Source organism: Rana temporaria, chromosome 4 (assembly GCF_905171775.1).
Source record: "Rana temporaria chromosome 4, aRanTem1.1, whole genome shotgun sequence".
NCBI classification, from domain to species: domain Eukaryota; kingdom Metazoa; phylum Chordata; class Amphibia; order Anura; family Ranidae; genus Rana; species Rana temporaria.
The window spans coordinates 81,102,818-81,174,906 of record NC_053492.1 but is presented as its reverse complement, the minus strand read 5'-3'; the positions used below and the strand labels follow the sequence as shown (position 1 = coordinate 81,174,906).

Below are 72,089 nucleotides of genomic sequence, written 5' to 3'. Positions count from 1 at the left end.
AAAAAGCCAGAGGCACTGTTCACAAATTAAATGCAACATGACAGACCGTGCAGAGTGTCAAATTCGAATATTTGAGTCAATGGGGCCATGCAGTAATCACAAACTAAATGGCAGGCTCGTGTTTGCGGCACATAAGTCTCATTGTAAATTTGACGCTCGTCAAAAGAAAACAGGCATTAAGGAGGCGACGGGGTCGCCACCTAAACGCCTAACAGCCTGCTGCTTTGCTGCGCTCTGAAAAGTGTGAACTTAGCCAAACAGTTTTGGAAAGAGGAGGTGGACCTTTCATTCATCCCATCCATTCTCCATTCATAGAGCACTTTTCATTTATGGAAGCTATAGTACAGCTTCTATGAATGGAGAAGGTGGGTGGGAGGATCTGGCTTAGTCTTGTTGAGTGGCCTATGAAAAGTCCTTAGTTTCTAAAGACCCCGAAAGCACAGAGAGATTATGGGAATGGGAGGGGACAGAGGATTTCAACTATGATGATCAGCACCAGCAGAAAAGTCACTTCAGATTAAATGTAATGACCATCCCTTGTGCTGATTTAAGAAAAAATACCTAAAAACTTAGGGCCAGATTCACAAAAGAGATACGACAGTGTATCTCCTGATACGCCGTCGTATCTCTGTTTCTATCTATGCGACTGATTCATAGAATCAGTTACGCATAGATAGCCAGAAGATCCGACAGGTGTAATTGTTTTACACTGTCGGATCTTAGGATGCAGTACCGCGGCCGCCGCTGGGGGGAGTTTGCGTCGTAAACCAGCGTCGGGTATGCAAATTAGGAGTTACAGCGATCCACAAAGATTTTTCCCATCGTTTCGGCGTCGCAAGTGTTAGATTTCCGTCGCAAAGATAGGGCACCTTTAACATGGTGTAAAAGTACTCCACCATGTTAAAGTATGCCCGTCTTTCCCGCATCGCTTTTGAATTTTTAAAAAAAAAAATATTTTTCCCGGCGTAAGTCTTTTTTTCACGTCGCGATTCACAAAATGTCGGCACGTCGCAATTTCGCGCAAAGCACGTCAGGAAATTTGCGACGGGAGCATGCACAGTACGTCCGGCGCGGGAGCGCGCCTAATTTAAATGGTACCCGCCCCCATTTGAATTGGGCCGCCTTGCTTTACGATACACCGCCGCAAATTTCCAGGTAAGTGCTTTGTGGATCGGGCACTAAATCTGAAAAATTGCGGCGGTGTAACGTAAACCGGTTACGCTACGCTGCGCCCCCTCTACGTGAATCTGGCCCTTAGCTTTGAATTCTTTACGTAGCTAATTCTTATTGGTTCCAACTAAAGATTTAGGAAATTAAGAAAAATAGATGAACATATTCTGATTCAGCTACTTTTATTAGCAGCAAGTGACGCTCCTATGGCTCCTCATATGATAAGAAGATTGTTTATGATGACAACATGAGCACACATCCGGCAAGCATCCTATGTCTACAGCCAGCTTCTGTAGTAAGTAAAACACCCTATGTGGAGTAAATGATTCACATAGCTTTAAGTTGAATAAAGCAAGACAGGAAACAACGGCATCACACAGGGCTAATACAACCCGTATCTTACTAAACACTGTGTTTTACTCTATAATGTTAGTATGTCGCTATTGACAGTGTTTACATTGTGTTTCTTTGTCTTTGTTAAGAAACAACTATTGTTTGTTTCCCGTGTCAACAGTAGATTATGCTTTTAATTCCTGTGACATACTCAGGCAGTAATTAAGATGTCTAAAATTACCTCCTCCATGGGAGTGTAGTGCTTTAATAATGAATGGACCGGAGAGGGTCTAATAGCCAGGGGGGGAAGAAAGGAAGTATGTGGATTCCCAATGGCTTCCATCCAGAAAAACCTCTATACCTAACAATGTACACAATTAAAAGGTATTTACCAGATCCTGCTTTAGAGGTGTGTTCATCCCACAGGCAATGAGCTACAATTTGACAATCACAAAAAAATAAATGCATACAGAGTAGACAGAAGCAAAGTATTTGCTGGGAGCAAGTATCTAAACGGAAAGACAAAATAGGGATCGTTAAGGGAATACTTTTTAATGCCGCGTACAGACGGTCGCTTTTTGTGATGAAAAAAACCGACGTTTTAAATCATGAAATATTTTTGAAACTTCATTTTCAAAAACGACGTTGCCTACACACCATCGGTTTTTCAAAATGCTCTAGCAAAGCGCGGTTACGTTCAGCACTCTTTTCCATTGAAGCTAGCTTCATAACTTGCTTCTGAGCATGCGCGGGTTTAAAAACGTCGTTTTAAACGTCGTTTTGCCCACACACTATCATTTTAATTGACACAAAAAACGACGTTTTGAAAAACGACACAAAAAATTCAAGCATGTTCAAACTTTTTTTTTTGTTGTTTTTCAGAAGACATAAACGACGTTTTTCCCACACACGGTCATTTTAAATGACGTTTTCAAAAACGACTGGTTTTTTTTATCACAAAAAACGACCGTCTGTACGCGGCATAAGTCACTAGAAATGTAATTTTAGCAGGTATAAAATGCATAAATTAAAGAAAATCTTCAGCCTCAATAAAGACTTCACTCTTATCCAGCACAGTGGTGCATTGAGTAGCACTTTCGCCTAGCAGCAAAAGGTTCGCTGGTTCGAATCCCAACCACGACACCATCTGCCTGGAGTTTGCATGTTCTCCCTGTGTCTGCGTGGGTTTCCTCCGGGTACTCCGGTTTCCTCCCACACTCCAAAGACATGCTGGTAGGTAAATTGGATCTCGTCCAAATTGGCCCAGTATATATGTATATATGTGTGTATGACTGTGTGTCCCTAGCGTGTCATGATCCTACGGGGTAAAAATGACCGCCCCAGCCAAGCAGATACTGGCTGGAAAAAGCGCCCAGAGGCGATTCAGTTCGCATGCGTTGCGCTATACAATTCATTCATTCATTCATCCACCTCTCCTTCCCTCTACTACCAGAATAGAGCTGTTTGTTTGTTTACTTTTTTAGTACAAAAAAGTGCGGCTCCAACACTCTTGCACTTCATTTACCTAGGCAAATGACGTACACTGTCCTCCCTTTCGCCTCCTGGGATATGCACGTCAAATATCCCAGGAAGCATAGCACTTCATTCAGGAAGAAGGAGGGGGTAGTGCCCAGCGGCGCATTGGCTGAACCAGGAAGAGCCAGTGGGCCTCTTGATCATGTCAATATGGTGGCGCAAGACCAAGAGGTAGTTGCAGAATACAAGAGGATCTCAGGGACAATGCTGGATCCTTTGGGTGGGTGGAAAGTTGAATAATGGACCACCCGGTAAGTGGGGGGGGGAGAAGGGGGTGGGGTGGGGCGAAGATTCTCTTTAAAGGAGTTTTAAAGTTTTGTTTTTTATTTTCTAAATAGGTTCCTTTAACCTGCCTGGCGGTATCCCCGAGCGTGACTCGGGGTGTTTTTTTTCATGCTGCGATCGGTATCCCCGAGTCACGCTCGGGGTAGCTGTGCAGAGTGTGCAGCGGCGCAGCTTACCTGCTCGCAGCATCCACAGACAAGTTACTCACCTTGTCCCTGGATCCTGCGATGCATCCCTGCTGTGTGAGCGAGCGGGTCCTCCTCGCTCGATTCACAGTCTCCCCGTGTGCCGCCGATCTCCGTTCCCTGCAACGTTACGACGCACGGGGGCGGAGAACGGCGCCAAATTCAAAAAAGTAAATAAACACAATACACACAGTATACTGTAATCTTATAGATTACAGTACTGTATGTAAAAAATACACACCCCCCTTGTCCCTAGTGGTCTGCCATGTGCCCTACATGTTCTTTTGTATAATAAAAACTGTTCTTTCTGCCTGAAAACTGTAGATTGTCCAAAAGTGTCCCTTTATGTCAAAAATGGTTTTAGAGCAGCTAGAAAACAGCGATAATAAATTATAATCACTTGCAGAATTGTGCGATAGCGATTTGTGGGGAAATACGTCATAAAAAAAAGTAATGACAGCGACAATTCTGCAACTGAGCAAATTTCAGTGATTTTGAGTTGATTACATTATTGAATAATTTTTATTATAATTATATTATTATTTGTTATAATTATTTATAATTATTTATTATATTATAATTTATAATTTTGTTTTTTAAAAAAAATCATACTCGGGATGCCTACAAGACTCTTGTTTGGTCAGATTTAAGTGAGTTATTCCTAAAAATTACAGACCTACAGTATAAAACACCAAATTTCCTTGCAAAATAATTGTACCGCTTTTGGTACGTAATTCCAGACAGAATCATACCGCCAGGGAGGTTAAGCTAGTGCATTGTTGGTTCCTTCGATTTCCCTTCTAAACGTTTTTTTTCTTGGTCTGAATTTCTCACTTCCTGTTCCTCCTCAGTAAGCTTGCCCCCATCATCCAAGCCATTCTTGCTGGGGGTTAGTCAGCGTGCTCGCCCCCTCCTTTGGGACTACATCCCTGCGGGGAGACGCAGGCAACTAGAATTCTCAGGACAGGTTCCCTTAAAATAGTCTTTATTTTCTTCTACAGGCTGAAATATTTATGTAATGTATTTTTTCCAACCAGTGCCTCCATAAGCAATAAGCAGACATAGGAAAAAAACGTTTTACTTTATGTGTTTATTACTGAATTTTGGATCAAGTTGGACGTTCTTTGAAAACATGGTTTTACATGAGAACAATAGGTCAAAACAGCAGCAATTCTTGTACATTATAATTCAAGATAGTACTGAAATATAAAAAGCAAGAAGGGCTTGTGAAACTTTTTTCCCGGCAGAAAGCTAAGACTGAACACTATGTGCTTCTGTGAAGCTTAAATGTGATCTGACCTAAAATTCACCAAATCCATTCCTTTCAGAAACTAAGCAGGATTTAACCTAGCTCTCTGCAAAGGGTGTTTATCCAGGGACTTCTATGAAAGCCATAATCTGCTGCAAGTGCTCCAGTGAAATAATTGGAACAGGATTCTGACCTTTCACATTTCAAGTTAACTTCTTGTTCATACGCAAGATATACAAATAAAAATCTCCAGATAGAAGGTTATAAACCATTACCAAGTTCAAAAATAGTGTCAATAATACCTTTAAAGTGTATGTAAAGTCAAAACTCAACTTTGGAATAAAATGCACTATGCAGTCAAGGGGCACAAGTTAAAATTCTTATTGTAATTTAAAGCATAACTAAATGCAAAAACAAAATTAGAAAAATCTTTAGCCCAGGGGTCCCCAACCCCCAGGCAGTGGTCTCTCTGCAGCCGGGCTGCGAAGGCTGCACTTTCAGATGTGCAGCGGGGAGCAGAAAGATGAAATTTTCCTCCGCCCGCCCTGCATCACTGCTCTCCTACCCACACTGCACCCTGCCTCTGTGCTCAATGGACCAGTGCTGAAACCAATGCTGTGAAAATCCACATCTTGTGGCAGGCAGCGTGGCAAGTGACAATCTGCATCTGGTGGCAGGCGACGTGACAAGTGACACGTTGCATTTTAAGGCAGGCGACATGGCAAGTGACAATCCGCATCTTGTGACAGGCGACGTGGCAAGTGACAAGCTGCATTTGAAGACAGGTGACATGGCAAGTGACAATCTGCATCTGCCGGCAGGCGACGTGGCAAATGACAAACTGCATATAGTAGCAGACGACGTGGCAAATGACAAGCTGCATCTGAAGGCAGGTGATGTGGCAAGTGACAATACGCATCTGATGGCAGGCGACATAGCAAGTGACATTCCGCATCTGGTGGCAGGCGACATAGCAAGTAATATTCCGCATCTAGTGGCAGGTGACCTTGTGGCAAGTGACAATCCGCAACTGGTGGCATGCGATGTGGACTGATCAGGACCACCTGTCAGTCTTTTAGGTAGACCCGATCGGACATTCATTGCTCTCACCTGTGTCCACTGACATCCGCCACATCCGATCCAGTCCGCTAAAAACAGACAGATGGGAGATCCATTCCCCATCCGTCTGGCAGATTGGATTGCATGACAGTCGGATGGAAATGGACAGGCAGTCCATTTCCATCCAACAGCCCCATAGAGAGCAGCGGGCTGTGTCCATGTCCGATCTGCATCAGCGGAGCTGACATGGACATATGCGTTTGCTCAGTAGTAATCAACGGAGAGATCCCCCACTGAACAAGCAGATTATGCTGACGGGTCTGCCCTATGTAAAAGGGGCCTTAGGGGTGTGTGGGGTGCAAAGTTCACTTTCTGCAGTGTATAATGGTGTGCTGGAGGGATACAGAGGTGCAGATGTATGTGTGGGGGGTGGGTACATAGGTGTGGGGGTGCAGAAATGTGCAGCATAGTGCATAGATGTGCTGGGGGGGGGGGGGGTGGAAAGGGGTTGGGGAATGAAGATGTGTATGTGTGTTTTGGGGGGGGGGGGGGGTTGCAGAGGCGTGCTGGGGGTTACAATGGCTTGCTGGGCTTATGGAGAAATACTGAGGGATAAAGAGGATTCTAGGAGGTGCAGTGGTGTGTGGGGGGTGCAGAGGTGTGCTGCAAGGGGGGGGCGGGAGATACGGAGGATGCTGAGAGCTTCAGAGGTATTTGTAAGAGGTGCAGTGATGTGCAAAGGAGTACAGACGTGTGCAGGGGGTAAGGAGGTAAAATAGGAGTACAGGGATTATTTTGGAGATACAGAGATGTGCAAGGGGTAAAGAGGTGTGCTGAGGGGTACAGAGGCATTCTGGGGGGTGTAGAGATGTGCAAAAGGGGTATGGCATTACATGATTCTTGTAGAACTTGGCACTTTTTTTTAGAACTAGGCCCTTTTTATATGCCCCACCACTAATTAAGCTACATTCTCCCCCTACAATGGCTGGCTGAACACAAAAAAAAAACCATGAAAGGGTTCTGCTGTGGGACCATGATAAAGAGCCTGGATCAGTGGCAAGGGCCCAGGACGGTGGCTCCCTTAATGGTTTCTTGCACCGGGGCCCTGAGTGTTTTAATTATGCCTCTGGGCATGGTGCAGGCATATACCCCCACATGGTGAGTGGGCAGCCCGTATGGAGGATGAACACCGAGGGCAGCTGGGAGCCTAGGAGAGAGAAGAGCTTCACAGCCTCCTTGACCCCCGAAGCGGCACGCATAAGTATCACCGGAGTCTTAAAGCCTGGACTCCGTCTGCTCCAACCTGATCTCTGCTCCAGCATCAGCAGTAAGGCCTGGAGGACAAGGACGAGCGGGAGGCGTAAGCTGGCAGGGAGCTGCTGGAAGAAGCAGCAGAGCACCTCCAGGATCAAGAAGGTACTGGGCATCATACACTGACACCGACCTTTAGAGATTTCACAAGGAGTGGACAACGGCTGGTGTCAGTGCTTTAAAAGCCACCACACACAGACGTATCCAGGACATGAGCTGCAACTGTCGCATTCCTTGTGTCAAGCTACTCCTGAACCAAAAACATTAGAAGCTTCTTACCTGGGCTATGGAGAAAGAGGACTTGACTTTTGGTCAATGGTCCAAAGTCCTCTTTTCGGATGAAAGTAAATTATGCATTTCATTCATTTCAAAGTCCCAGAGTCTGGAGAAAAAGTAGAGGAATGTAATCCAAGTTGCATGAAGTCCAGTGTGAAGTGTCCATGGTCAGTGATCATTTGGGGAGCCATGTCATTTGCTGGTGTTGGTCCACTGTGTTTTATAAAGTCCAAAGTCAGTGCAGCCGTCTACCAGGAAATTCTAGTGCACTTCATGCTTCCCTCTGCTGACCAGCTCTATGGAGATGTGGATTTCATTTTCCAGCAGGACGTGGCACCTGCCCACACTGACAAAGCTACCAATACCTGGTTTAATGATCATGGTATCACTGAGTTTGCTTGGCCAGCAAACTCGCCTGACCTAAACCCTATAGAGAATCTGTGGGGTATTGCCAAGAGGAAGATGAGAGACACCAGACCCAACAATGAAGACAAGCTGAAGGCCACTATCAAAGAAACCTGGGCTTCCATAACACCTCACCAGTGACACAGGCTGATCGCCTCCATGCCACGTCGCAATAATGCAGTAATTCATGAAAAAGGAGCCCCGACCAAGTATTGAGTGCATATTATACTGTTCATGGACATACTTTTCAGTAAGCCAACATTTCTGTGTTAAAAATCCTTTTTTTAATTGTATATTGTAATTTTCGGAGATACTGAATTCAGGGTTTTCACTAGCTGTAAGCCATAATCATCAACAATAAAATATAAATGAATGCTTGAAATATATCACTCTGTGTGTAATGATTCTACTGTATATAATATATGAGTTTCACTTTTTGAATTGAATTACAGAAATAAATGAACTTTTGTATGATATTCACATTTTTTGAGATGCACCTGTATACTTAAATAGAATTTTTCTTTTACACCAGAGGTTAGTGTCAAGCCCTGTACACACGGCCCAGAATCTCGTTGTTTTACCTGACGAGATTCTTGGCACGAATCTCTTGCTGGCTAAGGCCCCGTACACACGGCCGAGAAACTCGACGAGCAAAACACATTGTTTTGCTCGTCGAGTTCCTTGTGAAGCCGCCGAGGATCTCGGCGAGACAAGTCTCCCCATTGACTAACGAGGAAATAGAGAACATGTTCTCTATTTGGCCCGACGAGATCCTCGTCGGTTTCCTCGGCCGAAAGTGTACACACGGCCGGGTTTCTCGGCAGAATACAGCTCCGATCGAGTTTCTGGCTGAATTCTGCCGAGAAACTCGGTCGTGTGTACAAGGCCTGAGTGTACAGACACTCCATTCAAATGAACCGCCGTTCTTTTGAATGGCACAAACGCGGTGACGTCATCGACTACGACGAGCATGCGCTCGTCACATTTGATGCCATCGCCGCCATCTTGCTACACCCTACATATGTCTTGGAAGCTACCACGCATGCGTGAAAGTCATTTTGAACATGCGCGGGTTTCCACGGCGACAGGTAAGTATACAGACGCTCGGGTTTATCGACAGGAAAACACTGCCGAGAAACACGACGAGAAAATAGAGAGCAGGTTCTCGATTTTTCTCGTCGAAATACTGGGCAGTTTTCTTGACGAGAAACCTTAAAGCCTCGTACACACTCGCGGTTTACTCGGCAAGAAAGCTCTGCCAGCAGTTTTCTTGCTGGTTCTTGCAGAGAAAAACGTGCGTGTGTACAAGGTTTTACTTTACTCTTCTACTCTGGACACTGGCAGGCTCTGCAGGAACACAACTGAATTTAATTTGTGAACTTCTGCATTCTTCTCTTGTGTACAGATTGGATTTAAATCATCAACTTGCTGAACTAATAAATCACTAGGCTAGATAAAGGTCTACATGTTCCAAGTGTTGCAATTAGTAATGAGGGCTCATTCCAGGCCAAGTTCACAGCACACTTTCTGTGGGAACGTGTGTCCTGTTGTCTGCTCTACGCCCTTGCCAGCTTGGATGACATTGACAGATAATGGGACAAAGTGTCACAGCATGAAAAGAATTACTAACAGTTATCCGAAAAAATTGTCAACATGTGGAGGCAATGACAACACTTCCTGCTGGAAATTCTGATGTGAAAAGCGACTTCTATAGTCTGACCCACTAATCATCAGTCCTGAATCCTGTTCAAGCAGAACTTATGGAGTACAGACTGTGCCAACAAATGCCATGAGGAATAAGTCAAGAGAAGTGGAGTGGAAAATGTGTGAATTTTACTTTTCTTGTTTTGCTGACAGGGACAAAACTAGATTGCTCATTGTCGTTAGGTTTTATTTTTAAACAATGAATGTCTAACAGGTTACAATGTATCTTGGACTCGAAAGACCTTGGGTGCTTTAAGTTTGGGGGCCCCTTAACATAGAAATTATATTATTAGACAAATAAAAAAGTGAACTGAAACGAATGATAAACCACATTTGTTCTAAAAAAAATACGTTAGGTTCCGAAGAAGACACTTGTCTGTTTTGTTTTTCTCCATTTTATTGACTTTTACCAAACCACATGGTTTTTCAACTCTTTACCGCCACCCTTTGGGCAACTTCTGCTATTGTTTTCTGATATTTAGCAGTTCTGAGCATGCGTGTTTGAATGTGAAAAGTGAAAAAAAGCGCATACCAAAAAGTAAAATAAATAAAAAACAGCAGCAAACTCAAAAATGTTATACAACATAAACGTGGATGATTAGAAAAAGGGAGTTGCGCTCAAAAATTCATATATAAGTGACTATATAAAAAGAAAAAAAATTTAAACGAGTTGTGTAATGACACCTCTCAGTAGTGACCAAAAGGTCAACCAAATAAAGTCCAGAGAAAAGTGTACATATAAATTAGAACAAATGTTAATTAATCAAAAATAAAGTTCAATATTATGAATATTGCTGAGTCCAATTTCTTGTGTATAATGCTGGATCGATTTCTGGATGAAAAAGTAATTCGTTTGACCCTTACCGGAAATAAAGATCACAAGGATCAGAATGAGCCATCCATAATGGAGATCAAGAATCCGTTCACAGTGGATGTGGAAGCTCCAACTTCAGCAAGCTCGACCCAGTGACAGGGGAAAAAAAACAAAACAATAGTGCAAAAAACTTTTGGTATGAACACTCTAACTGGCCCACAGTGGCTAAGATTGACAGACACTGTGATTGAAAGACAGAGTACCACCACCAAAAAGAACACACTGACCCTTACCACAATAGGGGATCTCGGGTGCATAGATAAATTATATGATGAATAGCAGAGAAACGGTCTCAGATGGTCCTTACGATCCAGGAAATCAGGTGGCCAGATCATATATAAAAGAAGGACTCACATGGTGAAGTACCGCCAAGTTTTTAATAAAATAAAGTAAGTAGAACACTTACGATTAAGAAGTTTTCTTAGAGCAGATAATAACAGTAGCCGGCCGGCAAACAAACGAGGCACGTCCTCGGTACGCGGTGACGTCAGCACGACAACCTCCCAACGTTTCGTCTTCAAAGTAGACTTGCTCACGGGAATTCCCGTGAGCAAGTCTACTTTGAAGACGAAACGTTGGGAGGTTGTCGTGCTGACGTCACCGCGTACCGAGGACGTGCCTCGTTTGTTTGCCGGCCGGCTACTGTTATTATCTGCTCTAAGAAAACTTCTTAATCGTAAGTGTTCTACTTACTTTATTTTATTAAAAACTTGGCGGTACTTCACCATGTGAGTCCTTCTTTTATATATGATCTGGCCACCTGATTTCCTGGATCGTAAGGACCATCTGAGACCGTTTCTCTGCTATTCATCATATAATTTATCTATGCACCCGAGATCCCCTATTGTGGTAAGGGTCAGTGTGTTCTTTTTGGTGGTGGTACTCTGTCTTTCAATCACAGTGTCTGTCAATCTTAGCCACTGTGGGCCAGTTAGAGTGTTCATACCAAAAGTTTTTTGCACTATTGTTTTGTTTTTTTTCCCCTGTCACTGGGTCGAGCTTGCTGAAGTTGGAGCTTCCACATCCACTGTGAACGGATTCTTGATCTCCATTATGGATGGCTCATTCTGATCCTTGTGATCTTTATTTCCGGTAAGGGTCAAACGAATTACTTTTTCATCCAGAAATCGATCCAGCATTATACACAAGAAATTGGACTCAGCAATATTCATAATATTGAACTTTATTTTTGATTAATTAACATTTGTTCTAATTTATATGTACACTTTTCTCTGGACTTTATTTGGTTGACCTTTTGGTCACTACTGAGAGGTGTCATTACACAACTCGTTTAAATTTTTTTTTCTTTTTATATAGTCACTTATATATGAATTTTTGAGCGCAACTCCCTTTTTCTAATCATGCGTGTTTGAATACATCAGATTTTAGTTGGACCAACTTGCATACACACGATCGGATAAACCGTTGTAACAGACTAAAGCCCCATACACACGGTCACACTTTTTGCCAACCAACTTCAAAATCGTCAACTTTTCTAATTTGTGTGACCGTGTGTACGCTCCATCGGACCAACTTTTTCGGGTTTCATCTAACAAAAAGTTGGGTCTGCAAACGAACCAACTTTTCGGCAACAAAAGTCCGATGGTGCCTTGTCTGACTGTGTGTACAGCAATCCAACCAACTTTTGGACAAAGTGCAAATACACATGCTCAGAACCAATGTTAAAAGCAACCAACAATAGCAGAAGTTAACCAAAGGGTGGCGGTAAAGAGCAGAAAAAAGCAGAAAAACCACGTGATGTTGGGTAATTTTTTGAAAAGTTTGCAGAAAAGTCTGAGCGTTTGTATGCTATGGGTGTGACCGGACAAATCAATTAGGACAAAAATCCAAGGGAAAGTTTGTTGGATGTCTGACCGTGTGTACGAGCCTTAAAATCAGACAATTATGGCCATAAAGTTGGATCAGGTATACGAGGCTTAAAGCCTCGTACACACGATCCAACTTCATGGCCAATGAGTTGGTTCGGAAAATCCGACCGTGTGTACGCTCCATCAGACAATTATTGGCTGAATTAACGACAACAAAAGTTGGCTCTTCGCACTCACCAATTGTTGGACCATAAGTCTGTTACGTCGGTTTATCCGATCGTGTTTGCAAGTTGGTCCAACAAAAATCTGATGGATCCAAACAAGCATGCTCAGAACTGCAAAACATCAGCCAACAATAGCAGAAGTTGCCCAAAGGGTGGTGGTAAAGAGCTGAAAAAAACACATGATTTGGTGAATGTTGGATATAAAAGTTGGACCGTGTGTATGCACAACAAGTTCATGGTCAACGTCCCTTCGGATAAAAATCTACATAAAAATTGGATGAAGTTGGATCGTGTGTAGGAGGCTTTAGAATACACAATACACAGGTAATTGGAACTAGCAAGTCATACATCACACTTATGCATCACACTATAATATTTACAAAACGTTTTTCTTCTTGCACTTGGGGTCTGCAAAATCTTTAACCGTTTAAGACCCGGACCAATATGCAGGTTAAGGACCTTGCCCCTTTTTGCGATTCGGCACTGCGTCGCTTTAATTGACAATTGTGCGGTCGTGCGACGTGGCTCCCAAACAAAATTGGCGTCTTTTTTTCCCCACAAATAGAGCTTTCTTTTGGTGGTATCTGATCACCGACGCGACAATTTTGAAAAAAAAAACAATATTTTTTACTTTTTGCTATAATAAATATCCCAAAAAAAGATATAAAAAAAAAAAATTTTTTTCCTCAGTTTAGGCCGATACATATTCTTCTACCTATTTTTAGTGTAAATACCTAAATAGTGTTTACAAAATAAGGAATAGTTTTATGGCATTTTTGTTAATATTTTTTTTTTTTACTACTAATGGCGGCGATCAGCGATTTTTTTCATGAATGCGACATTATGGCAGACTCATCGGACACTTTTGACACATTTTTGGGACCATTGTCATTTTCACAGCGAAAAGTGCTATAAAAATGCACTGATTACTGTGAAAATTACAATGGCAGTGAAGGGGTTAGCCACTAGGGGGCGCTGTAGGGGTTAAGTGTGACCTCATGTGTGTTTCTAACTGTAGGGGGCGGGGCTGGACGTGTGACGTCAGTAATCGTCGTTCCCTATATCAGGGAACAGACGATCACTGACATTGCAACAGAGAAGAACGGGGAAGGTATGTTTACACTCACCTCTCCCCGTTCTTCAGCTCCTGTGACCCGATTGCGGGACACCCGCGGCGATCGGGTCCCGCGGGCGCGTTCACGGAGCTTCAGACCGGGTTTGCGAGCGCGGCGCTCTACGCGACCCACGGCTGGGCTCTTAAAGGGGACGTATATATACGTCCATGTGCCCAGCCGTGCCATTCTGCCAACGTATATAGTCGTGCGGCGGTCCTTAAGTAGTTAACTAATTCATCAAATTGTATCATCTTGAGGACACTGCTCTTGACAGTTAGTAGGTACATAGCATTTAGCTGTAGATTTACTAAAACTGGAGCATGCAGCATCTGGTGCAGTTGTGCATAGTAACCAAAGAACATTGAAAAGCCTCATACACACGATCGGACTTCCATCTGACTTTTCTGTGGATTTTGGTCTGAATGGGCGTTGGCCATGAACTTGTTCTGCGTACACACGGCAGAACATTTTCAGCCAACTTTCACCAAATCACGTGGTTTTTCAGCTCTTTACCGCCACCCTTTGGGCAACTTCTGCTATCGTTGTCTGATCTTTAGCATTGGTTCTGAGCATGCGTGTTTGTACTTTGGACTTAAGTCCGATGGACTTGTGTACACACAATCGGATTATCCTCCATTGGAATTTGTTGCTGGAAAGTTTGAGAGCATGCACAGCGAACAATTGTCCGATGAAAAACCAAAAACAATTGTCCGATGGAGCATACACGCGGCCGGATTATGCGCTAAAACACATCCATCGGACAATTGTTGTCAAGAAGTCAGATCGCGTGTATGAGCCTAAAGTTTCACATCTGATATTTTCTCTGGGAGAAAAACAGTTCCCTCAGAGACTGATGTTAGGTTTGCATCATATCGCTTATTTCTCTTAGTTGACCTACTGGTAGTTGATATGTGCTCTGCATTGCCACAGAGCTTCCTGGTATCCAGTTCCAGCTCTTCTCCCCGATCTCACATTGATTACAGAAACGTTTCCACAGAATCAGCTAGAGTCATCACCTTTTTCAGGTCAATGTCATGGAAGGCTTTACTTGTACTGTTGAATTGTACAAGAATTATGTTCCAGATCTTAGCCATCAGAGCGGTTTCAAGACAGTCCGGTTTGTCTCCCATTGCCAAGCTTCATGTCTTGCTTCAGGTGTTTGCTCCAAATCATTTTCAACATCTATGAGGGCATTACAAACAGAGTTGTTTTATCTCTACAAGGGCGTCAGGAGCATCAGCTCTTGCTGACTTGCTGAAGTTGAAACGTGAAACATCTGCCAAAAGCCCTCATCCCTTTCTTTGCCTCTGAAGTCAGGCTTAACTGTTCCGTTTCATGACACTCACACACGTTGATCATTTTTTTAATAAAAATAATTTTATAATTATTATTATTTTTTTTTTATATATATATAAAGAAAGTCTGGGGCCCCCTCTGGCTTCCTTTTAAATCCAGCACCGCTTCCCGCCAAATTTATTTTTTGATATGAGGAAAAGGAAAGCACTAAATTGTATTGCTGTGTCAGTTTTCATTCATTTCACATCTCGATGAAACCCCATATCCCAGATAGGAAGGTGTGGGTTGTCTCTCTAGCCACTTTAGCCCCGGGCCTGTTTTTCAGAGTCGGTGTTAAAGAGACAAAACCATTTTTTTTGCTAGAAAATTACTTAAAACCCCCAAACATTATATATATTTTTTTCTAACACCCTAGAGAATAAAATGGCAGTCATTGCAATACTTTTTGTCACACCGTATTTGCGCAGCGGTCTTACAAGCGCACTTTTTTTGGAAAAAATTCACTTTTTTAAATTAAAAAATAAGACAACAATAAATTTGGCCCAATTTTTTATATATTGTGAAAGATAATGTTACGCCGAGTAAAATGATACCCAACATGTCAGGCTTAAAAATTGCACCCGCACGTGGCATGGCGTCAAACTTTTACCCTTAAAAATCTTGATAGGCGACGTTTAAAAAATTCTACAGGTTGCATTTTTTGAGTTACAGAGTAGGCTTAAGGCTAAAATTATTGCTCTCGCTCTAACGATCGCGGCGATACCTCACTTGTGTGGTTTGAATACCGTTTTCATATGCGGGCGCTACTTGCGTATACGTTCGCTTCTACGCGCGAGCTCATCGGGACGGGGCGCTTTAAAAAAAATTTGGGGGGGTTTTCGCATTTATTTTTATTTATTTTACAATTTTTAACACTGAAAAAAAAAAAAAAAAATTATCACTTTTATTCCTATTACAAGGAATGTAAACATCCCTTGTAATAGAAAAAAGCATGACAGGTCCTCTTAAATATGAGATCTGGGGTCAAAAAGACCTCAGATCTCATATTTAGGCTTAAATGCAAAAAAAAAGAAAAAATTTGGAAATGTAATTTTTTCAAATGACAAAAAAAAATATGTTTCTTTAAGACGCTGGGCGGGACTGATGTTTTGACGTCACTTCCGCCCAGCAGAGCTATGGGGACGGGCGAAGGAGATTTTTCCTTCAGTCTCGTCCCCGCTCAGCTAGCGAACGGTCGCGATCCCCTCCGCCGCTACCGACGGCTACGGTAAGCGGCGGAGGGCGCGGGAGAGCGGCGGGAGGCCCCTCTCCCGCCACCGATAACGGCGATCTCGCGGCGAATCTGCCGCGGAGACCGCCATTATCATTTACACGGCCGCCCACAGAAGAGATGAATATCTCGATTGTGGCAGCAGCTGCTGCCGTTACCGAGATATTCATCTTTAAAGTGAGGACGTATAACGACGGTGGGCGGTCGGCAAGTAGCTAGAGCAGCCGTTCTCAAACCAGAGAGCTGCATGACATGATTATTTAGGTGTCTGTAAGACCCCTTTCACACTGAAGCGTTTTTACAGAGTTTTGCGTTAAAAATAGCGCTCTTAAAACGCTCATAAAATGCTCTCCATGCAACTCAATGGACCCTTTCACACTGAGTCCTGCAAGCAGCATCTTTGGAGCAGCTTTTGAGCGCTGAAAAAAACGCTCCAAAAACGCCCCTCTCCATTGAAATGAATTGAAAAGCGCTGTAAAAATACTTTACCCTTTCACACCTAGGCACTGCAAAAATGCCCTAAAACTTTAGGCTCTTAGCGGTGCTTTACCAGCACATTGGTATTGCAGATGAGGCTTCGCTCGAATAACGCTCGAATAACGCTGTAATAACGCTCGAATAACGCTATAATAACGCACCAAAAACGCTCGAATAAGGCCCCTTTCACATTGGGGCGGGAGGTGCGGTATATCGCCGCTAAAAATAGCGGCGCTATACAGCCAGGATTGCCGCAGGAATCAGCCGCTAGCGGCCAATAAAGGGTTAATACCGCCCACAATGCGCCTCTATAGAGGCGCATTGTGGGCGGTATTGCCGCGGTTTCCCATTGTTTTCAATGGGAAGGAGCGGTGAAGGAGCGGTGAAGGAGCGGTATACATGCCGCTCCTCTCACCGCTCCAAAGATGCTGCTGACAGGACATTTTTGGTCTCCCGCCAGCGCATCGCCTCAGTATGAAAGCTCCCGGGCTTTCACATTGAGTCTGCAGTGAAGGAGTTTTTCAGGCAGGATAGCAGCGCTATTTTTAGCGCTGTACCGCCTGAAAAACTCCTCAATGTGAAAGGGGCCTTAGGGTACCAGTCTGAACCCCACTATAAACACTGAATTCTTCCCACTGGCCACCTATGTAAGGGCCATTTTTGCCATTGACCCCTGATAATTTGATTTTAGTATGGGTTCCCCAAGACAAAAAAAAAATGTTAGGAGTTCCTCTGGTGTAGAAAGGTTGAGAAAGGCTGCTCTAGAGAATAAGTAGATTGTAATAAAATCCTGACAAAAGTTCCAACCTTACCACTGTACTAAGCAGTAGTGTATTTAGGTTTTGTGCTGCCCTAGGCCTGACTAAACTCGTGCACCCCTTAATTTAAATATGCCCCCCCCCCCTTTCTGTCAAGGCCACATTCCTTGCTGTTTAAGACCCGCCCTGAAATTTTCGAGAGGGGACACTAGTTCTGAGGGTGGCAATAAATTCCCTTAATTTGCATAGATTTCCTCTCACTTCCTGTTTGGCTCTGGGGCAGGAAGTGATGGTAAATCTCTGCAATGGGACAGGGATGGTAAAAAATAAACTGACAGGGGCTATAATCCTCTCTTACTCTATCCAAAATGGAAAAAAAAGTGTTGCCTATAGTTCTACTTTAAGCACAAATTTCTGGTAATTTTATGGATACGACCAAGAAGATATAACCATGCCAATGGTGCAGAAGAAAACATATAGCACAGTGAGGAAGGTTTGTGGTCCAGGTTCATAGGACAGTCAAAATTAGAAGCAGCGCCCCCCTCCCCCAGTTGCGGAATGCCGGGCACCCGCATACCAGGAGTGCGGCTGCTTTATGGGGTCGCTAGACTAATTCGTCCCTCACAGCCCAGTTCGCCCCATAAGACTCGTGCTACACTAAGGCCCCGTACACACAACCGGATCGATCCGCTGGGATTGATCTGTGGATCAGTTCCAGCAGATAGATCCGGTCGTGTGTACGGCCTAGCGGACATTTTCAGGCGGATAAAAATCCAGCCGACGGATTTTCAGCGGATAAAAATTTCTTAGCATGCTAAGAAATCTATCCGCTGGAATCCTGTCCGCCGGACTTATCCGGTCGTCTGTACAGACTCACCGGATAAGTCCGTCCGATCCCATCCCTCGCATGCGTCGTAATGATTCGACGCATGCATGGAAGTATTTACCTTCCAGGGTCGCGCACGTCGCCGCTTCATCGTCGCGGCCACGTCTCCGCAGATGTATTCCGCGGGGATTTTGATCTGATGGTGTGTACAGCCATCAGATCAAAATCCGCCAGAGGATTTATCCACTGGAAACGGTCCGGCGGACCGTTTCCAGCGGAAATCCTCTCGTGTGTACAAGGCCTAAAAGTGTAGCGCAAGCCGACGGGGACTCTTTCCGTGCTGCCCCCCTGCAAAGTGCTGCCCTAGGCCTGGACCTTGTTGGCCTAGGCCAGGATACAGCGTTGGTACTAAGGGGTTTTGTAACATGAAGTGAGGCAAAACTAGGGTACCAATAATATGTCTCCAAAACCCCCCTCTCCCCTCCCAAAGCATCCTCCCACTACTATCCTACACTTCTACCACCAACAATGGAGATAGCAATGAGTTTAAAGGCCCGTACACACAATCTGATTTTCGGTAATTGTGTGATGGCAGGCTGTTGTCGGAAAATCTGACTGTACGCTCCATCGGACAATTGTTGTCTGATTTTTCCGACAACAAATGTGTGTTGTCGGGTTATCCGATCGTGTGTACAGAAGCCCTTCGGAAAAAAATCCAAAGTACAAACACGCATGCTCAGAAGCAATGCTCACCATAACACAACATTAGCAGAAGTTGCCCAAAGGGTGGCGCTAAAGAGCTGAAAAACCACGTTGTTTTGTGTTTGTTGGCTGACAATTTGTATGCAAGACAAGTTTGCGGCCAACGCCCTTCAGACAAAAGTCCTACGCTTTGTCCGATGGAAATCCGATTGTGTGTACGAGGCTTAAAGCTGGGTATACACGAATCAAAATTCAGCCAGTTCAGCAAGGCTTCTAACGGTCCAACGAAAACCAGCATTGGATCAGAGCTTGCAGCCAATATTTGTTGAACGTTCCAGAAATCCAGTGGTGCCCTGTGTCAAGCAGTATTATCAACCCAGCTCAGTTATCTCTGTGAATTACAGAACATCTGTCCTTTATCTCAATGAGATGAGAAGAGGGCAAGGTAATGGTGACAACTCTGCAGCTCAGGGAGTGTTGCCATTCTAGGAAAGAAGGTGGATTACGAGAAGGATTACCGCGTGAAAATATAGGTAAAACATTTTTTTTTCTATATTTTCACTTGCAACTAATACATCTAAGGACTGGTAAGCTGCAATATATTATAGCTTTACTCTTGGTATTGCATATACTTTAGGAAGCTCCCAGTGGTAGATGAACAGCACTATGCAATGCAGTAGAGTCAGGGTGCCACCCCTCCCCCTCTCAATCCTGCTGTGTATGGGGATTAGGAGAGGCTGGTATCAAGAGAGATTCAGGTACGTTCACCAGAAAAATATAACTTGCAAACAATAAAATAAATGCTGTTTTTAATTTGTGTCTGGGGGTCATCGTAAAATCTGGTAGAAAAATAGCAGAAATCCATCCATCAGATATAAAAATTTGAAATATTCTAATGATTTTGTAAATTGATTTGTATTCCTATGACTGTGCTATAGTGTACTATGTGTTATAGATTTTGCAAAATAAATATTTAAATGTGTTTCACTATATAACTAGTAAATTTAACCACTTAAGGACCGCCTCCTGCACATTTACGTCAGCAGAATGGCACGGCTGGGCACAGGTACATTGCCTTTAAGAGCCCAGCTGTGACGCGCACGACCTGGTCCGAAGCTCCGTGACTGCGGACCCGATCGCCGCCGGGGTCCCACGATCGGTCACAGGAGCTGAAGAACGGGGAGAGGTGTGTGTAAACACACCTTCCCCGTTCTTCACTGTGGCAGTGACACTGATTGTCTGTTCCCTGATATAGGGAATGACGATCAGTGATGTCACGCCTACAGCCACACCCCCTACAGTAAGAATCACTCCCTTAGGGCACACATAACCCCTTAGCGCCACATAGTGGTTAACCACTTCACTGCCATTGTCATTTTCACAGTAATCAGTGGTGCATTTTTCTCTGTGAAAATTACAATGGTCCCAAAAATGTGTCAAAAGTGTCCGATGTGTCCGCCATAATGTCGCAGTCACGAAAAAAAACGCCAATCGCCGCCATTAGTAGTAAAAAAAATTATTAATAAAAATGCAATAAAACTATCCCCTATTTTGTAAACGCTATAAATTTTGCGCAAACCAATCGATAAACGCTTATTGTGATTTTTTTTTACCAAAAATAGGTAGAAGAATAGGTATCGTCCTAAACTGAGGAAAAATTTGTTTTTTATATATGTTTTTTGGGGATATTTATTATAACAAAAAAGTAAAAAATATAGCATTTTTTCTAAATTGAAGCTCTATTTTTGTTTATAGCGCAAAAAATAAAAACCGCAGAGGTGATCAAATACCACCAAAAGAAAGCTCTATTTGTGGGGAAAAAAGGACGCCAATTTTGTTTGGGAGGCACGTCGCACGACCGCGCAATTGTCAGTTAAAGCGACGCAGTGCCGAATCGCAAAAAGGGGTAAGGTCCTTAACCTGCATAATTATCCGGGTCTTAAGTGGTTAAAGAAATATGTCTTAAAATCAGTCTTCTATAGTACCCTGTACAGCAGCACTCAGAATGGAAAAGTGTGGGACAGCATTTAGGAGCCAATCAAGTTCTTTTGCATGACACAGACAGAGGAAGAGAGCAAAGCAAGGAGTTCATAAGTGTGCAATTGACACAAACTCACCCGGCCATCAACATAATGTAAAAGAAAACGTGTTTCATCAGACCAGGCCACCTTCTTCTATTGCTCCATGGTCCAATTCTGATGCTCACGTGGCCATTGTAGGTTATTTGGGCTGTGAACACAAATGTGCCTGCTATAATCACACAAATCAGTCCCAGTAATGTAGGAACAGAAAATATGTATCAGATGAGCATGATCCATGTGTATATTTTTATAAACCATAGTCTCTTTCATGTTCATTTATTTCTTCTATCTGCCAAGTACCTGGTTGATCCTGCCAGTCACCTTTCTTCCCTGTTCTAAACTGACCACACAAAACAAAGAAGCTGATCTGTGTTAGCGGGGTCAGTTTTCATCCTTTGGCTGCCCATTTAGAGGTACAGGACACGGTGCAGACATTTAGCACATCTGTATTGGGTAGTTTATTTGGCCACTACACCAAGCGGCCAATCACAGCTTTTCTGTCAAACACCCCCTCCCAATCACAGCTTGCCTCTTGAACACGCCCCCCTACTCAGGCACAGCCTGCATCTTCCCTCAGGCTGAACATACAATGGAATACAGGCACATTGTGTGTCTGCACAGTGTCCTGTAACTACACCCCCCCCCCCATTATCAAGAAGAAGAGGTGCATGGTCCCATGACAGAACTTTTTAACCCTTGTATAAAAAAGTAAGAAAGATCATTTCTTTATCTAAGCAAAAGCATTTAAGGTGCCTGCATAGTCATAATTGAATTGGAAAGTGTCTAACATCCTATGCTTACAACTACTTTAAGATGTGTTTGATCTGCAGGCAAAGCAGGACATAGTGGGGTTTATTTACTAAAGCCGGAGAGTGCAAAATCAGGCTCACTTCTGCATAGAAACCAATCAGCTTCCAGGTTTTATGCCAAAGCTTAACCACTTCAGCTCCGGAAGGTTTAACCCTCTTCATGACCAGGCCGTTTTTGCAATACAGCACTGCGTTATTTTAACTGGCAACTGCGTGGTCCTGTGACGCTTTAACCCAAAAAAATCTTCGTCCTTTTTTTCCCCACAAATAGAGCTTTCTTTTGGTGGTATTTTTTTTAACAATAAATATATATACAGTGTATATATATATATATATATATTTTTTTTTACTTTCTGCTATAAAACATATCCAATAAAAAAAATGAGATCCGTGTTCCTGCTTAGCAGAGACACAAGGGGGCAGATCCACAGAGAGAGTACGCCGGCGTATCTACTGATACGCAGGCGTACTTTCAAATTTCCTGCGTTGTATCTTTGTTTTGAATTCTCAAAACAAGATACGACGGCATCTGGGTTAGATCCGACAGGCGTACGTCTTCGGATCTAAGATGCAATTCTTCGGCGTCCGCTGGGTGGCGTTCCCTTTGTTTTCCGCGTCAAGTATGCGAATTAGCTATTTCCGACGATCCACGAGCGGACGGCGCATTCCTTTACGTCGTCTCTAGTCGGCGTATAGTTAAAGCTGCTATTTCGTGGCGTACTCAATGTTAAGTATGGCTCCTGCGTATAATTTTTTTATTTTTTTGGCGTAAGTCGTTCGTGAATCGGGATGGACGTAATTTACGTCCAGGTCAAAACCAATGACGTCCTTGCGACATCATTTAGCGCAATGCACGGCGGGAAATTTAGGGACAGCGCATGCGCAGTTCGTTCGGCGCGGGGACGCGCTTCATTTAAATGAAACACGCCCCCCTACTCGCCGATTTGAATTAGGCGCAGTTACGCCACGAGAGATACACTACGCCGCCGTAACTTATGGAGCGAATTCTTTCTGGATTCGAAGCATCAAAAAGTAAGTTACAGCGGCGTAGCGTATCTCCTATACGCTCGCCCATGCCATTCTACGTGGATCTGCCCCAAGATCTCTATCTTCCTTACTAGTAAAACAGCGATCTGCCTTCTTTAGCCTCTCTCTCCAATCCTCAAGTTCCCGGCGGACATCGGGTGTGCCCAAGTGCTTATTGACATGGGACAGGCTTGTGAATAAGCAGGGACAATGCTGAGAACCACACGTTTATTTTCACCCCAATGTACTGCAAGCCGACTGTTCTGCATTCAGCAGCATTGTCACACCATCACAGGCAGACTATACTGGCATGCTCAACAGGCATTTGTGGGATTTTGACCAGGGATTAAGGCCATTTTCACACTTGTGTGACTTGGAACTACAAAGTCGCAAGACAAGTCGTACCCCCGTGATTTCAAAGTTACATAGTCATGTTGAAAAAAAAAAAAAGACACAAATCCAACCAAAAAAATCATAATATAAAATTATCATGCATACAACCCCATATACACAATCCTTTACAAACAGTTGATCCAGAGATAGACGAAAAACCCAGTACAACACAATCCAATTTGCTACAGCAGGGGAAAAAATTCCTTCCTGATCCCCCGAGAGGCAATCGGATTTTCCATGGGTCAACTTTACCTATGAATGTCAGTACCCAGTTTAGTGTGCATATAGGAAAGTATCCAGGCCTTTTTTAAAGAAATCTACTGAGCTGGCCAGAACCACCTTTGGATGGAGTCTATTCCACATTGTCACAGCTCTTACTGTGAAGAAACCTTTCCGTATTTGGAGATAAAATCTTTTTCCCTCTAGACGTTGAGTGCCCCCTTGTCCCCTGTGATGACCTTAAAGTGAATAACTCAACACCAAGTTCACTATATGGACCCCTTATGTATTAATTAGTGCATGTTGATCTTATCCCCCCTTAAGCCTCGTACACACGATCGGATTTTCCGCAGACAAAAGCGTTGGACAGTTTCCAAAGGAACAGGAAAGGCCAGGAACATATCTTGCATACAAACGGCACACAATTGTCGGCCAACACACAGAAGTAGTATGTACTACGTGGTTTTTCAGCTCTTTAGCGCCACCCTTTTGACACCTTCTGCAAATGTTGTGTTTGGTGAGCATTGCTTCCGAGCATGCGTGTTTGTTCTTTGGACTTTTGTACACACGCTTGGAAAATCCGACAACAGACCGCTGTCATTGGAAAATTTTAAAGCCTGCCATCCCACATTTGTTCGTGGAAAATCCGACAATTGTCAGATGGAGTGTACAAACGGTCGGACTTTCTACCAACAGCCTGTCAACACACAATTCCAGTCGGAAAATCTGATCATGTGCAAGAGGCTTTAATCTCCTCTTCTCAAGAGAATAAATCCAGTTCCTCTAATCTCCTGATAGCTGAGCTCCTCCATCCCTCTTATCAGTTTGGTTCTGCACTTTCTCCAGTTTCCCGATGTCCTTTTTGAGAACTGGTACACAAAACTGAACTGCATATTCCAGATGAGGTCTTACTAATGATTTGTACAGGGGCAAAATTATATCTCTGTCTCTGGAGTCCATACCTCTCTTAATACAAGAAAGGACTTTGCTCGCTTTGGAAACTGCAGCTTGGCATTGCATGCTAATATTAAGCTTATGATCTACCAAAACCCCCAGATCCTCCTCCCATTATGTATGATGCATGCATATTCTTAGCCCCCAAGTGCAAAACTTCACATTTATTAACAAAAAAAACTCATTTGCCAGACAGTCGCCCAATTAGACAGAGCATTGAGGTCGGCTTGTAAATTGGAGACATCCTTTAAAGCGGAGGTTCACCCTAAAAACATGTATATACCATTCAGCATACTGCCGACATGTAAAGTATGCTGTTTTTTTTGGTTTTTTTTTCTGTACATACCGCCGTATAGCTATTCCCCCCCCCCCCCCCCAGCTTCCGGGTAGTGGCTCCCGCGGGACTGGGCGTTCCTATTCAGAGACTAAGTGATTGACGTGATGACAAAAGCTTCCCCCTGGCGCATAAGGCGCGTCACCAGTTTCCGAAAGAAGCCGAACTGCAAATCGGCTCTATACGGCGCCTGCGAACCGACGTTCAGCTTCTTTCGGAAACCAGTGACGCGCATTATGCGCCGGTGGGAAGCTTTTGTCATCACGTCAATCACTTAGTCTCTGAATAGGAACGCCCACTCCCGCGGGAGGCACTACCCGGAATCAGGGGGGGGAAAATAGTTATACGGCGGTATTTACAGCGGGGAAAAAAAACAGCATACTGTACATGTCGGCAGTATGCTGAATGGAATATACATGTTTTTAGGGTGAACCTCCGCTTTAAGGACGTTACTTCACTGCATAGCTTGGTGTCATCTGCAAAGACTGAAATGGTACTTTTAATCCCAGAAAGATATTAAAAAGTAAGGGTCCCAACACTGAACCTTGGGGTACACCACTGATAACTCTAGACCATTCAGAGTAAGAATCATTAACCACTACTCTCTGAATACGGCCTATTAGCCAGTTTTCTATCCATTTAAAAACTGATCTCTCCAATCCTGTAGACTTTACCTTACACATGAGCCGTGTGTGGGGAACTGTATCAAATGCTTTTGAAAAATCCAAGTATACCACGTCCACCCCTCAGTCCAAGGTTTTACTTACCACCACATAAAATAAATCAGGTTTGTCTGACAACTTCTGTCTTTCATGAATCCATGCGGTTTGTTGCGTACATTTTTTTTTTTTTTTCTACAGCAAGAACTCGTCTATGTGATCTTTTATTAAACTCTCTAATGTCTTCCCAACTATAGAAGTTTAACAGGTCTATAGTTACTTGGTAAAGACTTTGATCCCTTTTTAAATATAGGCACCACATTGGCCCTACGCCAATCCAGTGGTACCATTCCAGTCATTAACGAGTCCCTAAAAATAAGAAAAATGCCTTTGAAATTATAGAGCTCAATTCTTTTAGGATCCGTGGGTGGATGCCATCTCTGGTCCAGGTGCTTTATTCCCCTTTATTTTGTCTAAATACTTCTGGACCATATCACTTTTAAGCCATTGCGGATAATTTGGGACTGTGTTATACACAGAGAGGAAGAAAAGTATTTCCAATGAGTACTGTTCATATCTGTGCGACTTCAAAGTAGTCCCTGCACTACTTTGGTCCGACTGTGATGCGACTGTGATCCATAGACCTCAAGATTACACAGGCATTGCTTCAAGTCGCTACAAAATTACATAAAAATTGCAGCCAGGTCACACAAGTGGGAAAGGGGCCTAATAGTAAACAGGGTGTTGCAGCATATATATTTTTTATGTGAGTCCATTGTTCTACTAACAGGGATGTGATTCATCAGACCAGGGCACTCTCTTCCATTGCCCCATGGTTCAGTTCTAATAATATAGATTATATATATATATCTATGATCCAAAACACATCTGTTCAAAACAGACGAATGGCGATACGTTCGTTCACCATCCAACTTGCGGATCGGATGTGATGAAAAAGTTTTTGTCCGATCTCCCCATAGAAATCAAATGGGCTCTGACAGGTCTCTTCCTGCTAAGTGAGAATAAAATGGTGGTTGTTGCAATATTTTATGTCACACTTTTTTTGCACAGCGGTCTTTTAAACTGCATTCTTTTGGGAAAAAATACACTATAATCAATATATATATATATATATATATATATATATATATATATATATATATATATATATATATATATATATATATATATAAGCCCCATTTTTTTGTATAATGTGAAAGATGATGTTACGCCATGAGAATCGTGAGAATCCTGATTTTTATTCTAAGCAAACAAATAGTGATTCTCATTTTAGCCAGAATCATGCAGCTATATATATATATATATATATATATATATATATATATATATATATCATACCCACACAGTGGGGATCGAAAGTTTGGGCACCCCAGGTAAACATTTGTGCGTAACGAAGCCAAGGAAAGATGGGAAAATCTCCAAAAGGCATCAAATTACAGATTAGACATTCTTAACATATGTAAAAAAAAGTTCGATTTTATTTCCATCATTTACACTTTCAAAATGACAGAAAACAAAAAAATGGAGTCTGCAAAAATGTGGGCACCCTGCAGAATTTATAGCATTCACTGCCCCCTTTGCAAAGCTGAGACCTGCCAGTGTCATGGATTGTTCTCAATCATCGACTGGGAAGACCAGGTGATGTCAATCTCAAAGGTTTTAAATGCCCAGACTCATCTGACCTTGCCCCAACAATCAGCACCATGGGTTCTTCTAAGCAGTCGTCTAGAAAACGGAAACTGAAAATAGTTGACGCTCACAAAGCTTGAGAAGGCTATAAGAAGATGGCAAAGCTTTTTTTAGATGTCAATATCCTCTGTCCGGAATGTAATTAAGAAATGGCAGTCATCAGGAACAGTGGAAGTTAAAGCAAGATCTGGAAGACCAAGAAAAATATCAGACAGAACAGCTCGCAGGATTGTGAGAAAAGCAATTCAAAACCCACGTTTGACTGCACGATCCCTCTAGAAAGATCTGGCAGACACTGGAGTTGTGGTACACTATTCCACTATAAAGAGATACTTGTACAAATATGGTCTTCATGGAAGAGTCATCAGAAGAAAACCTCTTCTACGTCCTCACCACAAAAATCAGCGTTTGAACTTTGCAAATGAATATATAGACAAGCCTGATGCATTTTGGAAACAAGTTCTGTGGACCGATGAGGTTAAAATAGAACTTTTTGGCCATAATGAGCAAAGGTACATTTGGAGAAGAAAGGGCGCAGAATTTAATGAAAATAACATCTGCCCAACTGTTAAGCATGGGGGTAGATCAATCATGCTTTGGGGTTGTATTGCAGCCAGTGGCACAGGGAACATTTCACGAGTACAAGGAAAACTGGATTCAATAAAATTTCAGCAAATTTTGGATGGTAACTTGATGCCATCTGTGAAAAAGCTGAAGTTAAAGAGAGGATGGCTTCTACAAATGGATAATGATCCTAAACACACCTCAAAATCCACGGGGGATTACATCAAGAGGCGTAAACTGAAGGTTTTGCCATGGCCTTCACAATCTCCTGACCTCAACATAATTGAAAATCTATGGATAGACCTTAAAAGAGCAGTGCGTGACAGACAGCCCAGAGATCTCAAAGAACTGGAAGACTTTTGTAAGGAAGAATGGGCAAAGATACCTCAAACAAGAATTGAAAGACTCTTGGCTGGCTACAAAAAGCGTTTACAAGCTGTGATACTTGCCAAAGGGGGCAGTACAAGATATTAACTCTGCAGGGTGCCCAAACTTTTGCAGACAACATTTTTTTGTTTTCTGTAATTTTGAAAGTGTAAATGATGGAAATAAAATCTATTTTTTTTTTTTTTTTACATATTATAATAATGTCTAATCGGTAATTTGATGCCTTTTGGAGATTTTGACATCTTTCCTTGGCTTCATTATGCACATTAATACCAATTTTTACCTGGGCTGCCCAAACTTTCAATCCCCACTGTATATATAATACTGAATAACAATAAGCCCTGCTATTGACAGAAGAAAGCATTGCAATAGCATCCCCTAAACCCTGTACCAAGAGGTTACAATGAGTAGGCAGGTACAATCACTTGGGTCACATGCGGTCATGGAGAATGACCTATAAACAATGCTTTCAGGGGTAAAGCTCAACTCAAAGACCAAACTAGCTTTTAGTTAAATATGCACAATTTATTGAAGAGATTAGGACAAAAAACAATAAACCAAATACATAACATTCAAAGCACCAGAGGCAATAATACCCCACCATGCATTTTATCACCAGTCGTTCTTCGTATAAGGTATTAAAAAAGACGGGGGACTGATAGGGAAAATAATATGGGCGTTTAGGAACAGGGGGAATTAAAGTCCTTCTGACACAGCACCAACTTGAGTGTTTATTCCACTCCATCTGTACTAAAAGTACCAAAATAAAACCAGGGGCAGCCACAGTTTTGTTTTGTATTTTATAGCTGGAAAAAATTCTCAAGGAAAAAAAATAATAATAATATATATATATAAAAAATAAAGTCTTCCCACAGGGCAGGCAAACAGTGTCCCAGAATTCAAATGCCAAGTAGCTGTACGTACATGCCACATACTACAGTTAAGCACAAATTCAAGTAACAATTACATACTTACAGAGTCTACATGTACCTACCCAAAAAACTTGAACCATTTCACAAAACAGATACAAGCAGTTTAATCAGAACAACTGAGGTACGGGATAAAAACACAAATATTTATGCTTATATTTTATTATATAGCAAGAGAGTTGGTGAGGGTGGGAAGAAATGCCAGTTTGAATTAATACAAGCTATTGGAAAAAAAAAAAAAAAGCACAGCATGTAATATGTCATTGAAAGTCAACCCGTAATTTAATTGAAGTACTGGCTTAATACATCACAACTGTGACATTTTCATGAAAATAAATAATTTGACAATACAAAAAGGTGCACTTTAATGCATGTCCACGCAGGGGCTAAAGGGTAGTTATGAGCTTATAAAACTATTTCCCATGAAATGTAAAAAAGGAGAAAAAAAAAAAAGAGAGAAGGAGGGGGGGGCAACAATTCCTTTCAAGGAAGGAATAAAAAGAAAAGGAAGTGTAAAAAGGGGAAAACAAATAATGTACAGCTAACACAAGGGCACACAAGGTGGGGGTGCAATGGAGAAAAAAAAAAGGTTAAACCAGAAAAACTGTGAGAACGCCCTTTAGAATGGCTATATAGCTTTTACTAATATGATCCTGGCTATAAGTGCAAGATGGCCAATATGGAAACCAGTAGATCAAAACCCTGTTTTAGCTTTCCAAAAGGTAAAATTCTTCACGTGTTAGCACTGCAAAAATAATGCATGTGGAAGTTTAAATAACAGCTTTCTATAGCAAACCAGTTATGGAAAAAAATAATAAAATCAGCTTGATAAATGAATGGCTTCCCTACAAGGGAACAAAGTCATTTCCTGACAAGAATATTAAGTAGTTTGTAATTGGACAAAAAGAAGGGTTTTAATTTGGAAAAACTGAACAAAAATAAAATAAAGTCATTCTAAATATTAGCACCTACTTTTAATGTCAGTGCACCCAACTAAGTTTTACTTTTCTATAGCTTGCTGTACCACTTTGGCACAAGTATAAAAAAGTAATAGCCAATTGTACCTTCCCTGAACAAATGGCACAAAAACAACTAACAGTGCGATGCCAGGATGTGCATGGCAAAACATTGAGAAAACTGTATTAACAGGAGTGACAAAGCTGCACTGGAATTGGCTTGTGCAGTCTCCTTGGCTCCATAGAGGGTAAAGCTACAACTGATCCATGCTGATTTCCGAAACGAAAAAACAAAACAAAAACAAAATACAATAAAAAAGAAAACCTAGATTAACTGTATAGCAGCCTCAATGCTACATCTGTAGAATAGTTTCTTGCAGAACCGTCTTCTCAAAACCAAGGAGTCCAGAGCAGCATATTTCAAAGTGACCATCTGGAACAATACGGATTTCAAATACTATATAGTCCGGAAGGACTCCTTCATGTGGCCACGTTCAGCTCAAGTACCGAAAAAAGGAAAGTTTTGTGCTCAATTAAAAAAGGGGTCCGTTTCCTCATCCATATTAACATCAGGCACCAGTTGATCTGAAACCTCCTTAGCACCATATCCTGAATTCAATGCATTGAAATCTGTGGAAAACCAGGGATGGTCCAGAATTTCTTGAGATGTAAGCCGTTCTGACGGATCCCGTCGAAGAATGCTACGTATGAGGCATTTTGCCTTGGGTGACAAGGTCTCTGGAATGTTAAACTGGCCACGACGGATTTTACTGAACAAAGAGCTAGGTTCAATGTCATGAAATGGGTATCGTCCAACCAACATGGTGTAGAGCATTACGCCTAGACTCCATACGTCAGCCGCCTTTCCAGAGTAGCTGCCATTGGTGTTCAGGATTTCTGGACTAACGTAGGCTGGGCAGCCATGTTTGTCTGATAGAGAATCATCAGATCCCGACAGAACATAAGCATCTTCTAGGCTTTCCAACTTGACTTTAGTCCTAAGAATAAAGAAAAAGGAAAACAGGGTTAGCTCATAAATACTCATCAGTTTTAACAAAAAGAATGTTTCAGAATAAACATAACCTCCACCAAAAAAAGGCATATAGAAATATATTAAAAAATATAATTGTACCATCAATAACAATATTGACTATCAGCGGGGTAGCCTACAATTATTACACCAATGCTCCATAAGAATTATTGGCTACCCCCCCTTCCCAAAGAGACTTATTTTTTTAATCAAAGTATTTACATGCATGATCCAATTCTTAAGTGTGCTCATTACCACCAGCATTCTGTAGAGCATAGGTGTCAAACACAAGGCCCATGGGCCGAATCCGGCCCTCCATGCCATTTCATGTGGCCCTCACACCTCTCCTGTAGCTGTAGGAGAGCTCCAGCCCTCCTCTGGTCCTACTCCAGACCCTTACTTTCTGCTTTCAAGCAATGCATCCAGCTTATTCCCAGCAGCAGCATAAGGAAAGGGGGGTGCATTGTGATGTAAGGGAGAGTGGGGGATTCAACTACTGATGGTGGGTTGGCTCTTGACATCTAATGTAAAAGGAGAGGGAATGCGCTTGAAATCTAATCTTACAGATACAACCGGCCCTTTTGAGGGCAATCATAATGCTGATGCGGCCCACAATGAAATGGAGTTTGACACCCCTGCTGTAGAGGAATGTCCCCCAGCATGATGTCCTGTGCTGGGAAGCAGTTTATAAATGTTGTCTTTGAGGGCCATCAGTGATACTTTACAAGGTTGGTGGATATCAGCCCTGGATTTAGCTCCAGCTTATTTACGATCAGGAACCAAATTTGAGAGTTCCTCGTCATATAATCAAAATGTAAACTATTTTCTCCAAATGTCTGCATGCCGGTTTTGCTCCTCTGTACAGCGGACAAGTACCAGCAAAAAACCCAGGTATCTCTGTAACATAACTAAGTTTTGTTATTGCTGACTCTGGCTTCTCCCCCCTCCATACTGTGGCCGTGGTAGCCAATAAGGCAGAAGAGAGAATTCAACTATTGATTTCTGAAGCTGAATCGCACATTACAGGACAACCTTTTTGGTTACTCAGGTGCAGTACAGAGGTGCAAACCTGGCATGTAAGCAACTGGGAGGTACCTGCTTGTTTTGGTGAAAGGTACAAAATGTATCTAAAAATACTGGTCTACTAATTGTGGCCTGGGGGCCAGATGCGCCCCTTTACTTGCTTTTATCCAGCCCCTGGGGCACAGTTTTCATCCAAAGATAAATTAGTGGGGCATAATTCCCCACACTAACACCAATGAAGGGGCAGAATTACTCCCAAAGACACCAACAATGGGGCATTGTATATTTCAACTGATATCGGGACCTTTTCTAGTTTCAATGCCCACAGTCTGGCCCTCCTTATGTCTGAAGGACTGTAAACTGGCCCTTTGTTTAGAAAGTTTGGAGACCCCGATCTTAAAACAACAAAAATCTTCGAATCAACTTGCTGATTATGAGGTCATAAATAGCTTGGTTATAAAGAAGTAAAACCTATGTAAGACCATACTTTAAAAAGGATATTCAAGATCAATACATGGACAGCCTGATTAGATTTTGTTTCTCTTCTGCAGTCATGAGCTTGTCAAAAGAGGAAGCAATTGAACCTGTGAATGCTTTCCCATTAGCGGTGAATGAAACCACAGAAGCCTGAATCAGAGGCAGCAATGGCCCTCAGAAACAGGAAATGCATCTTCGTCACCATGGGAACAGACAGGGAACCCCAAGCAAGACAAAAGCGACTTTGATAGGGGCATTCAATCATGGCATTCAACACTCTTTATCCGTCTGTAGAGCAACAAAAACAAGTAGATCAATTAAATTGTTAGGAAACTATTTTATAGATCAACACCTTTTTTTTTCTGTATGTTGCCATTTCCACAGACCACACTTCAAGCTTAATTGTATTTGTGATCCAGGTTCGGTACTAATTAACACCGCTTTAGCGAGCATGAATAGATTGAAAATGTATCCCACTAGCGCCTAGGCAGGATTTTCACGTAAATAAAGAGCGCTGTGAGAAAAACAGGGAATCGAGGGAGGCATCTTGATGAGAGAAATCTGAGGAGAATTATTTTTAACGGATTTCCCTGCGTGTTTCCAAGGAGACGAAGACGTAGATTCGGTCTCCAAGAATTACTGCTGTACTTCTGTGGTTTCCCCTCAGTGCTAATGGAAAACATTTTGCATTCAGCTTCATCTCAGAAGACCCGGTAATGTCTTAGCCAGATGCAGCTTTTGAACAAGTCAAAGGCAAGTGAGGAATGTTTTATAACAAAAGACAATTAGAAAGATAAAAAAAAAACACAACAGGATAAATATACAGAAGGGGTCTCTTGACACATAGAAAACAGTTAATAAAAAAGGAAGCTCTGTCATGAGGTATGTCTGCACAGTGGCTATGTGGGAAGCACTTGCTGTGCCAAGGTCATCAGCCCAGGTGCATGTTCAGGAGAACTAGAGGATGGGTTGGATGTATAATAGGTTGTACTGTTTGAACCGGCATTTCCATGTTTAATTGATAAAAATAACCCAGTGATGGCGAACCTTGGCACTCGAGATGTTTTGGAACTACATTTCCCATGATGCTCTTGCACTCTGCAGTGTAGTTGAGCATCTTGGGAAATGTAGTTCCAAATCATCTGCAGTGCCAAGGTTTGCCATCACTGGAATAACCTCTGTAAATGTAGCAAGCTCCGGTGTTTTTCTTTACTTTGGACCAAGGATGTGAATCATATACCAAGGAGGCCCTAAGACTGTGGGCTCCGATGTATAGCTACCATGTATGTAGATTCAAGTATACTTCTTTGTATGTTCTTTCCAAGCTCAGAACACTACTGTCTGTTACCTTCTGATAATTAACAACTTTTATTGACAATGGGACTTTTAAGGTGCCAGATAAACGTATAACAAATCATAGAATGTGCCATAACATTTATCATCCACCTTATACAGTAGGACTTCAGTTGCTCAGTAAGTACATTCAACCAATTGGTTTAAGCTCTATGGGAGCTCTGAGACCCACTTTATATACTCTGCAACCTCATATACTGTATACCTTCTATGTCCCTGATGAAGCAGATTTTTGACCTGAGAATTCTTCCCACCTCACTTCAGGTATTTAAAGGGATTGTGAAGTCTGAAGTTTTTTATCTTCATGCATTCTATGCATTAAGATAAAAAGCCTTCTGTGTGCAGCAGTCCCCCTCATCCCCCCTAATACTTACAGGAGCCCCATCTCTGTTCAGCGATGTCCATAAGTGTCTTGGCCATCCTGGACTCTCTCTCCTGATTGGCTGAGAGACAGCAGTGGCGCCATTGGCTCCCACAGTTGTCAAAGTCACTTAGCCAATTAGGAGAGCGGGGGGCGGAGCAGAACTGAAGCTCTGTGTCTAAATGGAATATTAAACTTACATGTATTTTAATTTCTCCCAAAAAATGTATTAATAATAAAACAAAAAAGTTAGATTATTTAAATTGTGTGTGTGTGTGTGTATGTGTATATATATATATATATAATTTTTTTTTCTAAATCTATAGCTATAACTATCATGGTACGATTTGTTGTACACTTATTCCCATTGGCAATATAAGTATTTGGGATGTGGTGCTTAGGTGTTTTACCAGCCCAATACAGTCAGTCCTTGTAATTTTATTCCTTTTAACCATAATATATATATATATATATATATATATATATATATATATATATATATATATATATATATATATATATATATATATATATATATAGGCCCAGATACACATACATCGGCGCATATTTATGCGGGCGTAGCGTATCTAATATACGCTACGCCGGCGCAGCGCACAGAGGCAAGCACTGGATTCACAAAGCACTTGCTCCTACTCGCTCTTAAAGATACGCTGGGTTTCCTCAGCGTAAGCCAGCGTAGGTGGAAGTGGGCGTGAGCCATGCTAATGAGGCGTGACCACATGCAAATAATGGGACAAGCGCCATAGAAGTACTTAAAATGAACGGCATATGCGCCGTCCCGTGGCCGCATCCCAGTGCGCATGCGCAGAATCACGTCGGAACTACTCCCTGAGATACGCCAGATCACTGCCTACGACGTGAATGTAACCTACGCCTAGTCATATTCACACACAATGTAAATGACAAAAGATACGACGGCTTGTGTTCCCTGGTTCATACCTTTGCATGGGTTGTGCCTCCTATATGGGGAATAACTTTACGCCGGACGTACGACTTACGCAGACCGTGTATATTATGCCCCGGGCGCAAGTACGTTCGTGAATCGGCGTATCTCCCTCATTTGCATAGAAAATCAATGGGAGCGGCAAATGCGCCCAGCGTAAACATGCGCCCACGATACGCCGCCGTAGGAAAGTTACGTCGGTCGGATGAAGCCTATTTTTAGGCGTATCTCAGTTAATGGGCACGGCGCATAGATACGACGGCGCATACTTACACTTACGCGGCGTATCTCGAGATACGTTGGCGTAAGTGCTTTGTGAATCCGGGCCATATTCTCTATCTATATTAAAAACAAAACCATGTACAGACATCGACAATGTTATTACCTACTGCAAAATGCAGACTTGGCCAGCAGATGCTGTTTAGGCGCCTGATTTTTCCTTCCTATTGACTGACTTACACGTTTTTTAACATTTCAGAAAAACTTGTGCTCTCAAGGGCTTCAAAGGGGGGCAAGCACTTGTCATTGTCCCCTAGGGAAGCCCTAATCTGCCCAGCCCATGCCTGATTATCACAGTAGTGAATGCTAAAAATCAAGCTGTGTATGGTCACCATTTGACAGGAATCATACATGGACCCTAAAGGTTAGAAGAGTCCAAAAACTAAAATAGATTTAAAGTGCAACTATGAAAGAGTTTCTCGCTTTCTGCCCTAAAAAAAAAAAAATCAGACACAGAAACGGGAAATGAGATGAAAGCCTGCAGGCGGGTGCTTCTTTTTTTTTTAGGCTGTCAGTTAATATCCTAAAACAATATACTACTGCTTCACTAGACCAGCTCTGCGCTTCTCCCACTACTAAAGCCAATTTGTGGCAAATCTACCTTTAAAAAAAAAACAAAAAAAACACACAACCGCCTGCCTAAAGCACAACCACCATACATATCATGTTAGACATACAGAAGCAATTAACATTTCTGTTCTTAACAAAACAGTTGAGACTTGTGCACGATCCTAAAATTAAAGGCTAGAAGGGGAGTATGGAGAATGCCTGCTATGCTGAGCAAAGCATACAACACAGAATGCTGAGCAATGGTCAAATTTAAACATTGCTCATATAGGAATGTGCTGATGTGACAGGTTCCATCATATCCTTCATTCCCTGCCAATGGCCTTTCCCCAGCACAATGCTTGTTTATTCGTACATGACACATTGCAGTTTGGACTGCTGTCTCAATATGTGTAAATGTAGGGTCAGCAAAATGTACTTTAACCAGCTTATACAACTGACGGACTCTCGTGATTTGCACAAGGAAAACATAATGGATGAATGGTTAACACACCTGCCACATGGTGCTTGGTAGAGTTCCTGGAGTTTTTATGTCGACCTTATGTTTGCAAAAGGTTTACCCTAGCTAATAGCCCAAAGCAAGCTAAACGGTGTAGTGACTGTATGACTGGTTATGACATTTGATTGCAAGTCCCTTTGGAAAATGGATTGATGTATATGGCCAATAAAGTCTAAAAGACCCAGAAAAATAATTTCATATTATTTGTGCACATCTGTGCTGATCTTCTGCAGCCTTGTGCAACCCTTCCTATCCATATGCATGTGCTCCAGTGTGTAGGCTTTTGGTGAACTTAGGCCGCTGACCTTAGTTGGGGGACACGGTAGGAAAGGACAGATTGGCACTACACTTTGGTTGCACCCGGAGAATGCAAGAAGCATTCCTGGGTTAGCTGACCCCTTTACAGAAAAACAGGTTCCTGGGATAGGTAGATATAGAGAAAATAAAATTAGGACCTACACATGTCAACTTTTCAGCAAGTCTGCCCTGTACAGGTAAAAAAAAAAAAAAAAAAAAAAGATGGCCTTCCAAATTGATACTTGTGTATTATGTACCAAATCATGGAGAGCAATGATATACACTACATCAGTTAAAAAATTCAGCCAACGTGATTTTTTTAGTTTTGGATAATGTTGGGAGGGACTCAAACTTGTATCAATTTTTTTTTATTGCTTTCAGTGGCTCCATTGACAAGATTTTTTCTGTCTTTTTACGCTTGTGATATCAGAACAAGAAATAAGAATACACGGGCTACTGGGACAAAAGGCACGTCTATCAAAATGTAAGCAGAGGATCTAAAATCGTTTTTTTTTTCTTTTTGCAGTGAGCATTATAATTTTAAAGTTCCACGCAAGGTTCACAAGGGCAGCTTGCCGTTCAGGTTCATTTTGCTGCATGTATCCAATTGGGGAGATTTCCCTTCACTTCCTGTCCTGGAAACACAATAGGAAAGCCTTAGGCCGCGTACACGCGGTCGATCCAAACCAATGAGAATGGTCCGACGGGCCATTTCCATCGGTTCACCGCTGAAGTGGCCTGACGGTCTGATGTGCGTACACGCGATCGTTCCAAAAACCGACGTGCTGAAAAAAACTAAGTTCAATGCTTCCAAGCATGCGTCGACTTGATTCTGAGCATGCGTGGGTTTTGAACCGATGCTTTTCTATACTAACCATCGGTTTGGACCGATCGGTCAGCGGTCCATCGGTTCGATTTTAAAGCATGTTTTAAAATTTTGGACCAAAGGACAACAGACCGATGGGCCATACACACGGTCGGTTTGGACCGATGAAACTGAACTACGGTCGATTCTCATCGGTTTGGAACGACCGTGTATCACTAGAAAACCTGCTTCTAGACCAGTGGTCTCCACACTGCAGTCTGTGGGCCAGATGTGGACCCTTGCTTGCCATTATCTGGGTCCATCCACTCCTTGACTAAAGCTTATAGTAAGCTGGTGGAGTTTGTCTTCTTGGTAGCACATGACCATAGCTAAGGCCTGGGAGTCAACTGTTCCTTAACTTTTCTGAGGTTAAACAGCACTCTATGGGAACCATGGTGCATGAGAAGCTCACGTGCATCCTCACAGAAACCCATTCCAAGTTTATGAAAAGTATGGGACCCCTGGCTCACCTATAATGACAGCCTGAGCCTGGGCCACTCTTGGCTATCGATATGACCGTCAAAGACTCAATACTCGATACGCCTCCCCTTAGAGTAGCACGACAGATTGTACCATACAGGATGTTTTCCCTTTTTCTTCCCGACCCCCCCCAGGCAACGCCCCTTCTCTTCCACTTCTTCCCTCTCGTCCTTTGGGCTGCTCAAGTCACCAAGTGGCCCCTCTCTATCTCCCCATTCCCTTTCTTAAACTTCCATCCCTTGCCAGGGCTTGTCACCCTGGCCCCCTATTCCATTTTCCTTGACGTTCTTAACACACTTCCCCATTGATGTGCCTTAAAAAACATATTGCTGCTGGATTTGTACAATATTTTAGTCCGTTCTCAGCCTGTAAGGAATTTTTGTATACTTTCCTTTTGCACAAACATGGGCCAGGTGGAATTTGATAAATTGCAATTGCATTTTCCTATGATCTCATGTGATCAATTGTGTTCATTCTTCTATACCAGGGGTCTCCAAACATTCTGAACAAAGGGTCGGTTTATTGTCTATCAGACTCTTGGAGGGCCGGACTTTGGCCAGCGGGAGTGAAAACTTTCCTGGCATCAGTGGGAGTAAACATCTGGTATTAGGGGAGGAATAGTGCCCTATTGCTGGTATCATAGGGAGGAATTGTGCCCCATTAGTTGTGTCAGTGGGATAGATGGTGCTCCTTTGTCGGTGTCAGATGGCAGAATAGTTTCTCGTATCATTGGGAGGGAGAGTGCCCCAAGGGCCGGATAAAGACAAGCAAAGGGCCGCATCCGGGGCCACAGTTTGGAGACCACTGTTCTATACCTTGTTACAAAGAAAAAAATGGTATTGGATTTTTCAAAGTTGTGTAACGTAAAACAAATTGGGGCTATTGGTAAACTTTAAAAACCCTCTTAGGGCTGCTGCTGTGGGGCTTTATGATCACTTTTACTCTTTGCCAATTTTAATTGAACTTGCCTTTAAGGGATAAAACATAATACCCCACATACTCCCGAGACTGATCAGAAAGACATCAGTTAGACCAAACTGAGTGGTCTTTAGGAAATAGCATAATCTTGCCTACTTTTTAAGCAAATGATGTTCGCAGAGTGGAACGAAGTTTGCCGGCCACCCACATGTTGTCATGGACAATTCATTTGTATAACTTCATGTAAAGCTGTTTGCACGCAGGACTAGTCCTTTAAAACACCAAGCAAAAGTATCCAGAACACAGTACAAGCACAAAATCATAATGCACATAATACCCTACTCACTAAACACGTCATCATATTTTATGTAACCCAGATTACATCGTATTCTTTGCTAAAGCTGATTAACAATTTCCTCGAGCCCCGTTTGTGTGCTATTCAATTTGAGTGGGGTCAGAAAGGTTAGCAATACCATAAGTAAAATCAGCTGACTGCCATAAAATGACACAGGAAAGGCATTGTTAAACAATCTCTACAGGACTTTCAGACCTGCCAGCACTGGGCTTCACACTGAGCGAGTATAGGAGGAAACACTACTTGACACAAGGACATCCAAACACTTAATAAGTGAACATTCCATGGAAAACAATGCTAAGAGGTTTGCCACCTTCCCAAGCAAGCCAGACACACATCAATCTCTGGGGCAGATTCAGGTACCTGCGCGCCTAGTTACGGCGGCGCAGCGTATTGTATTTACGCTACGCCGACGCAACTTACAGGAGCAAGTGCAGTATTCATAAAGCACTTGCTCCGTAAGTTGTGGCGGTGTAGCGTAAATGGGGCCGGCGTAAGCCCGCGTAATTCAAATGTGGAAGGGGGCGTGTTTTATGCTAATGTGTTATGACCTGACGTGATTGACGTGTTTTACGAACGGCGCATGCGCCATCCATGTAAATATCCCAGTGGGCATTGCTCTAAAGTACGCCGCAACGACGTATTGGTTTCGACGTGAACGTAAATTACATCCAGCCCTATTCGCGAACGACTTACGCAAACGACGTAAAAAAAATCAAATTTCGAAGCGGGAACGACGTCCATACTTAACATTGGCTGCGCCTCCTAATAGCAGGAGCAACGTTACGCCGAAAACGACTCACGCAAACAAAGTAAAAAACTACCGCCGGGCGCACGTACGTTTATGAATCGGCGTAACTAGGTAATTTGCATAATCTATGCCAAAAACGACGGGAGCACCACCTAGCGGCCGGCGTGAGAATGCACCCTAAGATATGACGGCGTAAGAGACTTATGCCAGTCGTATCTTAGGCTAATGTCGGCGTATCTTGCTTTCTGAATACAGAAAGAAGATACGCCGGCGCAGATTTGAATTTATGCGGCGTATCTATAGATACGCCGGCGTAAATTCTCTCTGAATCTACCCCAATGTTTCTCCAACTACAGGCCTTGTAGCTGTGAAGATTAAAGTGCAAATCTAGGCCTCAGAATGGGAAACCATTTCAGAAATGCAAATATCCTAAACTCAAAAAAAGTTTACTTATTTGACATAACTTACTGTAGCGCAGCTCAGCATAATTCTCTTGAGGAATAGCTCGACTTCGAAATGTCGGAGATACAGCAATGAGAACAATCTTAAGAAGGTAACCAACCCACAAATTGATAGACTGTAATTTATGTCTTCAGAAAACCTACATTTTTAGCAATACAATGTCACTTAAAGCAGAGTTCCACCCATATAAAAATCAGCAGGGACAAAAAGTGTAGCAGCTGACTTAATAATCGGATACTCACCTGTCCAGCAATGCGGGCGAATGAAGCCCAGCTCCTCTCCTCGGCATTCTGACTGTGGGCGCCCGGCTGTGGCCTCACAGCTGGACACGCACTGCGCATGCATGAGCCACGCGATGTGATTGGCCGGGCAATCTTCTGGGACCTGTGACGTGTCCCAGAAGTTTGCAGGAAGGGAGAGGTGAACTTCCTTCCGGTGCCGCAGAGCCCTGGGAGGAAGTGGGAGCTGGATGCCCCTAAAAAGAGGGTATCTGCTCCCCCCCCCAAAAAAAAATATGTAGCATGTAAGGGGGTCACCTTTACTTAATGCAGAAGTTCAATTTTTGGATGGAACTCCGCTTTAAGGGAAGCATTACAGCGTGCATACCATGACAACACAACTGAATTCCTAAGCATGTGGTTTAAGTCCTTCCTGCTTAATTTCTAATGCATTACAAAAACACAACCCAAAATAACACCCACGACAGTTACTGAACAAAAAAAAAGTATTCTTCAGCTCTCAGAAGACCCAACTGGATGGCCAAGTGATGTCATCCTTGCCTAAGTGGGGACACTGGTAGCCAGGGGTACAGTTGTACAGGACATCCTTGTGAAATTTGGAATCCCCTGTTTTCAGAAGCCCTTACTGGATGGCCAAGTGAGGTCATCCTTGCCGAAGTGGGGACACTGCTAGCCAGGGTGTAAGCAAGTTATTTATTTTAATCAATTCCTGTTTTTTTGTGTCTTTTACACAAGGTAATGGGACTCCCCTAAATAATGATATTTTGAATTTTGATTCAAGGTTTACTTTAAGGCCTCTTTAACACTGAGACGGAGGCAAAGCGCCGCTATATTTAGAGCTTTTACCCCCCACCCCGCTAGCGGCCGAGAAAGGGTTAAAACCACCGCAAAGTGCCTCAGCAGAGGCGCTTTGCCAGCGGTATAGCCGCGGTGCCCATTGGTTTCAATGGGCAGGAGCTGTGGAGGAGCGGTATACACACCACTCCAAAGATGCTACTAGCAGGACTTTTTTTACCGTCCTGCTAGCGCACCGCCCTCTGGGTTTTCACACTGGAGAGACAGCAGCGGCTGTTTCAGGTCGCTTTGCAGGCACTATTTTTAGCGTTATAGCTCACGAGTCCCTTCTCGACCCAGTGATGTGCACGGGAGCCTCGGCTGTCCCAGGTCTCTCTCTCCTTTAATGGCTGAGAAAGCAGCAGAAGCTATTGGTCTACACTGCTGTCAAATGACAGCCAGTGAGCCAATGAGGAGAAAGCCCACCTGAGGCCAAGCAACCTCTCGGTGTGTCTTATGGACACACAGAATGGGGCTCGGGAGCTTGCACGCACCAGTACCCCCTTAGCAAGCAACTTGCAATTGGGGTCATTGGTCAAGGTGGGGGGAGCCAAGGGTGCCGGCAGGGGACCCGAGAAGAAGAGAAACTGGGCTGCTCCTTGCAAAACCATTGCACAGAACAGGCAAGTATAACAAGTTGAAAAAAGACCACACGCCATGAAGCTTTAATATCACTTTAAATCTTGCTTCGGTGTAGTTTGAAAAGGTATTTAGGTTTAGGTCAATCATACTTGATCATGTGCAGGCTCCATTTCCTGCTTAGTTGTGCTGAAAATGAATGTTAATGGAGTTTCCTCAACGTTCAGAATCTAAGTCTATGTATAAGGTCAGGTAAGCAAAAAATGTACTGCTGTACGTAAAGAGCTCTCTGCTAAAACCTTTGCTATAGACCAGGCCTCGACAAAATCCAGGCGCCAGGTCGCAATTGCGACAAGAAATTGTGACCTGGCGCCTGGGGAAGCTTAGGGCAGCAGAAGGCCGTAAAGCTGCGGCCTCAATTACCGGCCTGCGCGGGCCATCCGGTAATTGAGGCCGCGGCTTTGCGGCCTTCACAGAAGGAAGCTGAGGCCTGCAGAAGGGATCTAGGAGTGGGCATCTTGTGGTGGCTGTTGGCATTACAGGTTACATTACATTCCAAGTAGCAAAAAACAGCAGTTCTAATGTGTTTTTTCACTGCCATCTCCTTCCCTCTAATTAGAACCCCCAAACATTATATATATTTTTTATTCTAACACCCTAGAGAATAAAATGGCGGTCGTTGCAATACTTTCTCTCACACCGTATTCGCGCAGCAGTCTTACAAGCACACTTTTTTGGGGAAAAAACAACAGTAAAGTTAGCCCAATTTTTTTTTTATATTTTGAAAGAGAATGTTACACCGAGTAAATTGATACCCAACATGTCACGTTTCAAAATTGCGTCCGCTCTTGGAATAGCTACAAACTTTTACCCTTTGAAATCTCCATAGGCGATGTTTAAAAAAATTCTACAGGTTGCATGTTTTGAGTTACAGAGGAGGTCTAGGGCTAGAATTATTGCTCTCGCTCTACCAATCGTGGCGATACCTCACATGTGTGGTTTGAATACCGTTTACATATGCGGGCGCTACTCACGTATGCGTTCGCTTCTGTGTGCGAGCTTGGCTGGAGGGGGTGCGTTTTTTTGGTTCCCAACTTTTTTAGCTGGCTCCTAGATTCCAAGCAAATTTGTCAAACCCTGCTCTAGACTACAAGACGACATTTCTACACAGAAAAACAAACCTAACCTCACATATGAAGTGCTGGATCCAACACCACACGGGGCGCCCCCATTACAAGTATACCAATGAAGGGTCATCATATCTTGTACATCTCTACATTACACATACCTATCCCTTCTCTGAATCACTGTTTAAACGTGCTTCAAGTACAGAAAAATACAGACTGATCTGCCAGAGATATAGCATGCCCCTGCCTCCTTTGACAATAAGGTGTATTTTGGCTCTGAATTCTACAACACGTGGTGTCAGCCCTGCCTACTTCATTTTTAATGGATTACAAAGAACACATATCCTCCTCCCTTCTCATCTACATAACTCCATGTATACAAGGATGGGTTATCAACAAGATTTTCAAACACTTATAGACATCAGGGGTGTCAGACTCAATTTCATTGTGGGCCACATCAGCATTATGATTGTCCTCCAAAGGGCCGGTTGTATCTGTAAGATCAGATGTCCAGCACATCCCCTCCCCTTACATTAGATGTCAAGAGCCAACCCACCATCAGTAGAGTCCCCCACTCTCCCTTACATCACAGTGCACCCCCCTTTCCTTATGCTTCCCGCTGGAAAGAAGCTGGATGCATTGCTTGAAAGCAGAAAGTAGGGGTCTGGAGGAAGACCACAGGAGGAATGGAGCTCTCCTGCAGCCTGCAGGAGAGTGGCGAGGGCCACATGAAATGGCCCAGAGGGCCGGATTTGGCCCGCGGGCCATGTGTTTGACACCTGTGTTAAAGAGCATAACAAAACACTTTCAATGGTATATTGACCAGACCAAAAGGGAGCAAATAAGGGAAGACCATTGACAAAGTGGTTGTAAACTTTATGCTACAGGTAAGCCTATAATAAGGCTTACCTGTAGCTACCCATGATATCTCCTAAACCTGCATGGTTTAGGAGATATCCCCTGTCCATGCGCACTAGAGCAAACTGAAGCAATGGCACTTATGTGCCGTTGCTTCAGAAAGTGTGCCATTACCGGCGGCTCCTGTGCGGGAGTGATGTCATGGCGGCTCCGGACAATCATATCGCCAGAGCAGCGATACCCGGACATAACCCCCGGGAGAGATGTAGCCGGCTGAAGGGGGCTTCGATGTAAGGCGAGTAATTCATAATGAGCTAGTACGCTATGCCTACTAGTTCATTATGCCTTTGTCTTGCAGTTTTTTTTTTAGGGTTTACAACCACTTTAAGGTTTACATATGTTTTAACTTTATTCATTTGTGCATCTCTGCAAAACACATCTACGGCTTTCCCTTGCTGTTGTAGTAAAGACAAGACGACCCCCAAGCACATATGAAATGTCGCCTAGAGTTTCATAAATATACCGGAGCTCTAAATACATTACACCCTACCTCCAAGTCATGTGCAAACAAATGAACCACCACTCCAAACATCAGAACTTAGACAACTGAACCCTCAATCACCTAAAAGCCCACATATAGACCAAGACCCATTCTCCATCACATGTCCCCTGGGACAAGACATATTCCCCCGCTAGCGGCCGAGAAAGGGTTAAAACCACTGCAAAGCGCTGCTGCAGCAGGGCTTTGCCAGTGGTATAGCCGTGGTGCCCATTCATTTCAATGGGCAGGAGTGGTATACACACCGCTCCAAAGATGCTGCTAGCAGGACATTTTTTAGGGTCCTGCCCTCGGGGCTTTCACACTGGAGTGAATGGAGCGTCTCTTTCAGGGCGCTTTGCAGACGCTATTTTTAGCATTATAGCGTCTCAGTGTGAAAGGGGTATGAGGCAGACAGGGATAAATCTAAGGGGGCGCTGTCATAAAAATAAAATGTTTTGTTAGACCATAAAAATGAAACATCTTGATGTGGTATGCTCAGTCGCTCACATGAAAGTATCATTCTTGTCACAGAGGATGCGCGCATAATTAGATTACCTTGCAGCCTTATCCTGTGTCCTACGTGACCACATTCATTTCAGCTATTCAAGAACCTGGATTTGGCTTTGAGTTTAGCACACTGCATTCCACACATTCTGCACATCTGAGTGGCATTTACATCCTCAATGCCTGACTTTCTTAACATACACAATTCATGCATTAAAAACAAAAAAAAGGAAGGGGAAAAGAAGGACTACAGTAATGTACACATTCTTTTACGTATTTAACGTTCAACACTTTAGGATAACAAACCTTTTATATAAAACGCTATTATCCTTCTGCCACATTGGCACCCCTATGGTTTTCACAACTATTCCTATTGTGAAAAGTAAATTTATTAAGGGCACTTCTAAAGTGCCGACAATTTATACAGCCCTTTACGTATGTATTGTTCATCAGTCCCTGCCCTCAAGGAGCTTACAATCCAAGGTCACGATAAGCGTATATTGATTGGTTTGTGCAAAGTTATAGCGTCTACAAAGTAGGGGGTAGTTGTATGGCATTTTTATTATTATTTTTTTTACTAGTAAAAAATAAAAATAAATCTGCAATTTTTATCGGGACTGCGACATTATGGCGGACACTTTTGACACCTTTTTTGGGACCATTCGCATCTATACAGCAATCAGTGCTATAAAAAATGCACTGTTTACTGTATACATGTCATTGGCAGGGAAGGGGTTAACACTAGGGGGCAATCAAGGGCGTTAATTGTGTTCCCTAGTGTGTTTCTAACTGTAGGGGGAGGGGACTGACCTAAAGGAAATGACAGATCGTGGTTCCTAGCTATTAGGAACTCATAACCTCTCATTCCTCACAGAACAGGGATTTGTGTGTTTACACGCACACGTCCCTGTTCTGCCTCTCGTGCCCACAATCGCTCGTGGCCGGTGGTCATCGCGACCGCCGGTCACAAGCATCAGCACCCCCTGTTATGCAGCGCGCGTGCGCGCCTGCTATCCCACTTAAAGGAGCCGAAGTACAGCTATGACGGCTCATGGGATTGTGCCAACCTACCACAGTATAATGACGGCAGCTGGTCGGCAAGCACTTAAGGCTGACCACTGATATCCCACCTACATTGACCGCCAATGGAAAATGTTCAACTAAACACCGATGAGGGTTAGTCTCTTTTACGCTGGCCACTGATGTTTCACCTACAACGACTATCAATGAAAACGTTCAACTAACCACCGATTTAAGGGGGTCTCCTTTAAAGCTGACCACTGATGTCCCACGTACATTGACCACCAATGAAAAATTGTCAACTAACCACCGATGTAAGGGGGTCTCTTATGCTGACCACTGATGTTTCACCCATAACGACCATCATTGAAAACGTTCAACTAACCACCAATTTAAGGGGGTTTCCTCCATTGACTACCAATAAAAATTGAAAATTTTCAAACACCAACCAATTTAAGGGGATCTCTTTTACATTGACCACTGATATTCCACCTACATTGACCGCCAATGAAAATTGGAAATTTTTCAACAAACCACCAAATGTAAGGGGGTCGCCTTTACACTCACCATTAATGTTAAAGGTCACCACAAATTTTACGTTTTCGTTATTACTGAAAATAATCTTGTATACAGCAGGGTGTTAAAAACTGACCTAACCTGCATGTCAAATATGCTAGTTATGCCACATTAAAAAACCTTGCTACGACTTATCGATCATGCTATAGTACCAGTAGCTGTAGGTATAAATCAAATTTTAGCAGGGGGTTCCCCCGAGACTCAAAAATTTCAAAGGATTCTCCAAGGTAAACATGTTGAGAATGACAGATTATGCTTTATTCATATATTAAATAAGTGTAAATGTGCTGCATTGGACAAGCAATAGCCCCATTGGTGGCTTAAGCTGACCATGTCTAAGGCTACACACCGAAACGCGCAAGTCCTGTATTATTCTGTACCACACCTGGATTAATAAATGTTTTCATTGCGGAAGATCGAGCTGCCGGTTTCCCTTTATCTACACCTTAAAGTGGAGGTTCATCCGAAAAGTTAATTTTTAACATTAGATTGATGCTCATTTTGTCAAGGGGAATCGGGTAGTTTTTTTTAAATCGAAGCAGTACTTACCGTTTTAGAGAGCGATCTTCTCCGCCGCTTCCGGGTATGGTCTTCGGAACTGGGCTTTCCTATTTGATTGACAGGCTTCCGACGGTCGCATACATCTCGTCACGATTTTCCGAAAGTAGCCGAACGTCGGTGCACAGGCGCCGTATAAAGCCGCACCGACGTTCGGCTTCTTTCGGCTACTCGTGACGCGATGTATGCGGCCGTCGGAAGCCTGTCAATCAAATAGGAACGCCCAGTCCCGAAGACCATACCCGGAAGCGGCGGAGAAGATCGCTCTCTAAAGTACTGCTTCGATTTTCAAAAAACTACCCGATTCCCCTTGACAAAATGAGCATCAATCTAAAATCAATGTTAAAAAAAAAAATTCGGGTGAACTCCCGCTTTAAGCTGACCATACATTATACAATTTACCTTTAGATTTACCAAAACCACATAATATGAGGTCAAACCTAAACACTTTCAATTTGTATGTAATCAGGCAGGCCCTTACACTACATAATTGAAGGTAAATCTAAAGTAAATTAAACAAGAAAATTGTATAATATATGACCAGCTTTATTCAACTATATAAATATAGAACAAAAAAAAAGAAAATTCTATCTTTAAGTGGAACCAAAAAAAAAAAATTATATACCGTGTATATATAAAATAAATAAATAAATAAATATAAATTGATTATATATATATATATATATATATATATATATATATATATATATATATACACACACACACACACACACACACACACACACACACACACACACACACACACTCAGAAAAAAAATAAAAGCAGAAAAAAATAAAATACACATTTAATCCTTACCTTTCTTCATCATTGAAGACAAATTTCCTAAGTTTCAGGTCTCTCAGTACCACGCCGCCATCGTGACAGTGCGCCACCGCTGACACGATCTGATAGAACAGTCTAGCTGCTTCTTCCTCTTTGAGCTTTTTACAGGTACGAACAAAAGAATGCATGTCTCCATGGCTTTTCTGAAAGAACACGTACGCTTTAGCCTCTCCGAGGATGATTTCACTTATTTGGTTAATGTTGCTGTGTATAGGTAGACAAAAACAGGGAGCTAGCGACTCCTGATAGCAGCGTATGTCAAAAACCTATAAAGAGAAAAAAAAAAGGGAAAATTAAAAAAAAAAAAAAAAGCAAAAGGGGGAAGGGGACATCAGAACAAAGGATTGAGAAAAGTCAGCACAGAGGGGAGCCTCACATGTGCTACAAGTGTAGACATACCATCAGAGCACATCTAAAGTGCTGTAACCCTTCGCAAACTATTGCCACTCTTTCATCAGTCTGACCACATTATTTTATACTTTTTAATTAGCTGATATATATCATTGTACTTTGTATGCCAGTGTTGCGGATTGCAAAAAAATAAAAAAATAAAATAAAAATAAAAATAAGCCGGTACACACATCTGCCTAGTTATCGTGCATCGTACTTGCTGCACAGTGACTGCAGCCGGCTATAATGTGAACTGCGTCCTTTTTTTTCAATATGGACCACATGACCAGCGCATATTTGTGCGTTCCTAAATGCCAACTACATAAAAATAGGTCTGGATGGTGCCGTGAGCATTTAGAAACCGGACATATGTACTATTTATGCAGTCCACTTCGCCACCTAAGAGGACAAAATGTGTGAATTGGTAGGTTCTGTCCTACCTTGCATGCTGATATAAAATACTTTACATTGATCAAAAAATTAATAAAATCATTAAAAAAAAATACCCTCCAAGCGCTAAATTTGCATTTATTATATATATATATATATATATATATATATATATATATATATATATATATATATATATATATATATATATATTATATATATTTATTAAAAAAAATAAAAAAAATGTACTGGAGATAGATTACAAAAAATAAAATTTTTTTTAGATTAAAAAAAATTAAGTTTAATAAATAAAATAATAATCATGTTTTATTATTTAAAGGATTTTTTTTTTTTTTTTGGGCAAAGTATTTTATATTTGTGGTCCGTGTCCATTTATTGCAAGGTGTGCGCACATACACACATAATGTAACCTCTGCTATTATTGCACAAAGCACATAAGAAAGTACGGCTTTGTCACATGCAATTTCATTTGGATATGTCAGCAGAAACGTGCGGTTTGCTTAAGGCTGAGCCACATGGCCTCGGAGGACAGCTTATGCAATTGAAGGGTCTGTATTTCAAGCTAAAAAACTTCTGAATTGAGAAAAACGTGAAAGAATGAAAGACATTCATAAACACCGCAAAAAAAATACATGACTCACTGCGCCAGCAGCATCCCCATTAGCCCCCCCCCCCCCCTAAATACATGGAGCTGCATTACCTAAAACATTCCATTTAGAGTGTGCAGAATAGATTGCTGTATTAGTCTCCATGGGGAATTATGGAGCTGTCTACAGTTTGCAATTACATCATTCGCGTCCCATTGTTTATGAATGAATGAGGACACCGCTTTAGACGTTGCATTTCCACAAGGTCCTCTATTGTGGAGCAGTGCAAAAATCAAAGCCACCATGAATGGGGAACTCAATACGGACAGCGGCAATAGCGGGGGGGGAACAAGGCTGCTTGCTCATGGAAGGCTCGGAATATTGCCGACACAGCAATAATGGAGGCCGGGACATGAAAAGCAGAGTGAAGCCATTGATGACGGCCTTTGTACAATAGCTTGTTTTATCTACAAGGACTGTGAGGGTGCCACCAGGTACTGAGCTAAAAAGGCGCTTTGTATTCAACGCAACTAGCACAAAAGCGCACATCAAAGAGGGTTTTTTTTTTTTTTTTTTTTTTACTGAAGTTATGTGAACACCTGCAAAAAAAAAAAAGGGGTTTCCCCAAAATAGTTCCATTATATAAAGAGTGCAGCTTTCTCCTCAGGTCATTGACTGTTCTCCTGCCCCTCCCCCATCCCCGGGTAATGCCTACATCTCTTTAATGGCATTCACGAATACAGATGTCAATGGCCTCTTAAAGAGGAACTTCACCCATAAATATGACTCCTCCCCCTGCCTCTTACGGCCGATTGCGTCATGAGCACACGCAAAGTTGTACAATGTTGCGTACACAAACAAAATGCTTGTCGCACTTGTGTGCCATTTATTTCTAATGATAGCCTAAACACGGCGAACGGGCGTGCTGAAAAATGTGCGCTTTAAAAACACGTAAAAGCTCAACCCTTAAAAGCGCACAAGCTGTTTTGCTGCGTTCACCTCTCATACGGCAGTCCATTGAAATGAATGAGCTGCCCTATGCATATAGTGCAACAATGCGCATGTACTACTACTTAATATCCGCCGTTACGTGTCACGCGGATGTGGCCTTATACAACTGGAGGGGAGAATTTTTTTCAATACTTCTTGGTCAGCTTCATGCATCCCTACCCAGGCAAGGGATGAGGTGTGCAGTGCAAACTCATGCATGCGCAAACACACCACGGGGTCTAAGGCTGGATTCACACCTATACAGATTTGCAATACCGAATGTGTTCCATAGGTAGCCATGTTACATGGACTGTAGTGCAAATCTGCAAAAAGGTGTGAATCAAGCCCAATGGAACCGCCAGAGCCAAGCAGCCTGCGTATGTTTGGAATTGCGTAGAAACCAGGTCTATGGGAAGCATGCCTGTGCATGAACAGGTTTGATTGCACAATTCCACTCATGAGCAGGTTTGACTGCGTGTGAACTGGCCTGACCGCGCACAATTTAATGCACGAGCGGGTCTGCACGCAATTGCACGAGCGGGCCTGCACGCAACTCCGCACGCGAGCGGGCACGCAACTCCGCGCGCGGGCCTGCACGCAACTCCGCGAGCGGGCCTGCACGCACGCAACTCCGCGAGCGGGCCTGCACGCACGCAACTCCGCGAGCGGGCCTGCACGCACGCAACTCCGCGCGCGAGCGGGCCTGCACGCACGCAACTCCGCGCGCGAGCGGGCCTGCACGCACGCAACTCCGCGCGCGAGCGGGCCTGCACGCACGCAACTCCGCGCGCGAGCGGGCCTGCACGCACGCAACTCCGCGCGCGAGCGGGCCTGCACGCACGCAACTCCGCGCGCGAGCGGGCCTGCACGCACGCAACTCCGCGCGCGAGCGGGCCTGCACGCACGCACGCAACTCCGAAGATGCTGCTGCCGTGGGACCAGGACCATAACGAGCAATACTGGGCTGGAAGTACAATGCTAGACTAGTTAGTATCCAATTTATATTTTTATGCTAGGGACCAAAAAAAAGGGTAGGTTGGGGTGAAGTTCCTGTTTATTAGTGGTCATACACACTTCGATAAATGATTGATTTATTTTCCATTCAAACTAGTAAAATCGATCGATAGTCAACAACTCATTCGCTCAATACATGGGGAAGTGGAGATCGATCGCGAAGATCCACAGTTATCAAATCACATCCGTTTTCATTATACAATTTCATAGCCTGATCAACTGAAATACTTTTAAGGGATATTTACTAAAACTGGAGCACACGGAACCTGGTACATCTCTGCATGGTAGCCAATCGGCTTCTAACTCCAGCTTGTTCAGTTAAGCTTTGACAATAAAACCTGGAAGCCGATTGGTTACTATGCGCAGATACACCAGTTTTAGTAAATCTCCCCCCTTTGTATCTCAGCGCTGCCAAAATATTGATCGTTTTTGCATCAATCTTTCACCTTGGCCAAAGGATTTGGTTGGATTGAATGTGATGAGGAGGGAAGTTATGTGTGCGGCTTCAATGGGAACATAGAAAATCGAAGGCTGTGTGGCCACCATAACCCTAGCAGGCTATCTCAGGACAAAAGAAATGGTTGCAGGGTGAGAACGCCGGGCGCTCTCTCCCTCCATATACATACCTTGCAGAGCAGTTCCTCTCCACTGTGCAGATGCACCGATCGGAAAACGTGGTCTCCCTCCAGAGGCTCCAACAATAAGTATTTCCCAATGCAGGAAACGCAATGCGACGGGTTGGGAGTCTCTGGGGGGCTCGGGGAACCGAGGTTGGGGCTGAAGCTCTGGCTGGGCTCCGTACACCTCACGGACGATAATTCTTCAAAATCCTGCGTTTTATTCCGCGGTCTCCCATATCTCGTGATTGCAATAGGGTTCGATCTTTGTATGTTCATCAGAGCAGCCAAATCCCAGGGAAAGGAGGGGGGGGGGGACTTTGTGCTTGTTGGATAAGATGGGGGGTCCTTCCAATGGATATGTGCAGATTTGGGGAGTCCTTCCAATGGATATCTGTAGATTCAGGGGTCTTCCTTCCAATGGTTACGTGCAGATTTGGGGGGTCCTTTCAATGGATTTCTGCAGATTTGGGGGGTCCTTTCAATGGTTACGTGCAGATTTGGGGGGTCCTTTCAATGGATTTCTGCAGATTTGGGGGGTCCTTTCAATGGATTTCTGCAGATTTGGGGGGTCCTTTCAATGGTTACGTGCAGATTTGGGGGGTCCTTTCAATGGATTTCTGCAGATTTGGGGGGTCCTTTCAATGTATACGTGCAGATTTGGGGGGTCCTTTCAATGTATACGTGCAGATTTGGGGGGTCCTTTCAATGTATACGTGCAGATTTGGGGGGTCCTTTCAATGTATACGTGCAGATTTGGGGGGTCCTTTCAATGTATACGTGCAGATTTGGGGGATCTACCTTCCAATGGTTACGTGCAGATCTGGCGGTCCTTTCAATGTATACGTGCAGATTTGGGGGGTCCTTTCAATGGATTTCTGCAGATTTGGGGGGTCCTTTCAATGGATTTCTGCAGATTTGGGGGGTCCTTTCAATGGATTTCTGCAGATTTGGGGGGTCTTCCTTCCAATGGTTACGTGCAGATCTGGCGGTCCTTTCAATGTATACGTGCAGATTTGGGGGGTCCTTTCAATGTATACGTGCAGATTTGGGGTGTCCTTTCAATGTATACGTGCAGATCTGGGGGGTCCTTTCAATGTATACGTGCAGATTTGGGGGATCTACCTTCCAATGGTTACGTGCAGATCTGGCGGTCCTTTCAATGTATACGTGCAGATTTGGGGGGTCCTTTCAATGGATTTCTGCAGATTTGGGGGGTCCTTTCAATGGATTTCTGCAGATTTGGGGGGTCCTTTCAATGGATTTCTGCAGATTTGGGGGGTCTTCCTTCCAATGGTTACGTGCAGATCTGGCGGTCCTTTCAATGTATACGTGCAGATTTGGGGGGTCCTTTCAATGTATACGTGCAGATTTGGGGTGTCCTTTCAATGTATACGTGCAGATCTGGGGGGTCCTTTCAATGGATTTCTGCAGATTTGGGGGGATTGTGCAATCAGCAGTGGAAGAATCGGCGAGGACGGAGGCGATCTGGTGTTGGGGGGGTAAGGCAGCGATCGGAACGTAGTTGTGGAACAAGGTTGAGTCTTAAAGGGGTGCAAAATATTATCCGGAAAAAATAATTTGCTTTTTTTTTTATTATTATTATTCAAATATCTCCTTTATGGGATAAAAAATATAGAATTTACAAAAAAATAGATGATTCTTGGATTTGGCGACTTTTCTAGGGAAGAATGGTGAAAGTTGTGCGGTGAGGGTTGTCCTGGAGGATAGATCCCGAGTTCAGGCCAGGACACCGATCTCTAAAGATGATACAATGTTTCCTCTTCTCATCACAGCAGGAAATAAGAAAAAAAAAAGCTACAAACAAAGCGATGGCTGCAAGGTGGCGGCTGTGCAGGGAGAGAGAGAGAGAAGGGATGGCGGCGGCGGCCGATCCCTTTCAACAAGCCATCTTCGTCCTTCCTCGGGGGGGATCTCGTACTTACGTGGCCGGGAAGGTCTCCCCCTGTGTGCGGTGTGCAGTGTGCCTCTTACGCCGCCTCACTACTCAATGTCAGCGGCGGCTCTCCCGTTCACAAGCCGGGGATGAGCGATGCGGGCCAATGGGAGATAAGCGCCGCCTACTCCTGGCCCGCTGATAGGCTGGGCGGCCTGTCGCTCTTTGGCTTCAGGGCCCCGCCTACCCGGCGCTTCATGGATCTCATTCTGTTGCCCTCTACTCATTGTGATCCTGTGATAGAAAGAGCGAGGATCCCTCCGCGGGGGGTGAGGCGGCTCAGGTGTGATCGCCGCTTTCTAGGTATTCTGCCGGAGGGAACTTTCCTGGACTTCTTAAAGAAATACTAACTATTAAATACACATTTAACCACTTAAGACCCGGACCTTTAGGCAGTTAAAGGACCTGGCCAGTTTTTGCGATTCTGCACTGCGTCGTTTTAACTGACAATTGCGCGGTCGTGCGACGTGGCTCCCAAACAAAATCGGCGTCCTTTTTTTCCCACAAATAGAGCTTTCTTTTTGTGGTATTTGATCACCTCTGCGGTTTTTATCTTTTGCACTATAAACAAAAATAGAGCGAAAATTTTGAAAAAAATTCAATATTGGTAACTTTTTGCTATAATAAATATCCCCCAAAAATATATAAAAAACATTTTTTTTCCTCAGTTTAGGCCAATACGTATTCTTCTACCTATTTTTGTTAAAAAAAATCGCAATAAGCGTTTGGTTTGCGCAAAATTTATAGCGTTTACAAAATAGGGGATAGTTTTATTGCATTTTTTTTTTTTTTACTACTAATGGCGGCAATCAGCGATTTTTTTCGTGACTGCGACATTATGGCGGACACTTCGGACAATTTTGACACATTTTTATGTACCTGGAGGTGTTCTGTACATAGAATGTATACAGAATGCCCCCCCGAAACATAATTTCCTGCTTGTGTGATTGGCTCACTGATTTTCCCAGAAGTCTGCACTACACTGCATTCCTTTAGGCCCCATACACACGAGAGGATTTATCCGCGGATACGGTCCAGCGGACCGTATCCGCGGATAAATCCTCTCGAGGATTTGCGCGGATTTCCATGCGATGGAGTGTACTCACCATCGAATCGAAATCCGCGCCGAAATCCTCTGGCGATGACGTGTCGCGCCGTTGCCGCGATTATGACGCGGCGACGTGCGCGACGCTGTCATATAAGGAATTCCACGCATGCGTCGAATCATTACGACGCATGCGGGGGATCCCTTAGGACGGATGGATCCGGTGAGTCTGTACAGACCAGCGGATCCATCCGTTGGGATGGATTCCAGCGGATAGATTTGATAGCATGTCATCAAATATTTATCCGCTGGAATCCATCCCTGGGGATAAATATCCGCGGAAACAGATCCGCTGGCGTGTACACACCATAGGATCTATCCGCTGAAACCCATTCGCTGGGATTTTTCAGCGGATGGATTCTATCGTGTGTATGGGGCCTTAGACGTGATTTCCTATTGGGAGTATCTCACCAAAAATGACATTTTTGTTGCAATGGATGCCTGAAATCTGACTTGTAGATACAACAAAAATGTCATTTTTGGTGAGATACTCCTAATAGGAAATCACGTCTAAAGGAATGCAGTGTAGTGCAGACTTCTGGGAAAATCAGTGAGCCAATAACACAAGCAGGAAATGATGTTTCTGGGGGGCATTCTGTATACATTCTATGTACAGAACACCTCCAGGTAGCCATATTGCATGTTGCATAAGAGCTTGCAATCTAATAGTGGGTGATCCTGCAACAGAGTTCAGTGTTTAGGCGACTTCCACTATGGAGAGGCAACACTCTGCTCCTGTTTCCAAATGTTCTGCTCCAGTGTTGTCATTGTTACATGATCTTCCGATGGAGACTACAAGTAGCTATTTCAACACAAGCCTGGTCCACTGTTGGTGGCTGGTGCTCCATTGTTTTTTTTTGGGGGGGGGGGTGGCAAACAAACCCCCTACCCCCACAAGTCCCGCACTTGCTCCATCCAGGTTTGCAGACAGCTTCTCCCAATCCTGTCGCTTCTCCTCCTGGCCAATCCAGTCTTAGGACTTGCTTCCTGTAATGGCTGGGAGGAGAAGCAGGAAGACAATAGCGAATTTGTTAATGTCACAAGTGGGTGGGCTCGGGGCGCAGTGGTCTGCGCCCCGAGCCCAACATTTTTTAAGCCAATTAGAGCCTCAGGCTCTTATCATGTGCTTTAAAAAAAAACGTAATCTTTGCATCTGGTACCCGCATGGAGATTAGGGGAGCAATGTCCCTATGCCCCTTATGGACCAGCCGCCGTTAGTTATCACCATGAAAACCCGCCATGAAAAACGCCATGCTGCCATTGTTGGACTGCAGGAGATCTGCGGCACTGATATGCAGCAAAGGAGGAAAAATTGTGAAAATCTTTTTTATTAAAATTATATATGTAAACATAGATAGATAGATATACTTTGTGGTCAAAAATATTGGGACACCTGCCTTTACAGCACATGAACTTTATAGCGGAGTTCCATCCAAAAGTGGAACATCCGCTCATCAGTTTCCTCCCCCCCCTCCGGTGCCACAGTTGGCACCTTTCGGGGGGGGGGGGGGGGGGAGGTGGACGGGTATCCTTTCCCACTTCTGGGAGTCTGGGCCACCGGGCCAGTAGGAGAGAGGAGCAGGTATTGCGCTTGTGCAGTAGGGTTCCCGGCATGAAGCCGTAAAGGCTACACTACCGGGTACCCTTACCCACAATGGCGGTGGCAGCACCCGACAGCTGATGGAAACATCCGCTGCAGGTGCCGACATCGCTAGACTCCAGGACAGGTAAGTGTCCATTTATTAAAAGCCAGCAGCTGCAAAATGTGAAGCTGCTGTTTTTTTGGGGGGAACGGAACACCGCTTTAATGGAATCCCAGTCTTAGTCCGTAGGGTTCAATATTGAGTTGGCCCACCATTTGCAGTTATAACAGCTTCAATTCTCGGTATATTTATATATAATATTTTACCATTCTTCCAGAAGTGCATTTGTGAGGTCAGGCACTGATGTTGGATGAGAAGGCCTGGCTCACAGTCCCCGCTCTAATTTAAGCCCAAACGTGTTCTATAGGGTTGAGGTCAGGACTCTGTGCAGTCAAGTTTCTTCACCCCAAAACTCACTCATCCATGTCTTTATGGACCTTGCTTTGTGCACTGGTTTGCAGTCATATTGGAACAGGAAGGGGCCATCCCCAAAAAAAGTCGGAAGTATGAAATTGTCCAAAATGTCTTTGTATGCTGACGTCTTAAGAGTTTCCTTCGCTGGAACTAAGGGGCCAAGCCCAACCCCTGGAAAACAACCCCACACCCCAATCCCCGTCCACCAAATGATTTGGACCAGTGCACAAAGCAAGGTCCTTAAAGGGGAGTTCCACCCACAATTTCACTTTTTAAATATAAATACCCCTGTAATACACAAGCTTAATGTATTCTAGTAAAGTTAGTCTGTAAACTAAGGTCCGTTTTGTTAGGTTGTTACAGCATTTAGATAGTTTATAATCTAGAAATAGACCGTGGCCATCTTAAGTGTGGGCATCATGAAGCCAGACGGTATGACTTCCTGGATTTCAGCTTTGCATATCTTGCACATGCTCAGTGCACAAGCAGTGTAATAGGTTTCAGTCAGGTTTGCAAGGACTACTGGGAAACATGATGCCTATCCCAGAAACCCTTGCAAATAAGGAGGAGGAAGTAATGAAGGACTACAAAATAAAGGTATTTAGAAGCAACAAATTAAATAAAAATTGTCCATTCTGAACACTATGAGATTAGAGCATGCAGCACAGACAAACATAAAAAAATGGGTGGAACTCCACTTTAAAGACATAGATGAGCGAGTTTGGGGTGAAGGAGGAATTTGACTGACCTCAACCCGATAGAACACCTTTGGGATAAATAGACTGCAACCCCCGTCCAGCTGCATTGGGACAGTTCAGGTGGGCGACCGGGGAGTGGTAAAACCACGGCTCCGCCAGCCGTTTTTACTGCCCATCTAAAAGAGCACTAAATGTCATTCACTTAAAAAAATACTTAGGAACCCCCCCACCCCAGGTTTGGCTTCTTCCCATCCCCCGTACCTGTTATGTTGGGTTCTCTTTATAAAGACACTCGCCTGCCCAGTGAATTCAGCGATATCCTGCAGCGATCTGCTGTTCAGGAGTCTGTGTCCCTCGTCACCATCTTTGATTCCTGAGCTAGCTGTCTCTTTCAGGTTCAGGCAGCCCAGCCCCCAGCGTATTGATGCACACAATGTAGAGAGACAGAACTCTAGTCCCTGCATGCAAGGGTGGCTCTATAGGATTCAGTAAGAGAAAGGAGTCACCCTGAAACACAAAACCCGGGTCAGTGATCATGGCACCGGCTAAAAACAGGAACATTGGCAGGGGTTAAAGATAGAGGGGCAGATTCACGTACCTCGGCGCATATTTCCTCCGGGCGCAGCGTATCTAAGATACACTACGCCGCCGTAACTTATTTTGAATCCTCAAAGAATTTGTGCCGTAGTGTATCTTTGGTGGCGTAAGGGCACGGAATTCAAATGGATGTGATGGGGGCGTGTTTTATGTAAATACGTCGTGACCCGACGTAAAAACAACGTTTTTTTTTTAACGGCGCATGCGCCGTCCGTGGGGGTATCCCAGTGCGCATGCTCGAAATAAAATCGGAACAAGCCAATGTTTACGACGGTGACGTCATTCTACGCAAATCCCTATTCGCGAACGACTTACGCAAACATCGTACAAAATTCAAAAGGCGACGCGGGAACGACGGCTATACTTAACATTGAGTACGCCTCATAATAGCAGGGGTAACTGTACGCCGGAAAAAGCCGAACGCAAACAACGTAAAAAAATGCGCCGGCCGGACGTACGTTCGTGGATCGCCGTAACAAGCTAATTTGCATACTCAACGCGGAATTCGACGGAAACACTACCTAGCGGCCGCCGAAAAAATGCACCTAAGATCCGACGGCGTACTAAGACGTACGTCTGTCAGATCTATCCCAGATGCAGTCGTATCTTGTTTTGTACATACAAAACAAAGATACAACGCAGAAAATTTGGAATTAAGCGGCGTATCAATAGATACGCCGGCGTAATTCTTTTGTGGATCTGCCCCAGAGAATCTGCATACTCAGTAAGAGATAAAATCAGCTGAGTTTTTAATATCACTTTATTAAGTATAAGTGGCACTCCAGGGCACGCTTTGGCGCTCTGTATAAATGCACGTGATTTTGCGCACTTTCCTACAGCGCTCAGATATGAACAGGACAGTTGCAGTCACTGTATCTTTCTCACATACAATAGCTGCCCAGAAATCTGCAGAACATCCACAAACCCCAATACAGTCACATTCATAGGAAAGCATTAATGACATTTCCCTGCATTGTACAGGAAATAAAATCCCACGCGCCATCCGGCGAAGCCTGGAATGACTGAAGTGTGAACATCTGCATGTCAGAAGCTTCTCCAGCAGAGGACTGTAGAGAGTTTCTCTTTTCTTCTTCTTCCATTTCCTCGAGGTTACAATGTAGCAGATAATTCATAGAACAGCGCGCCCTTCCATCAGACAAGGAGCTATGCGCGGAGCACTAGGAAAACACGTGGGCTCATTTAAAATATAATTTTAAGGCTCCATTCAGACTAAAGCAATTTAATCGCATGACAACGGAAAGGCATATTATTATTATCAATGGTGCCCATTGACATCAATTTAACATGGCGACATTTTGGAAAAGATTCCTGTGCTACTGGTCGCAGAAAATATGCAAAAACACAAACAAGTCGTATCAAAGTCGCACTACTTAATAGACTTGTGCACACTGAAATATTTCATTTCGGAATTTTCGTTTTCGTCCGAAAAAGAAATTTATTTAGTTACTCCCAAAATTCGTTTTTTATCTTCTATTAGCTGGATTCATGTAGGGCGCCGCATCTTTAAGGCGGCGTAGCATATCGTATTTACGCTACGCCGCCTTATGTCAGAGAGGCAAGTACTGTATTCACAAAGCACTTGCCTCCTATCTTACGGCAGCGTACGTAAATGGGGCCGGCGTAAGCGCGCCTAATTCAAATGAGGATTGGGGGGGCATGTTTTATGGAAATGATTGGTGACCCGACGTGATTGACGTTTTTTACGAATGGCGCATGCGCCGTCCGTGTACATATCCCAGTGTGCATTGCTCCAAAGTACGTTGCAAGGACGTATTGGTTTCGACGTGAACGTAAATTACGTCCAGCCCCATTCACGGACGACTTATGCAAATGACGTTACATTTTCAAATTTCGACGCGGGAACGACGGCCATACTTAACATTGACTAGGCCAGCTATTTGTTCGACTAACTTTACGCCGGTAATCGCCTTACGTAAACGGCGTATCTTTACTGTGACGGGCACACGTACTTTCGTGAATCGGCGTATCTAGTCATTTACATATTCTACGCCGAACTCAACGGAAGCGCCACCTAGCGGCCAGTGGAAAAATTGCACCCTAAGATACGACGGCGCAGGCCGTCGTATCTTAGCTAGGTTTAAGTGTATCTCAGTTTGAGCATACACTTAAACTTACGACGGCTTAGATTTCGAGTTACGTCGGCGTATCTACTGATACGCCGGCGTAACTCTTTGTGAATCTGGCTATTTGTTTAGTTAAAAAATGCATTCATCCGAAAATCCGAATTAATTAAGGTTGAATCTGTCATTGAAGGCTTATGGTGTCTGTCGAATGTTCTAAGAAAATTCGACGGAGCAGCGAAACTGTACGACGCCGCAATCGTACATTTCCGGTCGAATGTTCCGCCTACAAGCTATAGAAGAATTCTAATGTTGTATGACACTAGTAATAATTATATTTATAAATTATTATTACTAGTCAACCAACATTCTAAGTCTTCTATAGCTTGTAGGCGGAACATTCAACTGGAAATTTGACTGGAATTGTACGATTGCAGCGTTGTACAGTTTCGCTGCTCCGTCGAATCTTCTCAGAACTTTCTACAGACACCATAAGCCTTCAATGACAGATTCAACGTTTGTATGTTTTTTGCTGCTTCGTTGAATCTTCGTCGTTCATGTCGAATGGTCTACCTCAACACTGTCTCTATAGTGTCTAATCTTTCCTCTCTATAATGTTGAATCTTTTCTCTCTATGTCGATTCTTTTCTCTCTATGTAGAATAATCTTGGACTAATAAAGTTAAGGTTAGGCACATTCGACCACAGATTCGATAGACACAGATATTGTCAGCGTCATGTCAAATCTCTTATCTATATCGAACTGTTGTAGCAACGAAAACTAAAATAAAGCATTTTTTTATGTCGGATCTTTCGGATTCTGTACATTCGTTTTCGTTTGTTAAAACGAAACTACCCGAAATTCGGACGAAAATGCATTCGGACGAAAACGAATGCACATGTCTACTACTTAATCACACTGAAAATTGTGGCAAAATCATTACTGTGAACGGAGCCTAAAAGTTTTATTTCCTTACCAACATCTGCTAAGCAGTTTTAGAAAATAGGGCTTCGCCCTCATTTATACTTGTGGTTGTGGGGTGGTAAAATATGCAGTTCAGCAGTGTTTTTACTGTCCCCTTCAGCTGCAAAGGGGTGTTCACATGCTGCAGCCACAATGCTTTGTTTCATGTCTGCAGCAAAAATGATCTCCCTGTCACATTTGGCAGGCGATACCAACCCATAAAAGCTAATGGGCGTAGGATATGCTGTGCGGAAACAGCGTAAAATGTACGCATGATGCGGAATATACAAATTGGTGCAGCATTTATAAAACATCACCTTCTCACATCCTGTCAAATGCCTTTAACCACTTCAGCCCCGGAAGGATTTACCCCCTTTAATGACCAGTAGGGATGAGCTTCGTATTCGAGTCAAACTCATGTTCGACTCGAACATCGTATGTTCGATCGTTCGTCGAAATACGAACAAAACGGTTCGATCGCGCCAAATTCAAGTTACGTTTCACAGACCATAATTCACTGCGGCATCGTTGGCTGATGATTGGCCAAGCATGCACTATGACCGCATGCTTGGCCATACACAGCTTGCAAAAAACGGAGAGACATAATTGGCCAAAGCCAGGGTGGCTTTAGCCAATTATGGCTCAGGGGGTTTAGTACACGCCCCACACTATAAAAGGCCGCCTGCAGGTCGGTCTTCTGTAGTGTGTTGCGGTGGTTAAGAGAGGACAGAGAGAGAGAGTGTCATTTTTAGCAGGTAAATAGAGCAGGCAGGCTAGTCAGTTAAAGTTACAGTGTGTAGAGGATATATATACATCTCAGGTGTTGTACATATATTTATACACTGTATAGTTTAGCTAGATCAGTTCTTCCTAATTTACTGGCAGGCAGGTGATTGTGCTAGCTGCAGTATTCTTACGTGGTTTATTGCCTGTGTCCTCTGTAGTTTACACCTAAAGCTAATTGGTGTGTACTGGCTGTGTGCTCTGTAGTTTGCACCTAAAGATTCAGGAGCAGTGATTTTAATGATGCTTAAATAAAAAATAAAAAAATGAAAAATTACTTTAAATATTGTACCTGCTGGGTGTCTATAGTATGCCTGTGAAAACGTCTTTGAGAACCCGGGTCTTGCCCGAGGGAACATGTATCAATGGAAAAAAAGTTTTAAAAACTGTATTTTTTTATAAAAGAATTGTCAAAAACCGGCTACTGTCATTTTTAACATTTTTGACACTTTTTTTTGGTGAAATGGTAGAGGTACAATGTACCCCATTACCATTTCACACAGGTGGGGGCCGGGATCTGGGGGTCCCTTTGTTAAAGGGGTCTTCCAGATTCTGATAAGCCCCCCGCCCATAGACCCCCACAACCACGGGCCAGGGTTGTGGGGATGAGGCCCTTGTTCCCATCAACATGGGGATATCCTCCCCATGTTGAGGGCATGTGGCCTGGTACGGTTCAGGAGAGGGGGGTGCACTCTGTCCCCCCCTCTTTTCTGCGGCGGCCAGGTTAACGTGCTCGGATAAGGGTCTGGTGTGGATTTTTGGGGGGACTCCACGCCATTTTTTTTTAATTTGGGGTGGAGTTCCCCTTAAAATCCACACCAGACCTGAAGGGCCGGGAGCCAACAATTAATTATTGCCGCGAGTGAATTTTAAAGTGGAGTTCCACCCATAAATATAACATTACATCAGTAGTTTTAAAAACATGTCATTAGTCCTTTACGAAAATTTTTTTTTTTTTAGATGCCTTCAAAGTGTTGTTGCTAGGCAGAATAGTTAATCTTCCCACTTCCTGCACCTAGGTGCTTAATGCTTCCTAACCTACTCCTGGGAATGTAGTGGGTGTAACTTTCCAGGAGTCTGTGCACTCCCCAGTCTCAAAGAATCATGTGACTTGGACAGCACAGGTGCTGAAACCTGATCTGACACTGCTTGTGCAGCACTGAGCATGTGCGAGATCTGCAAGGCTGAAATCCAGGAAGTCATACAGTCTGGCTTCATGATGCCCACACTTAAGATGGCCCCAGTCAATTTCTATTTTATAAAGTGTCTAAATGCTGTAACAACCTAACAAAACGGACCTTAGTTTACAGACTAACTTTACTAGAATACATTAAGCTTGTGTATTACAGGGGTATTTATATTTAAAAAGTGAAATTGTGGCCGGAACTCCGCTTTAAATGTCTTTTTTTCTTTCAGAATGTCATTTTGTGCAGGGACAGTTCTAAGTGCGGGAAACATGCGATATTTCACATGCTCACTTTACACCCCCCTAGGTACGAAATATAAAGGAATATTTCACTTTTATTGTTTCACTTTAAGCATTATTAAATTCACTGATCCCGAAAAAACGGCCGTTTTAAAAAATAAAAAAAGCATTGATACATGTCCCCTGGGGCAAGACTCAGGTCTCCAAACACTTTTTAGGACAAAACTTGCATATTAACCTTTAAAATTAACACTTTTACTTTCTCCCATAGACTTCTATAGGGAGTTCGGCGGCGACTTTACATATTACTTGCATTGTGCCCGCTGCTACTCCGGTTCATGCGCCTAATTAAGGCTTCATCCAGCGCACTAATTAAGCCATGCCCCGGCGCAGCGCAGTGATAATAGTAAATCAGCCCCTTTATGTCACACCGTATTTGTGCAGCGGTCTTACAAGCGCACTTTTTTTGGAAAAAAAAATAATTTTTTTTAATTAAAAAATTAGACAACAGTAAAGTTAGCCCACTGATGTTTCATATTGTGAAAGATAATTTTACGCTGAGTAAATTGATACCCAACATGTCACGCTTCAAAATTGCGCCGCTCATGGAATGGCGTCAAACTTTTACCCTTAAAAATCTCCATAGACGACGTTTAAAAAATTCTACAGGTTGCATGTTTTAAGTTACAGAGGAGGTCTAGGGCTAGAATTATTGCTCTCGCTCTAATGATCGCAGCAATACCTCACAGTTTGAATACCGTTTTCATATGCGGGTGCTACTCACGTATGCGTTTGCTTCTGTGCGCGAGCTCGTCGGGACAGGGCGCTTTAAAAAAAAAAATTGGGTCACTTTTATTCCGATTACAAGGAATGTAAACAAAAAAGCATGACAGGTCCTCTTAAATATGAGATCTGGGGTCAAAAAGACCACAGATCTCATATTTAGACTAAAAGGCAATAAAAAAATAAAAAAAAATTGTAAATGTAAAAATGACAAAAATAAAATTGCCCTTTAAAACGTATGGGCGAAAGTGCTATGATATGGAGATGGGTGGGGGCCATCTTGCCCTCACTCATCTCCATACCCAGCCACGGACAAGTCCCGACCACCTCTGCCGCTACCGCCGGCTCTGGTAAGCAGCGGAGGGCGCAGGAGAGCAGCGGGAGGGGGGGACCCCTCCCCCACCGCCGATAACGGTGATCTTGCGGTAAATCCGCCAAAGAGACCACCATTATCGTTTACAGGACTGCCGCCTGAAGAGATGGATACCTCGGTTGTGGCAGCAGCTGCTGCCATTATCGAGATATCCCTCTTCAAAGTAAGGACGTATATAGACATGCGACGGTCTATATACGGTAAAGTTCAGGATGCTTGTGCAAGCATTATGCCGCGTACAGACGGTCGTTTTTTGTGATAGAAAAAAACGATGTTTTATGTGATGAAAAAAAACAAAGTTTTTCAAACTTAATTTTCAAAAACGAAATACACACCATCGTTTTTTCCAAAAGCTCTAGCAAAACGCGGTTACGTTCAGCACGTACAACGGCTCTCTGTTCCATTGAAACTCACGTCCTAACTTGCTTATGGGCATGTGCAGGTTTAAAAACGCCATTTTTGAAAAACGACACAAAAAATTGAAGCATGCTTCAATTTTTTTTTTCGTTTTTCACAAGACATAAAACAACGTTTTCCCCCACACACGGTCATTTTAATTGACGTTTTTAAAAACTTAGTTTTTTTTCATCACATAAAGTGATGGTGTGTACGCGGCATTAGACTTACTGAAACAACCGAAAACTCAAAAGTTTAGAATTACCAGTGATAAGCTGTTGAGCATTATCCTCAGGTGTTGGGCCATTGACTCGTTACCATAGAAACATTTGCAACGGGGAGGAGTTAGTACGATGACCACGCCCACGCGGGGGCGCCAGAACTATTTCTACACCCAGGCATGTCTGGCCCTAGGATCGACCCTGACTCTGAGTACTCTTTGAAGTCCTGGCAATGATTCTGAGAGTAGGAGTTTTGGAAGTCCTGACAGGGCTTCTAAGAGCACCATAACAGGGACAAAGGGATTTGCTTCCAAAGGAAGGACAGTCCCTTCAAATAGGGGGCATTTGGGAACTATAGGAAAAAGTGCATTGTGACAGGGGTTTGATTTTTATTGACAATTAATCTAGCCAGTAAGGAGCTCATGTCACATTGTTAGTATCCTGGAATGACTAGGATGTCTTTAGCTGTCCTCTTCAGCCATCAAGCACACCAAAGGGGAGAGACAAGAAGCCTAGCATGCAAGGAAATACTTGTACTAGTGACCGGCCTGGCAGCACCCCAGTATGGCTGAACAAAAGGCCCACTTTCTTTACCCATAATGTGGCAGTCATCTGCCCAGGCACTCACCCATGGATGCCCAGATGCTGTCACTATGATAAAACAGAAGAATCACCTATTTTGTTTATTATGCATAAAATAGCTATAGCAGCAGCAGCATATGGACCGGTGTATGGCCAAAGGGTCCAGCTACAACATTCTTCAATGTAACAGACAGAATAGTGTATTGGAGGAAGTAGAGACAAAAGTGTTAGATTCTACACTTCATGTTAGTATATCTTCACTGCTAAGAGAGGAGGCAAAAGATTATCTGTGTTAAATTAACAGCTCCTCCTTTCAAAATAATAGGCTACTTTGGGAGGCTTTCAAGTGGTTACATTGACATTCTATGAAAGCTAAGAATAGTTTGTTTAAATGATTTATCAAAGCCCTACAGCTGTAATTAGGTTGGGCAGAGGCCTGTCATCTAAATTTGCCTTGTACAGGGGGACTCGGCAAGGCTGCCCTCTTTCTCCAGCCCTTTTTTGGAATCACAATGGAGCCGATGGCTGAGGGACATAATACTATATCCCCAATAGTGTTGCTCACGAATATTCGCATTTCGAATATTCGTTACGAATATGGCATATTCGAATATTCGCGAATAACTCGAATTTCGCGGCCAAAATTCGCTATTCCGAATATTCGTATTTTTTCAAATTTATTTTTAAAACAGATCACATCCTATCGACGTCTAAAAGCATTGCTGGTATGATTAGAGACCCTGGGCCGAGTAGCTAAGCTGAGGCGATCCTTTTATGTTGCCGAATATTCGATTTCCGAATATTCTCGAATACTTTCTCCGCCCTTCTTTTGCATCAGAGCCAATCAGAGTTCTCCTACCACAGTTGTCAAAATCTCGCAATCAATTTCGCATTCGCATTAGCGAAATTTCGATAAAATATCACCAATATTCGATTTCCGAATATTCGCGAATACTTTCTCCGCCCTTCTTTTGCATCAGAGCCAATCAGAGTTCTCCTACCACAGTTGTAAAAATTTCGCAATCAATTTCGCATTCGCATTAGCGAAATTTCGCCAATTTTTTTTATTTTTTATAAAATATCACGAATATTCGATTTTAGCGAATATTTCACGAATATTCGTCTATATATTCGTGATATATCGCGAAATCGAATATGGCGTATTCCGCTCAACACTAATCCCCAAATGCTCCCTTGTGGTGCAAATCTAACTTTATCACATTTTTATATTCTGCTGGATCCACAGGCATGGCCAAACATAACATTTTCCTTATTTCCTACATACTTGCTAATGGCTCCCTGCAGTCCTTTACATCCCTTTCCACTGACTACAATGTCCTGGCTTATCACTTGTTCAGATATCTTCAGTTGTCCCATGCTTTCAGTAGCCAATTACCTAACATTTCCCTCAGGTTGAAACAATCTGATTTGGAGCATGTATTCCAGACTGAGGGACAGATTCACATAGACTTACGACGGGCGTATCAGTAGATACGCCGTCGTAAGTCCGAATCCCCGCCGTCGCAACTTTAAGCGTATGCTCAAACTGAGATACGCTTAAATGTTGCTAAGATACGACCAGCGTAAGTCTCCTACGCCGTTGTATCTTAACTGCATATTTACGCTGGCCGCTAGGGGCGTGTACGCTGATTTACGCCTAGAAAATGTAAATCAGCTAGATACGCCGATTCACGAACGTACGCCCGGCCGTCGCAGTAAAGATACGCCGTTTACGTAAGGGGTTTTCAGGCGTAAAATTATTCCACCAAATACATGGCGCAGCCAATGTTAAGTATGGCCGTCGTTCCCGCATCGAAATTTAAAAAATTTACGTTGTTTGCGTAACTCGTCCGTGAATGGGGCTGGCCGTAATTTACGTTCACGTCGAAAGCATGACGATTTGCCGACGTCATTTGGAGCATGCGCACTGGGATAGGTCCACGGACGGCCATGCGCCGTTCATTAAAAACGTCAAATGCGTGGGGTCACTAGTATTTTACATAGAACATGCCCCCAACCAGCCTATTTTGAATTAGGCGGGCTTATGCCGGCCCAGTTACACTGCGCCGCCGTAAGTTTCAGTGCAAGTTCTATGTGAATACAGGACTTGCTGCTTAAACTTACGGCGGCGTAGTGTATCTGAGATACGCTACACCCGCCTAATTCTACCTGAATCTAGCCCTGAGTGTCCAGAGAAACCCACCTCTGCTGGTCTCCCTTCCTGACCTTTTCACTCTTTGGCAGAGGTGACTGAGGGATGTACCTGAGCTTGATGACGAGGATTGGGAGGATATCTGGGACCTTCCTTTCCGTCATCTGGTCTCTCAAAGAGACAAGCTCATTTAATGGAAAATTGTACATTGGTTTCTCAAGAATTCTGGCGGTGTGACAATTCACCTGCGGATTATTTACATATCTTTTTTGGAGTTGCCCTGTTATTGTCAAACACTGGGAGGAGGTAATATCTATTATCAATTATATCGCTAAGATCTCTCTCATGCCTACTGTGAGTATATGTCTATTGCTGCTGGTGGAGGAGCTGGTTCCCAGGGTGGCAGGGAGGACCATGCTTAAGCCCTGTACACACGACCGGGAATCCCGTCTGCGTCAAATTGTTATCGAGCATGCACGGTTTATTTCCCCTTCAGGTAAGCATACAGACGACCATTTTTTCTCGGCAGGAAACAGTGCCAGGAATCCCGACAGGAAAATAGAGAGCGGGTTCTCTATTTTTTCTGGCAGTTTTCCTGTTGGGAAAACTGCTAGGGAGCATACACACGGCCGGAATTCCCGGCCAAAAGCTCTCCTGACAGGCTTCCTGCTGGGAAAACCGGTCGTGTGTACGAACCTTTAGTTTGCTTTTTTCTACACCTGCAAGGCCAGAACTATGTCCTGGAAGAAGGCTACTCCTCCTTCCCTCACCTTCTGGAAACATTTGGTCAGTGTCACAACCTGCCTTTGTATAAAGATACCAACTTTAATAGGGGTTGTCCGAAGAAATATGATAAAGTGTGGTCCAAATGGCTGGCCGACCCAACCACAACCTCTAGGTTAGAAAATTCATAATAGTACTGTTATGTCATTCTTTGTTTTTCTTTATATATATAGAGGTAGAGGGTGTTACTGGAGACAACTTTTCTTATATTAGCATCTTAAACATGTATAAACAGACGTATTTTTGGGACAACAATTCGATTTTTTTCTTAGACTCATTATGGTCGCCACTCGCCTAGATCCTGGAGTTTTATTATGTTGTTTCTACAGTCTCTGCATGGGCGACTATGTCATTTATTGTGACCTTTTATATTATGTTGTTTGTTTCTTGTACTGTAGTGTTAAGTGTTTGTACACTTGGAATACCAATAAAAAAGATATAAAAAAAAAGTTTGTTCACCCATTTCCTGCCCAGGTGAATTTTCAGATTTCAGCGCTGTCACACTTGACAATTGGGCAGTTATGCAACATTGTACCCATATAAAATTGTTATAATTTTTTGCGACAGCTAAAGCTTTTTGTGGTGGTATTTAATCACTATTGGGGTTTATATTTTTAGATAAACATGCGAAAAAAGACCAAAAATGAGTTTCTATAGTTTCTGTTTTAAAATTGAGCAAATAGGTAATTTTTCTTCTTCACTGATGTGCAATGATGAAGCTGCACTGATAAGGCTGCCTAGATTGTCACTAATGAGTACTGTTGGGCACTGATAGGCAGCACTACCCCCTCCATCCGTGCAGACTCCCCTCAGTGCAGACCAACACCCTCCATCAGTGCAGACCCCCATCAGTGCAGACCCCTCAGTGCAGACCACCCCCCTCCATCAGTGCAGACCACCCCCTTAGTGCAGACCCCCCTAAATCAGTGCAGACCCCCCTCCATCAGTGCAGACCCCTTCTTCATCAGTGCAGACCACCCCCCTCCATCAGTGAAGACCCCCCCTCCATCAGTGCAGACCCCATCAGTGCAGACCTCCCACCATCAGTGCAGACCCCCCTCCATCAGTTCAGACCCCCTCAGTGCAGACCCCCCTCCATCAGTGCAGACCCCCTTCAGTGCAGACCCCCCTCCATTAGTACAGACCCCCCTCCATCAGTACAGACCCCCCTCAGTGCAAAATACAGACCCCCTCCATCCCCCTCCTTCAGTGCAGACATTAAACTTTACAGACTTTAGAACAGCGTGAGATACAGTGGTGTGTCCCCTGGACTCCCTTATTATTCTCACACAGCGGAGCAGACTGAAGCCACCTCCCCCTCCTGTAGATGTAAACAGAGAGGAGGGGAGGTGGCTTTGGTCCATTCCACTATGTAAAACAGACAGCGACACGCAAAAGATCAGTGTAGGTGTGGCGTTAGCGGTGCCACTACCCACAGGTGTCAGCCCTTTGGTGGGTGTCACCTGGTACGGATCGCTCCCCTGCCCCGCCAGCAATGTCACTGATTGCAAGGATTATAACAACCTATGTTGCAGATTCCTACCTTTTGTTATTCTGAAAAAAATCCCTGTGTGTTTGTCTGTGCCCCTGTGCATAGTGGGTCTAATGGGAGTGGTTTCATAATTATCAGTCAGATGTGGCAGCAGCAGGGCACTAATGAGGAAAGCTGCAGGGCTTGCATCCCTTTAGATGTGTTCCTATTGCAAATATCTCACCTATTGCAAAAATTATGAAACACATAGTTTTCCTCGTCGAGTTCCTTGTTAGGCTGTCGAGGAACTCGACAAGCCAATTTTCTCTATTCCCGTCAAGGAAATAGAGAACATGTTCTCGTACACACGACCGGTTTCCTCGGCAAAAAAATATCTCCCAGCAAGTTTCTTGCTGGTTTTTGCCGAGAAGCTCGGTCGTGTGTACGAGGCCTGAGGCTATTCACTTCACTGGATAGATCTCTATCTTCTCCCCTGTCAGAATGGCGATCTGCCTTGTTTACATAGGTGGTGGGGAAGAGGTTAAACCAGGTGGAGATGGTGTCATCACCACGCCACCTCTCCACTTCCAATTAGAGAACGCTTTTAGAATGCAAAATGTTCTCCGAATGGCACCCATGCCCAAATTACCACTCATAAAAAAATATCCCTGTGCCTTCTATGTAGCACAGCAGCCACTTGGCACATGACCCGGAAGACAGCGAGGATCACTATAGTAGTTGTGGCTTCCACAGGGCTTGGCAAGGCATGGAATATGCATATTTACTATGATCCAACCTGGACCAAAGTAATTATTCAGCTTTAAGTTCTTCTTTAAGGCTGGAACAGAACTCACTTCCTATACGTTTTCCCTGTTATAAATCCTCATGCTCTTTCTTTGATTTAGCAGAAGTCATTTCCAGGTTCCCGTGCACGGTATAATTAAATGGGAGGATTCACCTCCCTTCCTTCGTAAACCAACGTCATCCAAACTCCCTGGGAAGATGGTGTAATGTATGTATAATTCTGTTTTATGGAGTAATAATTCTGCACTCTCTTAATGTGTAAACAATACAGTGAATGCTATTAAATGTCTCCTGAGTCACTTTAATCTTGGTTCTTTGTGAAGGGCGCCATTTGGAGGAGCACTAAAAGTAACGTGTTTTACTTGAAAGTTTTCCTAAAGTCGTATTCCTTAATTAAATAGCAGCTATAGCCAAATTAAAAGAGGTTTACACCTTACTAGCCTATTTTATTTTACATAGATGTGGGTGAAACTTGCTCAGGCTATAAACAAGGTACTTTTGTCCTAATGCATTTTTCTGGCGGTCTTGCAATTTACACTAAGCTGTGTATTATTTGTAAAT

The 72,089-nt window shown here is 43.4% G+C and overlaps 1 protein-coding gene across 1 annotated transcript; it reads right to left on the bottom strand.

The window, feature by feature from the left end:
• Positions 1-28,524: 28,524 nt before the first annotated feature.
• On the bottom strand, positions 28,525-54,297 carry TRIB2 (tribbles pseudokinase 2). The gene is made up of 3 exons (XM_040348575.1): positions 52,285-54,297; positions 48,240-48,532; positions 28,525-30,903 (listed from the first exon to the last, which is right to left on the bottom strand). Exons 1-3 carry the CDS (start codon positions 52,552-52,554, stop codon positions 30,435-30,437), a joined length of 1,032 nt encoding a protein of 343 aa, XP_040204509.1. The 5' UTR covers positions 52,555-54,297; the 3' UTR covers positions 28,525-30,434.
• Positions 54,298-72,089: the final 17,792 nt, after the last annotated feature.

What these genes read in the sequence shown, in the direction of transcription:
- TRIB2 (XM_040348575.1), bottom strand. Translation starts at nt 52,554, where the DNA reads ATGAACATACAAAGATCGAACCCTATTGCAATCACGAGATATGGGAGA. An exon ending in GAGAGGAACTGCTCTGCAAG is followed by an intron (nt 48,533 to 52,284) that starts GTATGTATATGG and finishes TTCTCTTTATAG; the next exon opens with GTTTTTGACATACGCTGCTA. An exon ending in GTCTTCAATGATGAAGAAAG is followed by an intron (nt 30,904 to 48,239) that starts GTAAGGATTAAA and finishes CTTTATTCTTAG; the next exon opens with GACTAAAGTCAAGTTGGAAA.